General features: G+C 35.3%; 6 protein-coding genes and 3 pseudogenes across 7 annotated transcripts; 2 read left to right on the forward strand and 7 right to left on the reverse strand.

The window, feature by feature from the left end:
* Nucleotides 1–11,082: 11,082 nt before the first annotated feature.
* On the forward strand, nt 11,083–12,539 carry LOC120127934 (CBS domain-containing protein CBSX5-like). The gene is made up of 3 exons (XM_039145745.1): nt 11,083–11,541; nt 11,628–12,469; nt 12,503–12,539. The coding sequence occupies exons 1-2, from the start codon at nt 11,192–11,194 to the stop codon at nt 12,463–12,465; spliced, it is 1,188 nt and encodes a 395-aa protein (XP_039001676.1). The 5' UTR covers nt 11,083–11,191; the 3' UTR covers nt 12,466–12,469; nt 12,503–12,539.
* A 3,173-nt stretch (nt 12,540–15,712) lies between these two features.
* Nucleotides 15,713–19,205, forward strand: LOC120127724 (MLO-like protein 14). The gene is made up of 16 exons (XM_039145578.1): nt 15,713–15,820; nt 15,907–15,963; nt 16,085–16,315; nt 16,401–16,517; nt 16,609–16,669; nt 16,794–16,888; nt 17,014–17,088; nt 17,167–17,252; nt 17,467–17,516; nt 17,571–17,611; nt 17,744–17,911; nt 18,033–18,068; nt 18,297–18,364; nt 18,449–18,509; nt 18,614–18,940; nt 19,143–19,205. The coding sequence occupies exons 1-16, from the start codon at nt 15,713–15,715 to the stop codon at nt 19,203–19,205; spliced, it is 1,644 nt and encodes a 547-aa protein (XP_039001509.1).
* Nucleotides 19,099–21,572, reverse strand: LOC120127725 (annotated as a pseudogene).
* A 14,357-nt stretch (nt 21,573–35,929) lies between these two features.
* LOC120127688 (pentatricopeptide repeat-containing protein At4g21705, mitochondrial-like) lies at nt 35,930–38,295 on the reverse strand. 2 transcript variants are annotated; one of them, XM_039145546.1, is made up of 2 exons: nt 37,976–38,295; nt 35,930–37,423 (listed from the first exon to the last, which is right to left on the reverse strand). In XM_039145546.1, the coding sequence occupies exons 1-2, from the start codon at nt 38,258–38,260 to the stop codon at nt 36,185–36,187; spliced, it is 1,524 nt and encodes a 507-aa protein (XP_039001477.1). In that variant the 5' UTR covers nt 38,261–38,295; the 3' UTR covers nt 35,930–36,184. The 2 variants fall into 2 exon arrangements, with proteins under 2 accessions (XP_039001477.1, XP_039001478.1); XM_039145547.1 differs by having other exon boundaries at nt 35,930–37,428; nt 37,976–38,108.
* A 1,028-nt stretch (nt 38,296–39,323) lies between these two features.
* Nucleotides 39,324–39,940, reverse strand: LOC120127796 (expansin-A12-like). Its single transcript, XM_039145617.1, has 2 exons — nt 39,854–39,940; nt 39,324–39,774 (listed from the first exon to the last, which is right to left on the reverse strand). The coding sequence occupies exons 1-2, from the start codon at nt 39,922–39,924 to the stop codon at nt 39,462–39,464; spliced, it is 384 nt and encodes a 127-aa protein (XP_039001548.1). The 5' UTR covers nt 39,925–39,940; the 3' UTR covers nt 39,324–39,461.
* Nucleotides 39,941–41,181: 1,241 nt separating this feature from the next.
* On the reverse strand, nt 41,182–42,595 carry LOC120127814 (E3 ubiquitin-protein ligase RMA3-like). The gene is made up of 2 exons (XM_039145631.1): nt 42,463–42,595; nt 41,182–41,957 (listed from the first exon to the last, which is right to left on the reverse strand). Exon 2 carries the CDS (start codon nt 41,954–41,956, stop codon nt 41,213–41,215), a length of 744 nt encoding a protein of 247 aa, XP_039001562.1. The 5' UTR covers nt 41,957; nt 42,463–42,595; the 3' UTR covers nt 41,182–41,212.
* A 2,227-nt stretch (nt 42,596–44,822) lies between these two features.
* Nucleotides 44,823–48,662, reverse strand: LOC120127726 (annotated as a pseudogene).
* On the reverse strand, nt 48,585–49,067 carry LOC120127727 (disease resistance protein RPV1-like). The gene has a single exon (XM_039145579.1). The coding sequence runs from the start codon at nt 49,065–49,067 to the stop codon at nt 48,585–48,587; it is 483 nt and encodes a 160-aa protein (XP_039001510.1).
* Nucleotides 49,068–49,810: 743 nt separating this feature from the next.
* On the reverse strand, nt 49,811–54,760 carry LOC120127648 (annotated as a pseudogene).
* Between the last annotated feature and the right edge of the window lie 17,329 nt (nt 54,761–72,089).

Here is a 72,089-nt window from a genome sequence, read left to right on the forward strand (position 1 = left end):
TAAGAATCGGGAGGTATTCAAATTTAAAGTCTATCATGGCTTGTAGAGATGGAATACGTTCTTCCCTAATTCTATAAGATTGGAAAGAATCCATGTACCTATGGTACAATTCTTCTCTCCGACGTTCAGCCATATTAAAACATGTAATAATTATGGTCTTTTGAGGATTGTTTGGATTTTGTGGTGGAGGAATGAGAGGACGATTTTGGTTTGATCGACTCGAAGAGGACCTAGGACGTTTGGGATTTGACATGATTTAAAGATCGGAAAAATGAAATAAATAGATAACCTGCAAATTCAAAAACATGTATGCACAATAATCAATCCCAAAACTCATTTGAGTCTGCAATAATCAAGGTTCTCTAAAACAATCTTAATGGGCAAAGTTTTGAAAACTATTTGAAAATATCATTGGAAATATTGCAATACATATAGTTTTCATAAAAGCAATATAATGAAGTCAAAAACAACAATGATTTTCGATTTTTTTTTTAATTTCGAATTTTAAAGAAAATTTTGAAAAATTGTGTGTTTTTTATGAAATTTGTTGTAAAATCTAGTTTAGAATCATCATATTACCAATGCCCTATATAATGTTCATCCTAGAACTAATCAAAACTAGCCCTATGATCGAAAATTGATAAAATGAGTTTTTAGAAAAGTTTACCTTGAAATTTCGTATTGAGAGGGTTGTATTGATGTTTTGCACGAATTAATGATTGAAGCAGGATTAGGAGTTGAAAAGCTCGAAGATTCCGATCAAAAACCAAGGATTTAGAGCAATTTTGAGAGTAGGAAATAGAGATGAGGCGAACGGCTAAGAGAGTTTAGTTTTAGGTTTTGAAACAAATGAGAAAATAAGCCTTTTTAACCTAAAACCCGACGGATGCATCGATGCATGACCCTGTGCATTGATGCACATTCAAGGCGTGCATCGGTGCATCAGTAAGATGAATTAATGCATATTCAAAGGGAAGCATCGATGCACTGTTAAGTGAATCGATGTATTAAGCACAAAAATGTCAAAAATCCGTTTTAAACACTCAAAATGCTAAATTAATTAGCTCTAGTGGTTTTGGTAACTCATATATTGAAAATTAATCATGTTCAATTAATCAAATTATTCCTTAAACTACATTTGAACATAAAATTAATTTTCACCAAATAACATAAACTCCCCCTAACTAATAGCATAGAATGCAATCAAAAATTATTATTATAAGCATTTTTCATTTATTCTTAAAAGTGCTAAAATTATTTTAAACACTAAGTGAAGATATGTTGGTTAAACCTAATTCTCTCCTAAATGTCCAAAATCTTTCCTTGTCTAAAGGCTTTGTAAAAATATTCGCTAATTGGTGCAAAGTATCAACAAATTCTAGAGCTACATCTTCCTTAGCAACATGGTCTCTAATGGAGTGATGTCTTATTTCAATATGCTTAGTTCTAGAGTGTTGGATGGGATTTTTAGTGAGACAAATAGCACTAGTATTGTCACACTTGATAGGAATAGTACCTACTTCAATTCCATAATCAAAAAATTATTGTTTCATGCATAAAACTTGTGCACAACAACTACCGGCTGAAATGTATTCCGCTTCACTGGTAGATAATGCAACACAATTTTGTTTCTTTGAAAACCAAGAAATCATCATATTTCCAAGGAATTGACAAGTACCGGAGGTGCTTTTCCTATCTAATTTGCATCCTCCATAATCCGCATAAGAAAAAGCATGCAAGCTAAAGCTAGAGTCTCTAGGATACCAAAGTCCTAAACTAAAAGTATCCTTAAGGTATCTAAAGATTCTCTTAACAGCTAGAAAATGTGATTCCTTAGGGCATGATTGAAATCTAGCACATAAGCAAACACTAAACATAATATCCGGTCTACTTGCAGTTAGATAAAGTAAAGATCCAATCATTGACCTATGTAATTTAACATATACACATTTACCTCCTTCATCTAAGTCAAGCTTTGTTGAAGAGCTCATTGGAGTGTCATGAGGTTTGTCATTTTCCAGTCCAAACTTCTTGAGCATATCTTTGACGTACTTAGCTTGATTGATGAAGATGTCATCTTTTATTTGCTTGATTTGGAGTCCCAAGAAAAATGAGAGCTCCCACATCATGCTCATTTCGAATTCACTTTGCATTAGCTTAGAAAATTCTTGGCAAAGAATATCATTAGTAGAACCAAATATTATATCATCAACATAAATTTAAACAACTAATAAATATTTACCTCTATGCTTTAAAAATAATGTAGTGTCAACCTTCCCTTTTGAAAAACCTTTTTCAATTAGAAAGTTTGACAATCTTTCATACCAAGCTCTTGGAGCTTGTTTTAAACCATAAAGTGCTTTTGTCAATTTAAGAACATGATTTGGAAATTTTGAATCTTCAAAACCTGGAGGTTGTTCCACATACACTTCTTCTTTTATAAAACCATTTAAAAATGCACTTTTAACATCCATTTGATACAATTTAAATTCATGAAAACATGCAAATGCTAATAACCTTCTAATTGCTTCCATCCTAGCTACGGGAGCGTATGTTTCATCATAGTCTATGTCTTATTCTTGAGTATAGCCTTTAGCAACAAGTCTAGCATTGTTTCTCATTATATTACCACTTTCATCAAGCTTATTCCTAAATACCCATCTAGTACCTACACTAGATTTATTACTAGGCCTTTCAACTAATGTCCATACTTTACTTCTCTTAAATTGATTTAACTCTTCTTGCATAGCCATAATCCAATGTTCATCATTTAATGCTGCTTTAATATTCTTAGGCTCTATGCATGAGATAAATGCAACATAATTACAAATATTTCTAAGAGAAGATCGAGTTGTTACCCTTTTGAATGGATCACCTATGATTTCACCATCCTTGACATAGTTGTACTCTCTTGGGTAAGATACTTCCATTTCTTCAATGGTTGGATTCTCTTGACATAGTTTCCTCATAATACCTACATCATCATTCAAACAAGAATCCTTCCTCGGAAAGAGATTATCATCGAAAACAACATGTATAGACTCTTCTACAACTAAAGTTCTTTTATTAAATACTCGATAAGCTTTAGAATTTAAGGAATAACCCATAAAAAATTCTTCATCACTTTTAGCATCAAATTTGCCAAGATTGTCTTTACCGTTGTTTAAAACAAAACATTTACATCCAAAATGATGAAAATAGCTAATGTTTGACTTTTTATTTTTAAAAAGTTCATATGAAGTTTTCTTCAAAATAGGCCTAATCATTACTCGATTAATAACATAACAAGCGGTATTTGTGGATTCCACCTAAAAAAATTTTGGCAAACTGTTTTCACAAAGCATGGTTCTAGCCATTTCTTCTAAAGTTCGATTTTTCCTCTCAACAACTCCATTTTGTTGAGGGGTTCTAGGAGTTGAAAAATTATGGCTAATACCATTAGAATTACAAAACTCAGTAAATCCAAGATTTTCAAATTCAGTTCCATGATCACTCCTAACACTAGTTATAGAGTAACATTTTTCGTTTTGGATTACTTTTGAAAACGTGATGAATTTTTTTCTAATGCTTCATCTTTAGTACTTAAGAATAAAACCCAAGTCTATCTAGAATAGTCATCTACCAAAACAAATGCATATTATTTTCCACCAAAACTAGTAGTTCTAGATGGCTCAAAAAGATCTAAATAGATCAATTGTAATACTCTACTAGATGATACGTCATTAATGGATTTAAAAGAGATTCACCTTTGTTTTCCTTTAGCACAAGCATCACAAATTTTATCATTATCAAATTTTAGCTTTGGCAACCCTCTAACTAAATCTCCTTGAATCAACCGTTGCAAAACACTCATACTAGCATGTCCTAGTCTCCTAAGCCATAATCGACTATCATGCTCATCCTTAGCAACTAGGCATAAATTAGTCATATTGATAGAATCTAAATGCACCATGTAAATGTTTCCTATTCTATGACCAACAAGCATAATCAAAGTAGATGCAATGTCAATCAATTTTGCAAACACTTAATTTAAAAATAAGACATTGTATCTTTTGTCAAATTTATCTAATCGGATTATGCTTTAATGCATTCACATACAAAACATTATGCAATGTTGATAATCGAGATTAAGAGAACATGCATAAAGTTTTTGAAAATGTTATGCATTAAACTTTATAATATTTAAAAAAAATCTATGCATAATCATTAAGAAAAATTTAAGGTCAAAATTTTGCAAAACCAAAGTTCTTGAAAAATCGATATCAATTGTTAAATAGATATCAATTACATTTTAAAAACAATTTTGACCAAAAATTAATATGATGAACTAGAGTTTATAAAACATTACCAAAAATTATTATGTTCATCATACAATATATTTCAACATACATGAGACAAAACATAATCATTTAGAATTATTTAACATTTAAAACCTCATGCATGCATAAACTAAATGAGCAACCAAATGAAATAAAAACATTAAGTTTAGAGGTTACCCATTCCTTTTTCATATGTGGCTAGAGCATCTTGAATATCATCATCTTCATCACCATTGCTCCCACACATCTACAAGAGACATTTAAGTAGATTTTGGTATCCAAATTGCTTTGGATCCTTGAACATTAGTTTCAATGCCTCTTGTTCCTTTTGAAACCCATACTTTTCTAATTTTAAATCGTTTTCCTTTCTTTAAAGGACAAGTATGTTCCTTATGACCATGATAAAGACAATGTGAACATATTGTCATTATTGAACTAGATGAATTATTTAAAATGATCTCTTTTTCTTTTGTTAAACATTCAAGCTTAACTTTCAAATCGAAATTTTCTTTTTCAATACTTTCAAATTTCATTTTTGAAAGCTCTAAATCCTTCTTCAAGATTTCATTTTGATTTTCAAAATTCATTTTCATTTCTAGAAGAAGTTTGTTTAATTTGACAATTTCTTTTTCAAATTTTTCAGAAAGCTCTAACTCCTTTCTCAACATTTCATTTTGATTTTCCAAGTCTATTTTAGCTTTCAAAAGAATATCATTTTTAGCAATAAATTTAGAAATTAATTTATTGTATTTGGAGTTCATGGTCTCAAACTCCGAAAATAATTCATCATAAGCATCTTGTAACTCATTAAAAGATTTTGAATTTAATTTATTTGAGTTAGAAGATACTTTTGGCTTTGTGAGAGCTAATAGAGACATCATCTTTATTGGTTCTTCTTCTTCCTTGTCTCCATAGATCTCCTCAAGCTTATCCCACATCTCCTTAGCACTTGAACAAGAAGAAACTCCTTTATATACATTAGGATCAATTGCACAACAAAATATGTGCATAACCTTTGTGTTTTGTTGAGCTTTCTTATGTTCTTGATCACTTCACTTCTTTGCCTTCTTCGTAGGAGAAGAATATCTTTTCTCGATCATCATCCAAGCTTCCATATCAAATGCTTTGATAAATATCATCATGAACATCTTCCAACGATGATAGTTTGTTTCATTGAAGTGTGGAGGCACGTCAATTGGTCTGGATTCTTCCATGGAGAATGAACCGAAAGTGGACGCCATCTTTATCGATTTAACTCTTCCCGGATCTTCTCAAGAGGCGGTTAAACCTTCAAATGAGTCAAGCTCTGATGCCAATTGTTGAGTTAATCAATCGATGGAATCGGCCAAGAGGGAGTGAATTGGCATTTAAAAATTTCGGTGGAAGCTTTTACAGAAAATTGAAAAGATTTACATAGCGATTTAGAGTGGTTCGACTTTCTCAATCAAAGTCTACATCCACTACCTTAGATATCCACACTAAGTATTTTCCACAAATTCACTAATTTGTCTTTTTTTTAGGACAAAGAGTAAACTTACAAATCCCTCAAGAATTATACCCCAAATTCTTGAGAACACTCTCTCCCAAAGAGAACAATACAAATTTTGCAAACTTACAAGAAAATCCTCACAAGGAAAGATGTTTGCACAATTCTAGAACAAAGAAAAAACACTCAAGAATAATACAATTGAGCACAATAAGTGTTCTTGAAAGAAAAAATGAATATTAATGAAATAGGCTTGAAAATGCTCAAACTTGAGGTTTGATGCTTTCTCTTTGATTCTCTCTTGATTCTTGTTGATACTTGTTTCTTATTTTTGATCAATGGCTTCTAAGCTTGTTTAAATACACATTTAATTGATTCTGAACATTGGGGGATGATTAGTGGAGTCAATACAGCCATTTAAGTGTGAAAATAATTAATATTAGTGGTTGGGAGCGTCTCATGCATCGATGCATACCCTAGGTGCATCGGTGTATCAAGTGTAAAATTCAAATATTTTGACCGTTGGACTCTCAGTGCATCGGTGTACTAAGAGTGCATCGATGCATAAAATGCATTCGATGTTTTGAAATAGCCTAAGTGCATCGATGCATCAAATGCTCTAAGTGCATCGATGCATGGTATGTGCATCGATGCATAAAATGCATTCGATGTTCAATTAATTCCATGGTGCATCGATGCATGGATTTGTGCATCGGTGCATCACTTTGAAAATTTGATTTTAGGCTTGATTTTGGTTCAAAATACTTTGTGAAAATTGTTTCAAAAATAGTTTATGTATAAAACACAACTTTACACATTTAGTAAGGTTTGAAATGATCTTGAAATACTTGGAGTAATAATTTGATATTCGATTAATTGAATCGAATATACTTTAGAAAATCATTTGTAAAATCTTAAAATTCATTTAAACTCAGTTTGTTATATCGAAATATCAAAATGTTTTCAACAGGAAAAAAATGAGATTATCAAATAATGTGGTCGTGGAACAATTTTGGGTATGATTTTGCGAAAGGTGTTTATGGGGTTGACAATGTCGACTCGAAGATCAAAGATTCAGATTCAAGCTCTTCTTCAGATGAAGAGTGGGAAAATTAGGCAATAAAGTACATAGTTGAGGATCATAAGAAGAATATGATGAAAATAGAGTATAAGGATAAGAAGTATGATGATTTACCGAAGCGATGTAGCAAACGACTCATTGAGAGGGAATAAAAAATTAAAAATATTAGTATAGAAATTGAGAAGAAGAAGAAGAAGACGAAAGAAAAATATGAATGTGTCTTAATCCGACGTACTGAACGAATTGTAGAGGAATCTAAAAAATTGAAAATAATATATGTACAAATGTTGATTTGTATGGTTTTAATTTATGTATGAAATTGTCTCTATTAATTAAGTAATTATTGAATTAAGTAAACTTATTTAGTAATTTATGTATTTGACGCCATCATTGACGCCATTTACTCAAATTGCACACTGAAATCTCCACGAGATTGACCGTATTGAAGATGATATCATCCATCACTTGCTCATGTTTCTTGTGTCGAAAATTATTGTGAATGTGACACTTGATCTCAGGAACTTCCTACCCACACCGCTCGATTCTTCATCGATGCTTGATCCACAATAACTTGCTTGAGATGGATAATAATCGGCATAAGCATAAGATGAAGATGTTGATGAAGACGATGATTTTTTGGCATATTTTTCCTTTATTTTTCCCATTCGGCCCGATCGCCCGGTGTTGTTAAGTATGATTTCTCATTTGCTTCGTAATTTTAGAGGTTGGGAGAAACTGTAAAATCAAAATCTTCGGGTTGAATCTCGAAACGATTAGGCAAATGTAAATGCCTCTCATGCAATTGTTGTATATATATAACATGCTTCATCGACCAATCTTCCATATGCTTCCCGCATACATCTATTTTATTGAAATCCTCCATGTTATATATGGATATTTTCATCGGTTGGTGAAACTCAAATTGTTGCAAAACTTGATCGGTGACAAGAATCTCAACAATTACAAAATGGAGAAGTGGTGTTATGATGCACCACGTCTCCACTCTTTCGAAGAAAAATTACGGTAGACACTGTTGGATCTCCGACTCATAACACGGCAACCAATTACACTGTCAAAAATATTATGTTAGTATAATTAAAGAATAAATATTACAAATTTCAATGTTAATACAAAATTTATTAATATTTATAGCATGTCTACTGGCGATATTGATCCTCATTCGAATATCTACTTTGGTTGCACCCGATAACTTTATATCGGTTATTCAGTGTCACCATCTAAAAAAACAAAATAACAACTACATTATGTATTGTCATTTTCGAAATATTTAAATAAATATTATAAAATATCAATACTTTAAATTTAGGAATTTGCCTTGCGGCGAGACGAAGCTCTATATGAGCGGATGTAATAGGCGTAAAAAACGGGAGACGATGCCACACCCATGATTGGAGTAAAACTAAACAATCTGCTACATCCGCTTTTTGTGTTCTAACCACTATGGTCGCTTGCAAAGTTCACGATACAAAAAAACCACAATCGCTGAATCCCAACTATATTGCAACATACAAAGAAATCCTCCAATACAGAAAGATATTGGGTGTTCACTTAATTTCCCAATTTATTCGATAGCAAGATCCCTCCAATCGTCATAAGATATGCTCGGGCTGAATATTTCACCTTTTGCTTTGTTGATTGTCTATCTACTCTAAATTCTCTTTCCAACCACATCATCCATATCTGCATCCTATCAATGACATCAACTGGAGCTTCATTTCCTAATAAATCATAAATAAATACATCTCGTGCATAATTGTTGCGAAGCACCAATGACATACCATTAATCGGAACTCCAAGTTGATACGCGACATCTTCCAATGTTACAATCACTTCACCATAAGTAAAATGAAACGTATGCGTTTCGGGCCTCCAACGCTCAATCAATATCGATATCAGTGCCGACATCACCTTAAAACTACAAAGAAACGTCACTGGATATAATCCGGATTGTTGAAGATATACACAATCCATTCATGTGGCTCTTCATTTGTTATTCCTCGATGGTGAATTCCTCGTTCTTCTTGTTACAATTTGAAAATAAATTAATTAATAAAATTATATAAATAATTAATATTAATATATTTTTTCAAAAGTAAAATAAAATAAAACAAATAAAATCTACCGTAGTCAACTCAGTTGACGAAATATAAACATCATCAAGACGGAACATTTATTCTATTGAGATCATTTCAACACAAAATCTTCATTAAAAAAAGTTTTTAATCTCAATAGAGTTTTTGTTTTTAAGTGAAAAATCAATCTAACACAAACCTCTATTTATACTACTCTATCCAACGATTAGTTTTTTAAATCGAAAAATATTCGTTGGTACTCGTCACACCGACATAACAACTTACCTTGATTTTTTTAAAAAAATTTCACCGTTGGCCAACGTTTCACAAAAAGGTTTCCTTGAGTTTTTAGAACATAAGGTAATTAATAATATCAAGTCTATTGAATATATTGAGTGGTATCGATAGTGAAGAGAGTGTCATTCTCTTTTAAAATTTTAAATTTAAACAACTATATATCTATATGATATATATTAATAATAATTAAATAAAATTATAAATAAATATTATCTTATAAAAACTTTTATTATTAAAAAAAATATCAAAGCCTACAATATATGGGTTAGATGCCTAAGTGAGTCAGGATAACATGGACAAAACCATCATCATCAAACTCCACATGGCGGACCCCACCACATCATGCATGTGAGCTAAGAATCCTAGGGCTATAGATAAATCTAGAACTCCTCGTCGGACACATGGGGTATTTTTGTCTTCTAAATATAATTTATAATTAAAAAACAAATTCAACAATATATTCTGAGTGTTCAAATTTTACATGCTGATTTTATAATACAATTGTGTAAAACTTGCCATTTTCCCCCAAATAATAATTAGTTATTTCTTGTTTATTTGTGAAATGATTCCTCCTCACTTTTAAATTTAAGAAAAATATGTAATAGATATATTAAAATGAATGGATATAATTTATTCAAATATTTCCATTTAAAATTATATTATTTATTAAATTTTATTTGATTATATTAATATCGGTCACACTCATGTCTAGCCGTATTAATAAATACAATTCCTCAACCTTTGGGATAAAAGTATATGTCCCATTGATCCTATTAAGTACGTCTTTGTTTTTTTTTTTTTTGATGAAATATATGATTCTTATCTAATTTGATTTTAAAAAATATACTTTTATAAAGAAATTGATTTTATTTCAAACATATCATTGTGAAAAATCTCTCTAAGATGGAACGTTCCGTATTATTGTTGTGGTTGTTATTTCAGATGTTCATTGTTCTTGGAATTGTCATTTTATCTTACTTTAATAGTCAAAACAGCCCTTAAAAGAACCCCCAAATACCAGCAAAATATCAAATAAATCGTATGGTTTCCAATAATCTGTTGACATGTAATTTCATCCCATACCATCATCAGATATGGTATTTACAAACGGCTTTCATCTCATTTCCTTTCTGGGTTAATCATGAACATGTAAATAATATAAATTATTTTTTAAAATAAAATTCAAATATAGAGTACAATAAAATAACACATTTCTAACATAAAAATTTAAAGGGATGAAAAAAGTAAAAGTAAAACTTTTTCTTAAATACATTTTTGTTTTTCAAAAAAATTAACAATTATTAATAATTTCCTTATTTCTATTCAAACCTAGAAGCAAATTTATTTTTAAAAATTCTACTTTCCTAAATAAATTTTTAAACTTTATTTATATAAACAATATTTTATTAGTATAAAAATGTCGATCATTCCACTTAAAGATTTTGTCATTGATCCAATTTTCATTTCAACCTAATCTAAAATATTTATATTATGATCCGTTTGATAGAAAATAAATTTAAAAAAACACAGTGAATGCGGACTTTTTCAAACCGAACTTAAGCCGACTCTGCACTTTAAATATAAAACTCATGGCACCGATGGCATGAATCAATAGCAAGTAGACAACTGATCTGTAATCTCAATTATTCACATAATTTCATATTATAAGACAAAATATGATGGTCCCTAGTCCCTACACCTTTTTCTGCCCTCAACTTGGTACTTTATGCCGTACCCTCCTCCTCCCTTCGTTTTCAAACCAAACTTCAACCTAACACGGTCACGTCTCTTATATATATATACCCATCGCCAATCTCAGATTTACAGCATCCATCTTCAAGAACTCAAGAAACCAAAAGAAACCCTTTCTTCCATTTTTCAACTTACTCAATTTTCCCTGCCTGTTCCTTCTTGCATGGCAGTGAGGTTGTTGTCACATGAGTTATCTGACTTGTGTCTTGGCAAGCCAGCGTTGAGGTCACTTTCGGTAACTTCCACCGTTTCCGAGGCTCTCGAGGTCTTGAAAACCTCCGATGATAACTCCGTCAGCGTCTGGAGTTGCGATCATAAGGCCAAATTTGGTCCGGCTGCTGGTTTTTGTGAAGATGATTGTAGATGTGTAGGCAAAGTTTGTATGGTGGATGTGATTTGTTATCTTTGCAAAGATGAAAACTTGGCGTCACCTTCGCTTGCTCTGAAGGATCCTGTTTCTGTGCTTTTGCCTAAGGTTCCTGGCCTTGTTTTGCATGTGGAACCTTCTTGCAGGTACATAGATTTATCCCAATTTTTTCTGTTTTTTCTTTATGGGTTTTTCAAGTGATTAATTATGATTGTTCTCTTTGTTTGAGCAGCTTGTTAGAAGCAATTGATCTTATACTTGGAGGAGCTCAAAATCTAGTGGTACCAATCAAGACGAAGCTCAGCAACAAGAGAAAACAACACCAGAAGCCATCACCCACGGTTACTATTCACAAAGGCCGTGAATTTTGTTGGCTAACTCAAGAAGACATAATCAGATTCCTACTCAGCTCCATTGGCCTCTTTTCGCCAATCCCCGCCGTCTCCATCGACACTCTCGGCATCATCAGCTCTGAAATTCACACCATTGAGTACCATTCCCCTGCCTCTGCAGCCATAGGAGCCATTTCTCGAGCACTCGTGGACCAAACTTCAGTGGCCGTCGTTGATAGCGAGGGAACTTTGATTGGAGAAATTTCCCCTTTCACCTTGGCCTGCTGTGACGAGACGGTCGCAGCAGCTATCAATACCTTGTCCTCTGGGGATCTAATGGCCTACATCGACTGTGGAGGTCCACCAGAGGACCTAGTCCGCGTCGTTTCTGTGCGGTTGAAGGAAAGAAATTTGAATGGAATGCTTGAACATTTTACCATGTCAATGTCATATGGTGGATTCTCCTCATCGTCTGATGAGGAATCCACGGCGGTCGTGTCACCATCGCCGAGGTCCCTAAGACATAGTAGGTCGATGAGTTATTCGGCCAGGATGGTGAGGAGAGCGGAGGCGATCGTTTGTCATCCCAAGAGTTCATTGGTTGCAGTGATGATCCAAGCCATTTCACATAGAGTTAATTATGTTTGGGTTATAGAAAATGATTGTAGCTTGGTTGGAATTGTCATATTTTCAGACATGTTAAAAGTTTTCAGGGAACATTTGGAAGCCATTGCTTGAAAAAAAACTTGCTTTTGGTATTCATCTTCCAACTATTAGATGGACTAAAATAATTAATGGATCTTCCTTTTTAATCTCTCTCATAAATCTTGAAAAATGAAAATCAATGGAGTTTCATTATGGTATAATTTACATACAATTCAAGCATTTTGATGCTCATTTAACTGATCCGACTCATCTTCTAACTCGAAAACTAAGCTAAAATCTGGGTCATAATCTGTGTCGTAATCGGAGTCATACAAGAAGGGCTGCAACAGAGACTTGGCATTGGGTTGATCCCACCCCAACGATTCCCACAGCTCCTTTTGGGTATATATGAATCGTCGGAAGAGATGGTTCGATGTTATCGAGTAGCCCGGGAAGATACAGTGGCATCCTCTTTAACTTACGACATTCTTTTATAAGGACTTCTTCAAGAGAATCACACACCATTGCTCCATTTGCACTGCAAATGCTTTTTAATTCTGGTAGATTCTTCAATCTCAAAAACAAAAATTCGGGAAGGACAACTCGGACGGTACCTGTTCCTTCTTCTGAATCCGATACTATTATTTCCTCCATTGCATCACAAAATGAAACATCGACCCGTTGCAGCTTCTTCAGTTCTGTCAGCACATCAAAAGACAATAGCTTTTGCAGCTCCCGACAGTTCTAAACATCGATTTGGCAAAGCGCAGAAAACGTGGGACGCGGCATTGAGATAAACCATGAGAACAATGTGCCACTAATTTTACAGTCTTCAACACTCAGTTGATGAACATCTCGTGGAAGCTTAATCATATGATCTGCACTAACATCATGACCTCTTTTCCTTTTCCTTGGTTTGATCATATCAAGGCTATTCAATCCAATGTAGTTCGGATAGGATTTGAATTTCCATTCCGGCGATTTTGGACCGACATAAATATTGTATCTCAGAGGGCCTTCATCGAGAGCTTCAACTTACTTGTTCAGTTCCTCAACGTCGTAAAACCTGCCACTAAAATCCTCTTAACTTCCACAATGCACCAACCTGTCCTACTAATGTTCTACCAACATTGAGGATCCGAAGGGATGAAAGATTTGGTAATATTCCATTTGGAATCTGTTACATTCTTAATGTTGACTAGTTTCAGATTTCTAAGATTCACCAACCTGTTCATCCCATCGGGAAGACTCTTGATGTTGGTTCTTCTAAGATCCAGGTCCCTTAAAGCTTCGAGTTTCGAAAAAGATGGAACCTTCTCCAAGTTTATACAACCGTAAAGCAATAGAAGAGTTCATCCGGAGACTGAATTCGGGAGGCGCTCCAGGGGCGTCGTGGACAAATCAAGAAACTTGAGAGCTGACATTTGTTGAAAGGAACAGTCTGGTATACTCTTTATAAAGCATCCGGACGGTAATAGAGTAGTCAGTATAGGAATGCTTTAATACTAGCATTATGTAATTTCAATTGAAAAGCCTGAACACAACAGTCTCACAGCTTGAACAGCAAAATTGACTATTATCAAACTCCATTGATTTCCATTTTCAGAGTAATTATTTAATTGCAATGGGTGGCAATATCTATGGTTTCTGACCTACTTTTTGCATTTAAGAAAATATTGATAGGCAGAATTGGAGAAATATTAAAAAAGTCAGATTGAAATTGAGATTTATATTTGATATTGATCCAGATAACTTTTAGATGGTAAGTAAATTTCTATATTTAGGATGAGTTTACAAAGTCTTTTATTAGTTGAATTTGATTGTAATTATTTTTTTTTAAAAATCACTAATTTTATTTAAAATAAGAAATATCCTAAATTACAATAAAAATTTACAATCATAATCATAAATTAAACACATAATTAGGACAATTTCCTATAACCATTGAAACGAAACTAGCAACTTAAGATCACATAAGGACCATACAAGGAAAGATTAAAATCTAACCAAGAAAACTCGAACAAAGATAGATACAAACAGATCTGATCGTATCGGTAAACGAATCATAAAAGGGATCAAGCTACTGAAAGATCACCGACAAACCGTAAACCATACTCGAGCGAAGTGAAAAGTTATCCACGAACGCGTAACGGGTATCCAAATCCAATCCAAGTGTCCAAAGCAGAGAAGATTAAGAATATAACAGATAAGCGCCCTCTTGATTAGTCGTACCGAAAAGTATTAGAAAATAAACTTATTAAAAAATGATAGATGAAAACAATGACCAAACGATCGAAAAACGTACCGAAAATCATAAGAAAACGTACTATAAAAGCAGAGTAAAACGTGCGGTACAAATAACTTATTCAAAATAAAAAGAAAAAAAGACAATAAAAAAAATCAGTGGTTGGTAACTAACATTAAAGTTAATCTCGTCACCAATCAACAAAGATAAAAAGAAAAAGAGATAAACGACTTATCAATGAAAAAAAACTAAAAGAGAAAACTTAATTGTAATTACTTGTCACATAGAAAAACTTATTTTATTATATTTTTTCAGATTGAACTCGAAAATTAATATTAACTCGATTGAAGACGTTATTTCTTACCTATAAACCACAAGCTTAATAAAAATGAAATTTACTAAAATGATCCATTTTTATTTCACAAGAGGTTAAAAGAAGCATTTTTTTATATATAAAAGTAATCTCATTTATAATTTCCGTTTTGTTTTTTTATTATAAATTTCAAGCTCATTGAAATTTGAAAAATCTGTTATTTTTTTTTGCTTGAAAAGAGATCTGATATAACTGTCAATGTCGGTTCTTCAAGATTCAGTTGCTCTCTCTTTTTCTTTCATTGATAATCTCTTTCCTTCTTCCTTTGTGTTCGGGTCTTAAATAGAACTGCAAAAATTGGACATTTAATAACAGAAAGTGTGTTCAGAGACTCCAGACACAGAAGATGCATTGAATATTTGTGAGGCCAAAAACTACTGAAAGTATTAAACTCTTGTCTTTGAAGTTTTTGGCTTTCATGCTAGTTTTATTTCTTCAGGCTCAAACAAGCTTCTACATTGATTCATGCTAAAACTTGGGTTCATTCCAAAATCTTGGAAAAGGGGATAATAAAACTTTGGATCAATATGTTTTCCTTGTTTTAATCTGATATGAGAAGCAAATCCTGTATAGTTTTAGAGAGGCTTGAATGTGTTGAAGATATAAAAATCATAATTTGTTTGATTTTATGTCAATGTGACGTAAAATAAGTTAGTATAGGTTGTGTGTTACATTAGTTTCTTGTGTTTATATTAGGCAGCATTAGTTGTAGTTTAAAAGAGATGCACTGTGCTGACAGTCTTTGTTGCAGTTTCTTTGATGGTACTGTGCTGACAGTCTTTGTTGCAGTTTCTTTGATGGTGGAGCGCTCAATTCACCGCGTAACCAACGTGAGAAACGGGTTTTTAGCTTCCCATTTTCGGTTTCTTTATCGTGTAAGGATAACATCTTATGTATTATACTTTTGTTGTTTCAGTGGTTAAAGACAATTGAGAGAAAACCTTTGCTTAAAGCTTTGGATAAGATGAAGAATGTATATTTCCTTAAATTTTCACCAAATGAAACGTGTGAAATGTTGTTTTCTGATTCAGTTTTTGAGTGCCATACTTGTATTTACTATCTCTTCATTGTCTTTTGGACTTGTTTCTTCAGAGTTAATGCTGCTCGGATTCATGTCGCTCCTTCTAGTAGCAACATCGAGGGTGATATCGAATATCTGCATTCCATCAAGGTTCTATACCGGTGCCTTCACACCATGCTCCATGTCTGAGATCGTTGAAGAAGATGAAAATGGTTCCTCTGAGGACCGTCACGTTTCGATGGCTTCTGATTTTCACTCTTTTCCTAGAATTTTGAGAGACAGGAACACCATTACCTGCAAAGAGGCATGCAGATAATCCATTTCACCACAAATTCCTGCTATTGCAGGGTGTTCTACACTATCATTCTTTAAACTATTCTGTTCTGCAGGGTCATGAGCCATTTGTTTCTTATGAAGGTCTTGAGCAGTTGCATCGCTTCATATTTATAATGGCAATCACACATCTAGCTTACAGTTGCTTAACGATGCTACTTACAATTGTGAAGGTTGGTCTTTTGATTGGTACACAGTAAGGAAAAGGCATTAACAGTTCTATGTTGCTATTATTTTCTCACTTTTCGATAACTATTTCGGTAGATTCATAGATGGAGGGCATGGGAGGAGGAAGCTCATATGGACCAACATGGATTTTTAACTGGTAAGTTCAACTTCAAACAGTTTGATGCCTTGATACATGCGATTACTTGAGACCAAAGTCACGCAAAAGACATTTCGAAAAATTTCAAGACATTATTATGATGATTATAGCTTATTTGCTGCAGCACAAGCCAGAGAAGCGTTAATGCGAAGAGAAGCTGCTTTCGTTGTACACCACAAATCGAACCCCTTGGCGAATAATAGAGCTGTTATCTGGGTGGCAGGTACAGAACATTTCTTCTTGCTGCGTTTACTGCAAGAGTTTATTCGTAGATTTGTGATGCATTTATATGTTCTCTGTCCTTTGTATATAGTTCATTCATAGATTCTATTTTCAACTTACAGATATGTTACTTCCAGCAATTCGGGTGGTCGGTTGTTCGTGCAGATTATCTGACTCTTCGCAAGGGGTTCATCATGGTACGTGCTGTTTATAGTCTTGTTCATTGAAGTTTTCTTATGAATGTTTATGCCTTATGCCATTTTTAATTATGGCAGAATCACAACCTGTCGCCAAAGTACGATTTTCACAACTATATGGTTCGTTCTATGGAGGAAGAATTTCAAATGATAGTTGGTATTAGGCAAGTAATGTATTCATAAAAGAGTTTTCTGATTTTTCAGTCAAATTGTTATGAAGCCTATGATAGCTCCTACATCATTCATCTGTTATCTTTCTCTATATCGACCTATTTACAGGGCCATATTTTCCGTTCTCAGGTATCGTTTTTGGCATAACGGCTGAGTTGATTTTAGCATTGCAGATTGCTAAATATCTGTTCATTTAATTTCCTGCAGCGCTCCGCTTTGGGGATTTGTTGTAGTCTTCATGCTATGTAATGTGAAAGGTATTGTACATCTCGTCTCGTCACCTATCTGAATGGTGTGTGTTCGTATTACAGGTTCTAATCTTTATTTCTGGATAGCTATCATTCCCATTACTGTAAGTCTTTTTCCCTTTTACAGTAAATTTTAATGGCGTTTGCATATACATCAACAAACGAACACTTTTAAGACTCACTAGAGTTAATCTTTAATGCTGTTCTGGTTTTTTATGTTTAAACTTCATATGCAGCTTGTTCTTCTTGTGGGAGCGAAGTTGCAGCATGTCATGGCAACGTTGACACTGGAGAGTGCCGGGATAACTGGCTACTGTTCTGGAACCCTGAGGCCTCGTGACGAACTTTTCTGGTTTAAGAAGCCAGAATGGTTGTTGTCGCTTATCCATTTCATTCTATTCCAGGTTGTTGTTTAAGGCAATGCAGTCAAGTACAATAATTTTTACATTTCAGACTCCATTGGCCTGCCAAGTTATTACAACTTCCATTTCGTCCGTTTAGTGTTCTCGTTTCGTTTCTCTGCAGAACTCGTTCGAACTGGCTTCTTTTTTTTGGTATTGGGTACTTTCTCTTCCCCAACTGGATCTGTCATATGATACAATGAACCATTCTCCATCGATATCTGTCGCTATATTTCTGTGGCATCGGTCAAATGTCTTGTTATTTCACATAGTAAAAAGCCTTCAAGATAGAACATGAAATATGCACATAAGAATCAAACTCTGATAGTATAGCAAAAGGCATGTAGGATCTTGGCATGATAATTATCTTCTGTGGACATCTTTGCAGTGGCAGTTTGGCTATAATTCATGCTTCCTCCATAACCATACGTTTGTTTACTTGCGTATTATTTTGGGGTATGCATATGACTTTGATTGTCTCGATTTCATAGTGAAAATATCGGCAATATCAGTCCTTAAGTTATCATTCGTACCTCGTAGGTTTGCCGGGCAGTTCATGTGTAGCTACATCACTCTGCCACTGTATGCTCAGATCACTCAGGTATTATAATTGTTCATTGACATCTCTATTTACCTTAATTCATATTAGTATAGTGTGTTTTGTTGATTCTGTGCCTTTAATCTCATTCACAACTCCGGTTTCAGATGGGAACAAACTTCAAGGCGGCTCTAATTCCACAAGGGGTACGGGAGACTATCCATGGATGGGGTAAGGAGGCAAGGAGAAGTAGGAGAAGAAGGAGAAGGCGTTTCGTCAATGATTCAGCCATCCAAACAGACACAAGCAGAGTATTATCGGCCAACGACGGTTATCACGGGTTGATTGACATTCATGGAACCCGCGGTAGTACATCCAATGGGATAGAGATGCAAGCAGCAGGTAGGGCTACACCCAAACAGACCTTCAGCAGTTCGTTAAAAAAAACTGAGTTTCTTCGGGTTGAAGAAGATGGATTCATAGGTTCACAGATTGTAACATGTACTTTGTAGCACGGTATTGTAACATCAATCTAGATACCAAATATCGTTGCAGACAAGTCTAACACATAGTGAAGACTCGGAATGTTGTCTATTTCATGATTGTACCGATCATGGAGAAATCACTTCTAAGACATTAATTTCGAACAATATAGTAGCAAATCATTTCTCATGTTCTTTGCTTTGCTACTTTCAGCTAAATCTGTTCCACACAAGAGAACTAAACAATGATGCATACATTGTCCAGTTGCCGGTTTGAGCTACATATATTGCTCACACTAAAACCTTACGGCAATGGCTATCAAATATATACGAAGTTTTAAAAGATTTATATAAGGAGAAACCAAAAGTTGAAATGACAATGAGAACGAGAAGAAAGAACACTCTAATATAGTAAAGATTCATGGATTCAAAAGTCCCTGCCTGTCATTTCGGTTGTTGAGCGTTTCCACGAGGAGGAGAGTGCGAATTGGGCTGTCCCTTGGTGCTCCTCTGAATCCTGGCAGAACGAAAGAATCAGGGTATCGATCGACATCTCCACCTGCAAAGAAGAGAGTTGCAACGACATAACCAAGAGCCCAGCAAACCTGTAAAAACATTACGTCAGTAGCAATTTCTCATTATCAATATGATTATAGAGCTTAATGTGTTAATCTCACGCCTATGAAATGAATTAGAAGAACAACGATTAGGTAACATACCAGCACGGGAAACAATGGGGAGGATAATTTGTTATGACCGGAACTATACTTGTGAGTATCCAACACAAGGAAACCACAAACAGCACTCGAAAGACTGACAAACAACTTTCCGAGAAACAGGATAACATCTCCGATCACATTCACCCTCTCTATTCGAAGAATGTTATTCATGATCAATTCGGTTGCAGTTGCAGAAGACTTACAAAACTTTCCCCTGTTATGGCAATCTGCAAGAACATAAGGTTATAATTTAAGAAAAAGTTCGGACTCTGAAGAAACAAAAATAAATGTACTAACAGCAGCCTGATGTCTAGTTCTATTAGAATGTATTCAAATGTTATAAAAACGAGCTGCGTAAGAAGGTTCAATATAGAGCCAGCTTTTCTTTTACTTGTCGTTTTACCTCTAGTATGCAAGTAAATAACTAGTGTTGGAGCATGACCAACATCCTATGTTGCTTCAAATATTCTTTTTTTGAAGCACTTGTTTCCATAATTTTAGTTTTTTCTTTCTTCCAAAACTGGTTCTAGAAGATTACCATTATATAAGCGTTTCGATTTACTGATTTGATCGTCCACTCGACACATCTCAGGCATCCCTTTGAAGTATGATACCCAATCTTTCCAAGCCAGGAATCAGGTGTAGTGCCAGCAACCTTGAGTTTCCGACGAAATGACTCGAGAATGAAACGGATTGATTCCACGAAAGACACAATCAATGAGCCAAGGGCCACAGACCCAAGGCTGTATCTTACAAGCCGCTTCATAGAGGCAAAAACCGGAAGAATTGGGATCTCTGGCTACAAGAGTGAACCACAAAATAATCAAGGAAAGAATAAGTCATCTGGAATAAATTCCTTTAAAAAACGAAGAGAAAGAGACAATTTCTTACATAACGTGATGTGCATACCCATAAACCTATTCTTTACTTCATTACTAAATGACTTACAAATAGATACTAAGTAATAGATATGTTACTTTGGCGTGTAAATTAGTCGACATAAGTTACTTGACATATACATGGTAAATTAGTTCGACATATGTTTGGAGTATGGTAAATTGTTTGTTTCCCCATAGAAACATGTATCCCTCTAAAACCATAAGGTAGCTTCGTAGCTTACCGATGTTCACCACGAGTCCAATAGTAAGAGGCAACAGAACCGGCAATCACAGTGGAAGAACATGCAATAAAAAATTTTGTAGCCCAGTAACAACCAAAGGTGGAAGAAGATTGCGACAGCAACATGAGGGGTGTAACGGATGCTATAACCACAGCATCGATCACAGTTCACTTTTTTCGACACAAGATCGTAAGCACAACAGTTGGTATTACAGTTATTCTGAACAACCTGACCTGAACTGAACAGATGGAGGGCAGCTGATATCCAGAACATGTAAAAGATTGCAAGAATCAAATATGGTATGATTGGAAAAATTATCAGGGCTTGGACTTTCCTATAACCTTTGCAGCAACCTGTGTACAATCAGAAGCATAATATCACTTTTTAGTTCTTTCGATTTATCAAATAAAATTAAATTGGAAGTCTTAAAAGAGTATTCTAAGCCGTACTAGCTGATGCTACGCAGATATCTTAAGGGTTGAATTATTGCATGCTCCAGATGCAGAAAGCACTAAATATGGTAATTAGAGCACACTTGCCTTGAGGACTGATGTTCCCATTAGGATGCGTCGAACGATTGCAATTGATGTGAGGACAGAAGAACCATAACAAATGTCATAAGATCGCAACAGAACGTAGATGATTTAGTTCCTGAAAGAAGCAAAGTTTAACAGAAATAACAAAACAAACAAACACCCATTATAACAAAAATGATCTAAGAAGAAAAAGCAATAACCCACTCGTCCAAACACATGTATGGATCGTGATCACCAATGATAGGAGAGATGCATCGTTCCCAATCCATCCAGCTAAAAGCAAGAAGAAAAGGATAAATTTAGCATCGTATTGAAAATGGCAGTCCTTATATTGAAAACACAGACGAAATTTATGGCGTGCAGTAAAGACGACAAAGAGTAAGAGGTACATTACTAACCTTTTAAGTAGTAAAACATCGTAACCATTATTAGAATTTAAAGAGGGCAACTGTGATCCAAGGCATAGCAACAAAAAATGGCGAATCATAACAGCCATATATTGAAGAAATAGTGGCAATAGCCCACCGCAAACTATCAATACAGGCCATGCCTTTCCAATCAGCCATGTAACGCTGCAAATACATCAGATTAACTTTAAGTTCTTGATTAATTCACAAAGTTGATAAGGAAACTTTTTGGAAGGCATGAAGTTGATATACACAACTAATTAAGATACATTCTTTATAAGCAAAAAGGTATGGCAGCAAAGTTGCTCAACCTTTAAGACAGATGACCGAGAATCAATGAAACTGTGAATAGATTTATCTATTACAATATCTTCACTGATATCCACTCCACCCATCTGTTTCCAGTGCCGCAAAGATGCATTTGAAGCACGAGCAATAACTGGCAACTCCAGTAAACTGAAAAGGCATGCATAATAATTCTTGAGATGGTAAAAGAAAACGTGTGTATGCTTTGATAATAAATATTAAACTTTCAAACAAATCATTTCCAGTTTACCTACATTCACACTCGGAAATATAACCGGGTAACATGGACCCTGAAGTTGGAGAGAAGCATTTCTCATTTCTGGTGTAAGAAGTTCATAATAATCGTAATTTCTATCGATCCAATCATCCATTGAGATGTGGATATCCCCTCTGGTCTGGATAATCACAGACCCAACTAAGTGAATCTTCTAACGGAGTAGGGCAATCCAACAAGCATATACTCCGAGCATTAGACAATTCGAAGTGGCTGTCCTTCACACCACTTAGATAAACTTGATTCGGATTCAGCCAATATTTGAGTTCCAACTGATGAAGGCCAGGATGAGCATGCTTGTCACCACATACATCCCTTTGTAGTCAGCCCTATGTTAGCCTGTTATCGCCATACAACATAGAAAATATCAAAATAAAAAAGAAGAACAGACCAAGTTGAATGAAAACAGAGTAGGACAGAAAACATAATTCTTAACCGGCTATAGTATTGATCATTTTTAGCTTAACCAAGTCCTTTGCAACTCTCATTTTTAATCCTTTTTTTACAAATAGAAGAGTTACATTGTTTCCATTAATACTATGACCAACTCTGAAGCAAAATTCTTAAGTATTCATTTTTATTCCATAGTCAGTAACACTTCCATTTTCGCTTCAGAAAACCAACAGGTTTATGATGATTTATCCGGTCCGAAAAATGAAAATGGATGTAAAGTCCGATGCAATCCATTTAAGTAGATGCTTGTATCATCTGAAAACATAACTATGAACTCAATCTTATATTGGTAATTGGAGGCAGGAAGTATAACCTCTATAAACTGTGCAAGCATTGATACCCACAGGAAGTTCTAGAAATCTAGAAAAAAACCTTTACAAGCTAGGATGACCAATGACACTATCTGCAGACTGCAGTTGTATCTCTCCGAACAGAATATAAGCATAAACTAGAATTGATGAATGGTAGCAAAGATCTACAATGTGGTTAAAAACAATTCTGACCAAAATCAAGTCTAAATTTTACATCTGTGTGACTTCAAAAGCACCACATTTCCCAAAATGCCAAAACCTCTAATCTAAGTGAAACTTTGGGAATAATCCCTATAGTTTGTCAGCCAGCCAGCCTCAGCTTCTAATAAACGGAAGCATTTGATCTTTTGTTATAATTCTAACCTCACTGAGAAAGCAATTCCCAATTATGTGCCAGCCATTTTCTATTATTTTCCTCAATTTTCTTAGCAACCAACCAACAAGTGAAAATGCTTATTAAGCAAAGAAATACTGCTTAACAAAAAGGAAGACATTCATTAGAGCTATAAAAATAAACCAAAACAAGGAATCTGATTTAAGCGATAAACAAAACATACCATAAGAAAGTCTAGAAAGACCCCAAAATATTCGATCTCTACCAAAATAAAAAGTTCCATTTTGGGATTCAACAAGAATATAAAGTGTGTAAATCTTCATTAGAGGAAACTCAGAGACAAAAGGGAAAAGAATACCTCAATGGGCTGCCTTGGTTAAACCCAAAGCTAGAGTTAACGATCATAGCAACCCAAAATGATATAAAAATGACAAGAAATGCAACATCTCTACATTTCCTGTTGTGCTTAATGATCCCTTCATTTGCTGTAGCTCCATCACTTGATGGATACCTCTCTAGCACTGCTCCCAAAGGACCTCTCATTAGTATGAACTTAGAATTAAACAAGAGTTTTGAGAATGTGTAAAGGAAGAAAATTTACAGAGAAGGGGAGAAAGGGGGAAGCTTTTGGTGGAGTGGAGTATAAGCTGAGGAAGAGTTAAAAAGGTAGAGAAGAAAGGGTTTTAGACTTAGAATTAAAGTTGAAATGTGTTTTGGTCTTTTAAGACAAAGATTTGTCTTAAGAAATCCATGTTTTTGTCTTAAAAATCCATGTTCTGCTGTGGCTTGGATTTTCTGCTGGGTATTACCTTGGCTTGGGAAGCCATTGTTTAGCTTAATGCAATGCACATGCTTGATTAATTATCTATAATTTTACTTTATAGAACTTTTATAAATAGAAAGATAAAAGTATTTAATTTTAATATTATATTTAAAGTTGAGTGGATTAAGTTTTTAAATATGAGTCAAATTTTTTAATGTTATAATTTTTATTCATAAAATTTTAATTTCAAATTTCAGTTAAAAGACACGAATTAATTTACTTTAGTGGTTAAAAGATAAGGGTGATTGAACTTTATTATAAGTTAAAAATATTTAAAACAAATACTATTTTAATCACCTTTTAACTTAATAATAAATAAAAAAAACTTCAGTTAAAAGGTATCAAACTCATTATTTGACTTATTATTAGTCCCTCAATTAAAATGATTTCATAAGTTTACCATTTTTCATACCAAAGTAAAAGATAAATTAGAATAGAGAATAAGCTGAAAGCATGAACTTTGTGAAATGAGCCGTTTAAGCCAAAACAACAGTCCCACTCACAAAAACATGTCATTATGGAACAATCTATTCTAATTAAAAACTACTTTATCTTTATTACTACTAGCATAATAAAGAAATCAAATAATATTATAAAATTTTAAAACTATAAAATTAAATTATTAATAAAATACATAAATTAGATAAAATCTAAAAATATTAAAATAAAGATTTTGTATAATATTTTGTAGAAAATAAACTTATTAAAAAATTATAAAAAATTTATAACAACGATAATATTAATTTACAAAGGAGAATAGAGAGGGGAAATACTCACGTGCGGCAGCCTTAATATACAACTAAAAAAGGCGTTATCGGTTTTGTTATTGTCGGAACCGTCTTTCGATTGGGCCCGAAATTGGGTTCGACTTGGATTTAACGAATTGGAGTCTCCATCTATCATTTTAAAACGATATTTAGGTAGATCGGACACCATCTTACCTTATCGTTGTACCAGAGACGTGTCGGGCTCGGGAGTCGGTTACGGTCAAGGAAGGATTAGCACCCTTGAACCGCTCTTTCGGTACCAATTAATTTATCGGTTGTCTTTATAGCGAGAATTAGAAAATTTAAATTAAAATTTAAATTACCCAATTCGAATTACTTATCTTTGATTGGTTGAAAATTTCTCTACAAAGTTAGAATATTAGAGGAAATAAATAAAAAAAACTATACATAATCAAAAGAAAAGGGAAAAATAAATAAATAAATCAAAGGAAAAATAAAATAAAATAGTAAATTTAAAAAATAATAAACTAATATATATATATATATAAATGTAAATCAAAGAAAAAATATTAAATAAAAAATAATAAAAATAATAAAGAAAAGGAAAAAAAAAAAAAAAAAACAATAATATAATAAAATATGCATGAGTGACGAAATTATAAGGAAATAAAAATGGAAGGTCGAATTGAAAGAAGAATAAAATTGATTTCAGGGCCAAATAAATACATGGAAAAATACAGGGGACCAAACACATAGTTACCCCTTTTAACTATGAAAACATGCAGATCCATTGCCCTCCGGGTTGGGTTGTGGGTCGGTCTGATGGGTAGTATTTAAGCCAACAATCCAAAAAATTTACTCATTTCCCTCCCCTCATAGAAACAAGCCTCTCCCCTATCCTAAACGCTCTCAACTCTCCCAGATAACGGTGGAAGCCCGGTCACCACCTCGGTGGCCAACCGTCGCCCAAAGCCGCCGAAAATCGCTCCAGTCACTACCTACGGTGATCAGTTGAACCCAAAATTCACCCAAACGTTCTTCCCGTCACCCCGAAGCCAAAAACGAAGCCCAATTCGCCTAAAAATGCCCTAAGCGACGTAGATCTAAGCCGAAAGTCTCAGCTTTTTACCTTTCCGGTGACCTTTCCGCTTCCGTTCTCGTCGTTTGGCCTTTGTGCTTCATTTCTTTGCCCGATCGTTCTCTGTTTTACTGTGTTTTTGATGTTTTATGATGTGGTGTTCGTTTGGTTATTGGTTTTTTGTGTTTGGCTTTTCAGTCTCTGGTTGTATTCGGGTTTTGATTGTTGACTTGTGTTGTGGTTCTTTGGTGGTGATGGTTTTTTTGCTCTGTTTTGGCTCCTTGATGATGGTGGTTTTCGGTTACGATGGCTCGGTATTTGACCGTTAGTCTCTCGGTTGATGGTACTATTTTCTGTGTTGATGTTTCTGCCTTGATTGGATCTTGGCAGTAGCTTGGTGGGGGTATTTATAGCCCCCACCGATGGTTATTCTGACGATCGTGGTAGGTTGGCTGAGGATTTCGGGATGGGTCAGTCCCGATCTCCTCGGCCAGAAATCTCGGTGGTCGGTGTGACTGACCCTTTGATTCCTGTGGTGCTGTGATATTAGGGTTTCTAAACCTTAAACATTACCTGGCTGGATCAGGCCTATCTGGTTGGGCCCATTAAACATGGACTGGACTTTTGGACCCTAAATAGACCTAAAACGAGGGGAAAAAAGAAAAGGAAATTAATAAATAAATAATAAATAAAAGGAAAAAATAAAAGGAAAAATATTTTTAAAATTATTTTTATATACGATTTGAAAAATGTTTTTCAAAATCATATAATATATTTTCAAAAAAATATTTTTAAAATTACATATTATATATTTTCTAAAATGTTTTTTAAAAAACTATATATATAAGTTTTCAAAATATTTTTTAAAAACTATATATATAAATGTTTTCAAAATGTTTTTTTAAAAACTATAATATATAAATATTTTCAAAATATTTCTTTTAAAAAATGTTTTTTAAAAACTATATTATATAAATTTTCAAAAATGTTTTAAAAAACTTTATATTATAAGTTTTCAAAATAGTTTTAAAAACTATATAATATATATATTTCTAAAATGTTTTCAAAACTATATATATATTATATAGTTTCCAAAAATATTTTAAAGACTATATATTATATATTTGTTTTCAAAAACAATTTGCAAACTATATAATATACATATATATAGATATATATCTTAAATATATATATGACGAAAATGAGTGTCTACAACTGCCTCTCTTTGTCCTTTTTCGTGGAACGAAAAATAGGAAAAAGATAAAAAGACACAAATTTTCGTTCGGTGGAGTTGAAGAATAACTTCTTGTCGAACTGGATTACGGATGGCTCCTTCGTCGCGAAGTCGAGTCCATCTTGAAATGACATGGTATTGAAGCCATAGTTCGACATTTGAAACCGAAATGTGGCTTCTCGTTGCCAAACTGTAATTAAACTCGGTCTTCTTCTCGGCTTAAAGACCTTAGTTAGAAATTCGAGTGGAAAGTAGTTCTTTGACTCCACCATGTGGTGATAAGCCCTCGAGCTGAATGGAATCAAACTTGAAGGGTCTTCGTTGACAGATAGTTTTTCTTGACTTAAGCTATGCTACCAAGAAATGATTTTTTGTTACTGAGGCACGGTTAACCCGAGTCTTCTTCTCGACTTGAAAACCTCGATTGCAACCGGACAGTAGTGTAATTGAGGTGTCATCGAGCTGAATGGAATCAAACTCGACCATTTTGGTGACAGATAACCCTTCTAGCCTTGAGTTATGTTGTAAATGATATACCCTCGAAGCTGAGTGTAATCGAACTCAAGGGTATTTGGCAGATAGCCCTTCTCGACTTAAGCTATGCTGCAAATGATGCGCCTTGGAGCTGAGCGTAGTCGAACTCGAAGGTCGTTGGTTGGCAGATAACCCTTCTCGATTTAAGTTATGCTGCAAATACTGGTGCCTTTGAGCTGGGTGTAATAGAACTCGAAGGTCTTTGGCACATATGCCTTCTCAACTTAAGTTATGCTGCAAATAAAGTGCCTTGGAGCTGAGCGTAGTCGAACTCGAAGGTCTTTGGTGACATATAACCCTTCTAGCCTTGAGTTATGCTGTAAATGATATGCCCTCGAAGCTGAGTGTAATCGAACTCGAGGGTCTTTGGCAAATAGCCCTTCTTGACTTAAGCTATGCTACAAATGATGTATCTTGGAGCTGAGCGTAGCCAAACTCGAAGGTCTTTGGTTGGTATATAACCCTTCTCGACTTAAGTTATGCTGAAAATGTTGGTGCCTTTGAGCTGAGCGTAGTCGAACTCGAAAGTCCTTTATTGGCAAAACCCTTCTTGCCTTAAGCTATGTTGCAACTGATTTCTTTTAAAAAAATGGCTTCCCTTCACGGGTCTAAGTCGGTCATAATTCTTCGGGTGGTTCATTTGAGCGAGTCTGAACCAAATGAGATGATCTTTGAATGACTCACTTTTTACGGGAAAACTCATTGATGAATTCTGACAGTCGAATATCTTCCGTTGTGGAATCGAAATCTGGCTTGAAGACATTAATTGGAAATATGTTGCTCATTGTTGAGTTGAGCTGAACTGAATTTGTTTTGAATTAGTTCTCGAAGCCATCTGAAGTTAATTGTCAATCTTTCAATCTGTCGAGTTGGTTGCAGTGTAACTTCTTGTTGCCGAGTTAAGCAACCACCATTAATCTTTTAAGGTGCTTTTGAATTGAGTATCATTCGTCTTGAAGTCGAAACTTGACTCTGAAAAGCTTTAAAAAAATCATGTATGCGAAAAATAATAAATGTGATGCTCTTAATTATGTCTAAGATGCATGCAACATGAATGAGTTATGTTTTATCTCTTGGATGGAGTCTCGTGCTTTGTCTGTCAATCTGGTCCTTGGAACCGATCGTGCCCCATTCTCTTTTCAAGCTCTGGCTTTACAGACCTTTCATATCTGAGACAGTTATGTTTGAAAATGTTTTTCTCATTTTTCTTGTTTTAGGAGGGAAAATGATAAAAATGCTGTAAAATATTGTTCGTAATTGAATCAAATTGTAAACGCGAGTTCAAAGAATATCAAAGGAATCAAGAGCTCTTTTAATGCTTTCAGAGTTACAGCTCTTTGACAAATGTTCAAATGGATGAGTTGGCTTTAGGTTGGCCTCATTTCTAAGGGTTTGGTAACCCAAAATGTCATTTTTTTTAAATATCGCAATACGCTTTGATATTTCAATTGGGTGCGGACAAAATGACGCAACTAGCATGATCATTTACTAGCCCTTTTATTTCGGTCCTGAAATCTTCTATTTATTCAAGCTTTGTAGGCTCCTCTAAAAAAGCAGTGCAAAAAATATCGGTCTAAAAATGAAATTCTTGAGTGCACATGTATAGTTGACTATAACATGTGTTCCTTAACTCCCTTAGTTCATCATTATCGAAAATTTCTTGCTTAGATAAATTTGATTTAATTTGTCGTTATCTGGTTAGCTGAATCCATAAAGCCAAGGCGTTTAACCAATTGCTTTAGAGGGACAACTTAACATTATAATCATTTTTATCAAGTTAATTGAAGGTTTCATCTCATCAAAAAATCTTCGGCTGGACAATAACAGTGGAGCAAACACCGAATTGCCGAGTGTTTAAGCAATGTCATGGTTTGAACGTAATCTATTCATAAGGCTAGGGCTTTCAAGTTTCCTCTATAACCAATTGCCTTAGTGGAATAGCTCAACTTTGCGGATTTAATTTCTTAAGATTGTCACGAAGAACCAGTTATACTCTAGGTGTTGTTGAAAGTAAAAAAAATTCATCTTTAGAGTTCAATTTTCAAGCAACTGACCTAAACTAGATTCACCAACTCGATTATTTCATCTGTAAAGATCATGATCATCACTAAACGTCTTAAATAAAAAGCATAGTAATGTCATATGCAAAAGGGTGCCTCATGTTGTCTGCAACTTATGAAAGGAAAAGGTTATATTGGTTAATTGCAAGAACAAGGTACGGTGTTTGAGGGTATATTCTGGGTAAGGTCAAGGTCCTTGTTTTAGATCATGTTACTTTGTCAAAAGATCTGTAACTTTGAACCATTTACAGAGTTTCTTAATTCAGTTGATATTCAAAGAATTGCAAGTTTGCAAATGTGATTCATTGCTCGTCATCATTAAAGTAACATAAATTTATTCAAATGTTTTTACAAAAAAACTTGAAAAAAAGAAAGAAAAAACAAATTCAAACAGAATGTCACAAAATTGAATAAGGCCTCATCAGGATGCCCTATTTTCCATGACTCTTTCTGCTTTGGGAGTGTCATTGCTTTCATCATAAAATTCCAACTCTTTTCTGTCCATCATTAGCTGGATCAAGGCTCTAAATTCGACACATTCTTGTACATCATGTCCATTTTCATTGTGATAACAACAATGACTGCCACCTTTGGAATCTGATGTGTTAGGATGTGGTGTAAGAAACCCTATTTATCATTTGCCTCTATACCCAAGCAAGAGGTGTCTTCACTTCGGAAACTCTAGTTTTGGCCTTTTTACCCTTTTCCGGTGATTGCACTTTCCTTATTCTCTTGATGATTAGGTAGAGGGTTCTGTGCAACATGGGGTGATTCTGAATTATTAAAATGAATCCAACCCCGGTTGTGCATCCTTTAGATAACCCTCTTAAAAGGGAGGCGATTTTCAATAGCATGCCCCGAAACCGCCATGATATTCACAGTGCATATTGTTTTTATACCATCTGGGGTATGGGGGCTTTAGAGGTATTTCGGGATAGGTGACACCATATGTGCGTCAAATAATTATTGGTAGATCTCCTTGTATGTCATAGGAATGGGATCAAAATGCTCATTTTCTCTCATTGGTTCTTGCCTAGAAGAGGGTACAGCTACAAACGATTTCAAAATGTTGATGATCTTTCTTTCTTTCTTCAAAGGAGGTTTTCCACTCGTCTTACCTCATGGTTTAATGGTAATTTCTAGCCTCGTTGTTTTGACCTCTTCATCAAATTTCGGAATACGGTAACTATCCAAATTATCTTGAAGTCATGGTAAGATTCTGGGTGAGACAACCAGTTGCGAGGTAGGTGGCATGGTTACCCCTTTCGATGAGCCTGCCCTAGGAGCACTTGTATGACGTAGGCCAGCTAACTTGGAAACGATCTGATCGACCAAGGACTCTTGGCCTTTCGTGATTGCATCTAGGGTACTCTGGTTATTCTGATTTATCTTTTCTTCTAACTCTCTCTGGAGCTTTAACACATTCTCTTCGATCTGAGTAATTTTGGCTTCCATATTCTTTTCGGTTTGAATGAGGATGACACGTGTCCGAAGCTTATGGAGGTATATCCGGTATTTATACCATTCCATTATGAAAATCTCTTGTTAGTTCATGTGAATGCAATGAAAAAAAGAAAATTATACGAAATATGCAAGAATGCATGATGCATGAAATGTTCGAGGCATTAATCCAAAAAATGTGTCTGTTATTTTGAATAATTCTTATTGGGGACAAAAGTGTTACGTCTGAAGAGATAAAAAACTTTTTAATGGTATAGATTCTGCATCGCTTCTGACAAGTTGATTCGTCTTCCGCCTTTTTTCCCGGTTGAATATCCTGTCGAACCATTTTGGTTCCTTTGGCTAAACTTGTGCAGGTGACGAGCTGCTCGCCCCAAAAAAGGTCTCGAAAGACTGCATCTCCGGCTTTCACTCTATGTCGAGCTTATTCCAAACGAAAGTGCCATCGGAGCCCTCCATTCGAAGTTTATCGACTTGTTTCTGGAATTCGTCAATAATGGTCTCCAGCTTAGCTAGGGTTTCGCCATCTTGTTCTTGTAGTTTTTAAAAGGACTCTCCGGGTCAGTAACTTTTCCTCGTCTTACGCCTGAACCTTTGTCTGTGAGTATTTTTTTACCACGGTTGGACTTCAGAGCTTTTTATCTCTTATATTATAACCCCTTTATCCATTAATGCAGATTATTCATGTTTAATAACACATTTTTGGTGGATCAACACCTCGTTTTAAATGATGCAAATGATGAAAACAAAATGAAAGAGAACAAAAATAAAATAAAAAGAGTTAGTGAGGTAAATAAAAATAATAATTAAAATGAAAAATCCTACCCCACATGATATCTACCCCACATGCTTTAATTCCTACCCGGACATGATCTCTATTCCGCATGCTAATTTCAAACAAATACTAAACCGCATATTTATCTAGTTCGCATGCTTTGAACAAAAAGTAAAGCAGAAAATAAAATCAAAGTAGCCTATAATTTAGAATGAGGTTTTGGGGTGGGCTCTAATTCGCTGTACTCTCCCGATTTAGGTTCTAAAGAAGGTATCCGAGTTCTCCTTGCTGGTACCCCTTGGGCTTGCCAGACCCTTAGTCCTAAGCCTATTATAAGCTTGTGTGGACTAAGTTAAACTTGAGAGGATACATTCCCTTATGCCTATGCGGTGAATAAATTCACACGAAGACATAAGATATATGAATCCCGAATGCTACTTGCTAGGCCTATGCGGAGAATAAATTCTCACAAAGGCGTCGCTTTCACTCCCACTTAAAAGGGTTCAGAGCTCGGGTATAGAGCTAGAGATAGAAACTTTTCAAAAATATGAAATCATTAAAAAACGTCAGTATAACTATTTATTTGGAAAAAAATCAAAGACAAATAATCGGAATCGAACAAATAAATTTAAATTTACTATTTTCGCATAAAAGACAACCGAAAATTAATTCAGGCCTGACTCACTTACTTGTCCCCAGCGGAGTCGTCAAGTTGTCTAAACCGTCTTTCGGTTGGGCCCGAAATTGGGCTTCGACTTGGATTAAACGAATTGGAGTCACCACTGATCATTTTAAAACGATATTTAGGTAGACCGGACACCATCTTACTTGATCTACGTTGTACCAGAGACGTGTCGGGCTCGGGAGTCGGTTACGGTTAAGGAATGATTAGCACCCTTGAACCGCCCTTTCGATACCAATTAATTTATCAGTTGTCTTTATAGCGAGAAATAGAAAATTTAAATTACCCGATTCAAATTATTTACCTTTGATCGGTTGAAAATTTCTCTACAAAGTTAGAATATTAGAGGAAATAAATAAATTAAAAACTAATACATTAATCAAAAGAAAAGGGAAAAAAAAAAAAATCAATAAATCAATGGAAAAATGAAAAAAATAAAATAAAATAGTAAATTAAAAAAATAATAAACTAATATATATATATATATAATATAATAGATAAAATATTAATAAAAAATAATTAAATAATAAAGAAAAAAAAAACAAAAAAAAAAATAATAATAAAAATATGCATGAGTGACCAAATTATAAGGAAATAAAATGGAAGGTTGAATTGAAAGAATAAAATTGATTTCAGGGCCAAAAATACATGGAAAAATACGGGGGACCAAACGCATAGTTACCTCTTTTAACTATGAAAACATGCGGATCCATTGCCTTCGGGTCGGTTGTGGGTAGTATTTAAGCCAAAATCCCAAAAAATTTACTCATTTCCCTCCCCTCATAGAAACAAGCCTTCCCCTATCCTAAACGCTCTCAACTCTCCCAGATAACGGTAGAAGCCCGGTCACCACCTCGGTGGCCAACCGCCGCCCAAAGCCGCTGGAAATCGCTCCGGCCACTTCCCACGGTGATCAGTGGAACCCAAATGTTTTCCCGTCACCCCGAAGCCAAAACGAAGCCCAAATCGCCTAAAAATGCCCTAAGCGACGTAGATCTAAGCCAAAAGTCTCGACCTTTTACCTTTCCGGTGACCTTTCTGCTTCCGTTCTCGCCGTTTGGCCTTTGTGCTTCGTTTCTTTACCCGATCGTTCTCGGTTTTACTGCGTTTTTATGTTTTATGATGTGGTGTTCGTTTGGTTATTGGTTTTTTGTGTTTGGCTTTTAGTCTCTGGTTGTATTCGGTTTTGATTGCTGACTTGTGTTGTGTTTCTTTGGTTGTATGGTTTTTTGGCTCCTTGATGATGGTGGTTTTCGATTACGATGGCTCGGTATTTGGCCGTTGGTCTCTCGGTTGATGGTACTTTTTGTGTTGATGTTTATGCCTTGATCGGATCTTGGCAGTAGCTTGGTGGGGGTATTTATAGCCCCCACCGGTGGTTGTTCCGACGATCGTGGTAATATGCTCGTGGTGGTTGGTCGAGGATTTCGGGATGGTCAGTCCCGATCTCCTCGGCCAGAAATCTCGGTAGCCGGTGTGACTGACCCTTTGACTCCTGCGATGTTGTGATAGTAGGGGTTCCAAACCCTAAACATTACCTGGCTAGATCAGGCCTATCTGGTTGGGCCCACTGAACTTGGACTGGACTCTTGGACTCTAAATAGACCTAAAACGAAGGAAAATTAATAAATAAAAATAAATAAATAAAAGGAAAAATATTTTTTAAAATTATATTTATATACGATTTGAAAAAGTTTTTCAAAATCATATAATATAATATTTTCAAAAAATATTTTTAAAATTACATATTATATATTTTCTAAAGTTTTTTTAAAAACTATATATTATATAAGTTTTCAATTTTTTTTAAAAAACTATATATAAAAAATGTTTTCAAAATTTCTATTAATATAAATGTTTTCAAAATATTTCTTTAATTTTTTTTTTTAAAAAAAACTATATTATATAATTTTCAAAAATGTTGCAAAAAAACTTTATATTATATAAGTTTTCAAAATGGTTTTAAAAACTATATAATATATATATTTTCTAAAATGTTTTCAAAATTATATATATATATATATATATTATATAGTTTCCAAAAATATTTTAAAGACTATATATTATATGTTTGTTTTCAAAAACAATTTGTAAACTATATAATATACATATAGATATAGATATATATCTTAAAAAAGATATATGGACGAAAATGAGTGTCTACAGTTATTATTTAAATAATAAAACCGGTAAAAAATAATCGGAAACATTATTATTTCTACCGATTTTATTATTATTGGACTCTTTACCAGTTTTGATAACATATCCGGTAAAGCGCTACCTAAAACATTATTTTTTTGCTGGTTTTTTCTATCGAGTTTACCTATATCGGTAATTAATAATAATAACAAAACTGGTAAAAATAATAATATTTTTAATCATTTTTATCGATTTTTCTTTTTAAATAATAATAAAATCAATAACATCTTTTTTTTTTACCTATATTAAGGTTATCACAGCGTATAACTGCATATAGAGAGGACATGAATGAAATGTGAAGTATTAAACTATAAAATATCTTTTCCGCCTTTTATATTGAAAGTGGGTATTACTCCCAATAACATCAATGCCCCAACCTTTGCTTTACGAATTATCCTTTTATCCAAAGCCGTTTATCTTCTCCATGACATTTCAAGATCCAACTGTGAAGAAAAATGGTTAAGTTGCAATTTAATTAAAAAATATACTTAAAAAATAATTGTGTATCAAATATCTCATATGATAAAATACATGAAAACCATCCTTGAAATTCCCCACCTTGCAAAAGCCATCAATGAATGAGGCTACTCTATATATGTTATGAGAGAAGACTCGAAATACCTTTTGATAATTTGACCAAATATGCCACAAGCTTCGACCATTTCAACAACCCACTTATGAGAATGCTGTAACTCACCATTTTAGGTGATAAACCTTCCTCCAACATCCTCTTATAAAGCTAAACCACTCTTCCCAGACGCATCGATAACCGAGCTTAAAAACAACTACATCCAACATGATACCTCGTTCTAAATTTAAGTACACTTAGCATTTACTGTCCGCTATGCTACTCCATGATTGTCTTAAAATGAACGCTCATAAAATGCATCAACTCATATCATAGGCAAAACATTCATAAGGCGAATCAACATGATATCGAAACGGGTCACTGGTAAATGGGGGGGACATGATAAATAAGCCAAATTAATTTCATGCTTCTAACGACAAATAAGTTGACAAATCTGCATACATTTCAAAGAATGCTCCTGAAGGAGACAGAGAAATAAAGATATCACCAACGAGGAGCAAAATGTCTCCAGAACTTTCAATATAGCAAGTTCAAGCTGTAAGGTCATCATTTGGTCAGATTGACGGTTAAAATGATTGTGTCCAGCAATGGTTAATGTGCAAGTAATACGAATACTACCATATTATAAACCACTTAAGAGTTTTGGTTTCGAAAGCTAAGGACCTTTATTGTTTCCTCATCTTCATCTATTTCATCATCCTTCATACTCTCCAAAAGCCCCTCTACTTCTTTTCCATTTCTGATGTATGCCTTTAAGAGTGCATGATACATTTCTCTACTTGCAGGAACCTTGATTCTCAACAATTTTACAAAAGCTTCTGCATCTTTGACTTCTCCGTTCTCGCCTAGCCAACTCAATATGCTTGAAATTAAACTTTGTTTTGGCCTCCATCCTTGATTTTCTGCTTCTATAGCAAGAGCTTCCTTAAAGCACTCAAAAGCCTTCTCCATATTGTTCTTATTCATGTATCCAGTTGCAATAATAGACCAACAGTTTGGGATTGCAGTCTTCTTTCTTTTGATTATATCCTGCAGCTTTGCTTCGGCCTTTTCAGCTAAACCTTTCTGACAATATCCTATAAGAAGAACATTTGGCACTCGGAAATCGTAAGTCTTACAAGACGACTCCCACTCATCAAGCAACTTTTCTGCTTCTTCAGACTCGCCAAGCTTTACCAAGGAACTGAGCATTACAATGTAGTTTTGGTTGGTTTGCTTCTTACATTTGGACTTTTGAAGGTCCCACAGCCTTTTCATTTCATCTTTGTTTCCTAAATGGGCATAAGAAGAAATCAAATGGTCATAGCCTAGAGCATCTTTACTGACTTTCTTCTCGCATTCCTTGAGATAATGAAGTGCCTTTTCTTTAAGGCCTGCTTTTATGTAATAGTTTGCCACTACGGAATAAGTGCACCAATCCATTTGAATGTGCCGTTGGCTGCCCATTTCTTGTAGAACCTTCTCCATGTTGTTATAATCACCTCTTGCTCCATAAGAATTGATGCAAATTTTATAGCTGAACTTGTCAGGGGAGACACCATTCACCTTCATCTCCAACAATACATCAGGGACTTTTTCAAGTTGACCTGTGTTCGTGTAGAGGCACATAATGTCATTGTAGTTAAGCGGAGAGGAAAGAAAACCCATCTCCTTCATCTTCTTCATGATTGAAAGAGACTCATCAATAAGGCCCTCTCGAACATAGCAATTTAAAAGAGCACCATAGGTCTTCACACTTTTATACTGATCATTTAAGCTACTAAAGAAGTTCTCAGCCGCACTTAGCCCATCAACTCTACCGATTAGATCCAACTGCACAGCAGAGTCACTCGATGAAAATTTGAGGCCGTTACTACTCATCCATTTGGAAACCTGCTCTGTCAAGGATCCAACATAAGGAAACAAGAAAAAGGTAATAAACTTAAAAACTCATACATACTGTCAGAACATTTGGTAATTGTACAGAGGGTGTTCAACTTTGCTGCATTCACGTGTGAAAATGAATGGTGGTAGCAAAAACACAAAAAAAAATTTATAGAAAACTTAAGAAAAGCTTCAATAATTCGGATTTCCCAATCTCCCTTGCAGTCCACAGCAAGGCATTTGAGCCCTTAGTAAATATTCAGATAAATTCCCAACAAATAACGTTTCAACAATAAACACTTGAAAGATCTAATTTTGTACCATTATAAAACACCACCTGTCCATGAAAAAAATGGGTATCCCAAAACACCTACTTTTCCATTTATTTCCATTGCTAGCTATTCTAAACAGCTTAATCAACCAAAATTCAACATTTTTCGATACGAAGCGGAAAAGAAAAGAACAACCCAAAACTTAACGAACCATAACACAAGTTATACAACAGAGAGGGAAAAAAAAGAATCAATCATTTGCTAATATCAATGAGCTCCTTTAACTTACCTCCAAAGCATGAGTATAACGCCTGCGGGAACGTAAATCGCGGATGATACGCTGCAGCTGGAACTCTTTGATATTTTTCCCTTCTTTAACCCATTGTTGAAGAACTGGAGCTACACTGAAGTTTGGGTCTCCTACAGCATTGATTCTTGAATGAAGGTCGTTTCTGTTTGCTGGGTTTGGTGTAAAAGAATATGCTCTGGTTCTTGCCAATGTTACTATTGACTCAGCTGTTAAAGTTTTGTTTTTCTTCTTGTTCAACATAGTGAACAGAACTCTTGATGCCATTGAAAAATAAGGGATTTTCCTATCTTTTTTTATTGTTTGAGCCTTTTGAGGTTTTGGAACAATGTTGTGAAAGCTGGATTGATTTATACACTGTCCACCAAAATTTGGGTTTGGATTTTGGAGTTATGACCCAAAAGAAAATTACCCAACGTGTTTCGGGTTGAAAATAGGCGTATTTTCTTTTTCCAAGTAAAATCTCAGTTTCAAATTTTATAAATAAAAAAATATTTGAAAAATAAATTTTTAATTTATATTTTTTATATTTGATGTTTAATATATTTTTATCAAAACAAGTGTTTAATAGTTCATTCTATTTCTATCCTCCAGAAAAAAAGTTTTATCTTCTTCTTTCTAATTTAGGATTTACATTAGTTCACCTCTCATTAATTTCTTATCCAAATAAAAGATTATTTTCAAAAAATTAAGGTTGATTTCATTTTTTTAATAAATGAATTTTCGTACTGTTTGAAATTTAATTATAACCTAGCTTTTATATTTAAACCCTTAATATTAAAATTATAATTTGACTTTCAAATTTAAACTCTTAATAATGAAAAAGTCGTCATAATCTTAATGATGAAAAACTCTTGAGCACAATTTTGATATAAAATCATTTGAAAGATGTTCCAAAATATTATTATAAAAATCATAAAATGTATGTGTTTAACATATTTATCGAGAATGAAATGTTATTATTGATCTATTGACAATGCTAATTATAAATTGTGTTGCTAAGAGTATTAATTACATAAATCTTCCAGTAATAATAATAATAATAATAAACATGTTCGTTGTTGATATAATGAAAATGAAACCGTCTCAGACTGGTAAGTTGTAATTCACTTTTTTATTTTATATAAAATATATTAGTAGAAATTGTAGGGGGGAAATAAAAGAATATTCAAAACTTAAAATGGAGAAAAAGGCATAATTTTTGTAGCCCTTTTATATTTCTCTTATTTAGATTCTTATTAAGTCAAATTACAAATATATAAGACCAAAAACAAATAGAAATATTACATATTGCATGCTCCCAGTTTTAAGAGCACCGCATCTTCAAATTTGCAAAAAATAAATTAGTTAAAAGAAAACTGTAATGACGTTTTTATCATGTCATTATTTCTCTTTTTTAATCTTAAAACCACCAATTTTAATAAAATAATGGTTTCAAAGACATTAATTTGTCTTGGCGTAGTATTAGTTAAAAGAACTGTCGTTTTGAATCAAAGGTTTGCCCAAACTTCCACGTAGAAGGAACAACGTTGAGAAATGCCAATGTTTTGCCATCCACCAACATGACCTTAAACGACAGTCTTTGGTTTCTTAGATCAACGCTGCTTTGCCAATTCGCACCCCAGTTCCTATTCATCAGCAGCCATGTTCTCGTTCTCGACCCCCTTATCCACGCCGCCTTCACGTTGCCGCCGCCTCCGACGTTCGAGATCATCACCATGTTGAAATTCGATTGTCCTTTCAATGTGAACCGGACCCCGCCTCTCCTCTTGCATGGCACCCTTCAAAATCAAATAAAGCACAATTTCAAAACCGCTCTCTTTGATAAATTGGTAACGATATGGACAACGTTAATTGTACCTCCTATAAAGGACAGGGAAGATGCCTTCGTTTCCATGACGGGCGATGCGAAGGAAGGCGGGCTGTGACATGTCGAAATGGTGACTCGTTGGGTCTTTCTTTTCTTTTTACCAGACCACATTAAGACTAATGAAGTGAAAGATTATTCGGTGAAAAGGGGACAACAACCACCTCAATAAATAAAGATCAAAAGAGAGCAACCCTTCAACCATGAAAGTTTTTATAATCAAAGGCTTTCATTCAAATGATTTTAGGCAGACAATGTATATATCTAGAAACTATGGCCAAAGGTCTTTGTTTCATGTTTAATTAATCAACTGTTCAATTTGTTACATATGTGACAGAATCAACTTACCAAACCCCTCTGCTCAATAGTATATATGTGAGGAAATATATTAAACCAAAGAGGTAATGAAATGTGGATTATATTGTATAATGGAAACTTCAAAGTAGTAACATATATATATATATATATATATATATATATATATACACAGATGATATAAAACAATTATGTCATTTACTTCTATCTACATCATATTTTTTTAGAAAAAAATAAACTATTCGACAGTTCAATAATTAATAACTTGCTAAATTTATTTGTAATAATTTAATACATAATATATAATAAATTTTAACGTTATAATCGGTTAATGTATAAAGTGTAATAGAACATAAAGAGTGATATCAATAATAAAAAATATATTTTTCTAAATGATTCGAATTCAAATAATAAAGTCCACACAATAACATGACATATATTATTATAAGACCCCAAACAAAGGCTGGCTAAAAAGAATAGCAAGGTGTAATAAATTCCATACCAAAATAGTACAATATATAATTACTTGTATGCATCTTATTTATAACGGATGTTTGATACAAAATATTTATATAAATAATGATACGATTATTTATACGTTTAACAAATACCATATTTATCTATTTAAAATTATTTAGAACAATATATTCGGCTAATATATAATTTTGAAATAAATAATGTTAGTATATTTTTATTTTTGAAATTATAATAATTATAATTTAAAAATAGATGCTTATGATTTATCCAAAGTAAAAAAGCCAATATATAAATATACATAAAATTATCTCTTTCTCACACGCATAATATAACTGCATACAATTCTTTCTATGGGAAGAATTCGGATGAAGAAAAAAATGATTAACCAAATCATAGGATCTAGGCCTGCAGATTCCAAGTTCTTCGAAAATTATAGTACTATGTACATACAAATATTTCAGACAGAAACCTTACACAAGTGGGTTCCTTACAAATTTTCCAACAATAAGTTTATCTTCTTCTTCTTCGCTGCAACTGTACAAGCTAAAATCCAATACTTCTCAAAACAAGACAAGACAAAGAATGGTGCAACAGAAAAGAAACATGGATACTCTACTAAGAGATTTGTCAACCTGAATCTCTTGCCTTCTCATCCTATGATTATTGTTCCTTAGCAAAGGGTACGAAGCTTGGTTAGGATAACCAAACATACTCGTGTTGGAGCTTCCAAACATTCTAGTATATACCATTTCTCCCAACATCGTAATCATCGGATGGAAGAAGTTTGTCATCGCAATACCACCGAGGTCGGATGATGCCAAGGTTGCATATCCACTATAAGGGAGAGGGAAGTATTGCTGGTTATGAAGGAAGTTTTCATGATTTATATGCGAAGTGGTCGTAATGTTCGACGTAGGAGGTGACCTTTGGGGAATGACCATATCTGAATGGGGATTCTTGGATTGAGACTGTGAAGATGTGCCGTGGCCGTAAAGTGGAACCAATGAACCAGAAGAGATGTTCGCCTTGCAGACAGGGCAGTTCTTCGGTTGCGGGTCTGCGTCGAGGGAAGAAGTTCGGATGTGAAGCCACTTGTAAATGCATGGCCAGCAGTACAAGTGACCACAAAGGGTGACTACTGGATCTTTTGCTGAATCAAAGCAAATGCTGCAATCAAAGCAGCTGGAATCTTTTTCAAGGTCTGTTGTTGGTTCTGATATCGAATTCCATTTGTGCTTGAGTGAAGTATCTCCATCAGACTCAAAGTATGTTTCTTGCACAATCAAGTTTGGTTCCATAGCCATTCTGCAAGGTGTAAACAGTTTAGAACCGATTTTAAAACACGAAGACAGAGGATCATTTGAAATACAGAGAAACCAAGAGAAAGGAGGTTATTCTGAACTCCAGATTATCAAATAGCTAGATAATTCATCATTACCAGATCTTTTTATAATAAACTATACATATTTTCATTTTGAAAATGCATTTTTCTTCCGCTAATAGCTAGGAAAACAATGTAACAAACACCAATGTTCTAAGCTATAATTAATCAAATCGCTTTCCTCTTTATTCCCATTTCTTCTCTCTTCTTCCTCTTTCAAGAAGAAAATAATCTCCAAAATGTTGAATAAATTCAAGAATCAGGAACCCAAATTGGAAAAAAAGAAGAAACTCTCCTTTATCATTATATAGACAGATAAACATTCAACCCCCTTACCCCCCCCCCCACCAAAAAAAAAACATGATCAAAGAAATACACCCCAAAAGGAGAAAAAGGATAGAGTTGTGATATGATGGAGATAGAACTTACCGGTAAAGAGGAAGCTGAAACAGACCGAAATGAAAACTGTGTTTGAACTCTTTGATAAAAAGTTGGATTTCCAAGCTTATATTTAGGATTTTGACGAGGGTGATTTTAATGGGGAAATAAGAGAGAAGAAAGAAAGACGAATATTTATAGAGGCAAAGTAGGGAAAGGTGGCCTTTTTCTATTTTTTAGTGGGTGAAAACCAGAAACAGCTACACCATTGTTTTCTGTCGGAGTTTTCTCTTTTGGACCTTTTATCAAACAACAATCAGTCACATGTTTCCTTTATTCAGATTAATTTAAAAAATTAAGTTAAATTAGCTAACGCATTTTACCCTAAAAAGGGTTATTGATAAATGAAGACAAGTAGAGAACGATTAAAAGTTAAAATTTAAAGCAGGTGTAATCATCTTAGATATTACTTATATTTTTACGTAATTAAATTGTAGTTTCCAATCACACTCTTAATGAAACATTAGTCTTATGATAAGTTGAAATTTAAAAAGAATAATACTTTAAATTTTAGTACCATATATATGCTTTCTCTCTAAATTTATTATAATTTAAGCTTAAATATAAAATTAATTAATAAAAATATCTTTAAAACATCATAATATAATTATATAAAAATATAATTATTATTCTAATAATTACATGTAAATACAATTAAAAAAATATTTAAACAGAAAAAAGAGAGATACTCGATATCAATTAATTATTTAAGTAAGATCATAATATGGATTTTATGTGCCAAATGAAGTTATCAAATCATTATTCTTGAAAATTCTACATTTTTCTACTGCTTTTCCCACAATTAATCCAAGAAAAAAAAGAGATTATACACCTCTTACTTTGATTGCATTATTACAATAAAAAAGAAATTCAAAACAGTCATATAGAGAAATAAAATATTCGTATAATGAACATCTAGAAGAATGTGACAACCCAATAAAATAAAATAAAAACCCTATAAATTGGATAGCCATGTCAGTTGCACATGGCAAATGAGTGGAATAATAATATTGTAAGATTTGGCAAAATAAAAATATGGACGGTTTAATAGTTATAATTAAATTGGATTAGTTAATTTTTAAGAATAATTAAAGTCATATCTTAAAATTATTTCGAAAAAAATATAAAATATAAAAATCAAAGTCGAGTATTAATTCAAGTAATATTAGTGTTGTTATAGATTCTTAAAATTTAAGACTCGAATAAATATATGTATATTTTAAGGAGTGATTCAAATGATAAAAGGTGATATATTTTTATAGATAATTTGAATATGACAACATTATTTATAAAATGTACGTGAATTTATTCAAACTAAAAACAGAATAAATATCATCATAAGATAATATTTTGATCATATAAAGATATTAAAAAAAATTAAATTTAAAGATTATAAAGAGATAACGAATAATTTATCAACCATGTTCAGTAAATTGATTTCCCCCCCCCTTATTCTTATATTCTAGAAGCTAATAAGCACTGGTCATGGCGAATTGTGAACTTCCTAATTCATAAAATTAATCACACATAATAATTAATTATTTACTTTTAAAATAGAATTTTCAATTTTTTAATAATTAAAGTGATCATAATATAATATTTATTTAATTTTTTTAACTATTGACAACTCGCACACATTAAACAAACACGGTTACTTCAATCGAAGATCTCAAAAGAAAATAAAACTCTCTTCAATCATTCGATGAGTTCATATTACTTTAAATATTTTAGTTAAAAACATTACATTTATTCGTTCATCCTAGATTATGTTATTATGATGACTGAAAGTTGGCCGTGTCGCCTTGGTAGGAACATGCGGGGATAAATCAAAAGGGGACGAGTGATAATAGTAGACTTTCTGAAAAATTTTAAATTAATATAAATTTTATATATTTTCAACGGTTAATTTTGTCTATGTACCTTAAAATTTTATAAGTTTACCTTATTTTAAAACTTTAAAAAATCATCATCTAACATAAAATCATATGTCCTTAAGCACATACATGTTGGAAGGCGGAAATGATCAACAGTGGATTGTTGAACGAGACAAGAGGTATAGTTGCCTAAGCTGTTGAATCTCTATAAATTCTCAGGAATCTTTGAAATTTCATGTTTAATCTTTTCTTCTTTAGCTGCTGCTATATTCAAAGGATAAGGATTAAGAATCCAAGAAAATAAATTAGTAGTAAAAAAAACATTATCTAAAGCAGTGAGCCGTGTCACCCCCAAATATATAATCTCAATTTGACAATCGTTATTCTTTTAACTGTAATGCTACATTTTAATAAAACAACAAATTTTTGTTTACTTATCGGAATTCTTACACAAAATATATGAAGTGAGAAAATGGATTAAGCGAGTGATTGGTGGTCTTCTATGTGTGCTTGACAGTAGTAACAAAAATAAGGTTTGCTCCGCTCATCACCTGCTTTGTCATTCAACCTGGAAATCAAAACCCACAGATATACACCAAATTAGCCTCACAAAATACAAGACAAGACCATAAATAAAGTGAAATATATAAACACTTGACCATTTTCTCTTGATTGTCTTTACAGGGGAACCACCATCGATATCATCAAAATTTGAAGAAGTTGGTTTGCTTTGCTCATCAACAGTTTCGTCCGTCTCTTCCAAATCTTTTTCGTGCACCATCCGAACCCCACATTTCTTCACTTTGGAATGGATACCCCAGATTTTGAATAAAATCTCAATTTCAAAATTTTCCTTTGCCGTATCTGAGCTGGATCCAGAAATCTCAGTTTCATCTAATTCTACTATGGAAATGGAACACAAAATGTTACAAGGTAAATAATGTAGCCAAAAGTGGTCCTCTGTTAACCACGTAGGTTTCCCGTTTAAATGAAAGAAAATATTTGCAACTTCTCGGGAGCAATTTCTACCATGGATAACAACTCTATAGGAAATGTGCATTCTCCTACTATGAGGTTCAGTATTGAAGTCGGAGAAGAAAACACAGCAGAAATCAAATCCTAGAAATCGACTATCATTCAGAATATTGTGAGGCAATGGGATCTTTATTGTTGAACTCCAAGAGTGATGGCTAAACCATTGTGGGATTTCACTACCCTGCATCATAATGTCGAAACATTGTGTTCTTCCATTTGCAGATACCTGCAAACAAAACACCATTTGTTCAAACTTCAAACTACTCCCATAAATCAATGGGAGCGTTGGAACAAAAAAATTAAAAAATACCAACCTTGAGGCGTCTTTTCAGCATTGCTACTGCATTGTTATAATCTGCCAATTTGAAGCAATTAAAAGCACAAATAAATTTATTGACACTTGAACTTGCAACTACTTCCAATGAAGCACTGCCACATATAAATAATTTTATGCCTGGTGGAAGTTCAGGAAGCAATTTAAGGCTCCTGCAGTCGGTCAGTAATAGACGAGAAAGCTTCGAAAGTCGACCCAGAGTTGTAGGTAGGGTGATGAAATTGTTATCAGAAAGACAGAGAATTTCCAACGAGGATATGCTGCAAATATCATCAGGAATATCCCCATCATAAAGATTGCAGTCACTTAAGTTCAACATTTTCAAAGTACTCAAGCTTGAAGAAAGAGAAGGTAGCCTCAGAGTCATAGAATTCTGGCAATGTCTTTGCGTTGCCCCAAAGTAAAAGGCCAATGTGACCGTACTCTAGATGATGGCCCCTTGCATCCTTGTAAAGATAGAAACTTCAGACTTTTCATATGAAAAATGAAGGATGGTGGTTTTTGTATTGCAGTTTCACTTAAGTTGAGCATCTCCAAAGATTTTATCTGATGCAAATTGTCTGGCAAATTTTCAATTCTAGAGCAGCCTGATAGACTAAGAAATTTGAGGAATTCACACCCTCCTATGCTACTTGGGAGACTCTCAAGCTTACTGCAATCATTCAGAGTTAGAAACTCAAGACTCTTGAGATTTCCAATTGAAGAGGGAAGTTCTTTAATTGCAGTCCCATCTAAACGAAGCTCTTTCAAACATTCCATTTCCCCCACAATCTCTGGAACCTTTTCAATCTTTGAACAACCTGAAATAATTATTGTTTCAAGAGATTCCTTTCCGATTTCGGATGGGAAACTCCTAAGGCTTTTGCAGTTTTTTAAATTAAAAAGTTTAAGTCTCCTTAGAAACTTGATGCTTGGATGAAAATATGCAATTCCAGTACCTTCCAAAACCAAAGTTTCAAGGTTTGGGACCATACTGAAGTCTGGCACTTTCGCAAGGTTTTCTGAGCCTCTGAGGTTGACCATTTTTAACTTACGTAAAGGCTGTTGAACAAAACAAAGATATGAAATGTCACTATCTATGTTATCTTAGTCAAATTATTGAATAAAAGTAATTCTTACCAAGTTTGGCTTCCACAACTTCTCAATGCGACTATAAGGCAGAAGAAGTGCAACCAGGTTTTCTAGTTGGAAGCTTGGAGGGAAGGATTTGAAAGGATATCGATACCATTCCAAAAGCCTTAACTTGTTACTAAGATATTTGAGATCTCGAAAATTCGGGTTCGGGGCATTGACGACCTGAGCAATCGTAGCCTTTTGATCTTCGAGAACGCACCAGAGCTCAAAGCTAAACTCTTATTCTGTTCCCTGATAACCAAGCGAATTGAAATATGAATGAGCTTCACAATATACAGAGTATCAACTACATATACATAGATAGATTTGTGGATTTTTTACCCTGTATAATCGATGACTACACCTTGAACAGCTTCTGTAGCCTGATAATCAAAGTAATAATCCATAATTAACAAAGAAAAAACTAATGACTTAACTGCAAAATGCACATCTTAAAATAATTTAGGCAAAGACATACAGTGTTTTTCGTTAGCACATCATAAATATCCTCCTCCCACAATCTACTACGTTTTCCATATTCATCAGAAGATTCTTGGCGAACAATTTTTCTTCCCATCTCTTGAAGTAAGTCATGCATTGACAATTTGTTGTCTTCATTGATCGTTATCAGAGATTTCTTGATGAGAACGTCTATTCTGATATCCGGGAAAAAGCCACAACCGTCGAGAATTTTTGTTACCATGTCTTTGTTGTCTCCTTTGAAGAAGCATGCAATGTCTAAAAATATGTTCTTCTCCGATTCCTCTAAACCATCAAAGCTTATCTGAAGTCTGTCAATTATTTCCTTGTTACTCTTTTAAGTCTCTCTATAGCACTTTTCCATTGAGATGCATCCGATCTACCGGAAAGAAAAGAACCCAAAACTTTGAGTGCTAATGGAAGGCCATCGGCATATTCTACTACATGCTTGGAAAGCTCAACGAAACCCTTTGCAGATGTGTCACTTCCGAAAGCTTTTAAATTGAAGAGGAGAAGTGCTTCCATAGCATTCAATTTCTTAGGCTTATACACATCATCCACTCCGTAGATTTGCAGCAGATGCTCATCTCTTGTTGTAATGATGATTCTGCTTTCTAGACCAAACCAAACACGGTTTTCAATCAAACATCTTAAATGTTGTATGTTATCCGCATCATCAACAACAATAAGAACCTTTTTACGAGATAACATTCGACTTATGACGTCATTTCCATCATGAACGTTGAAAAAGTTGAAACTTTCTTCAGGAAAAATCTGGGAAAGAAGTTGTTTCTGCAAACAAACAAGTCCATGTTTCTCTGCAACTTCACGAACATCGGCCAGAAAGATTTTACCTTCAAAATGAGCTGAAATTTTGGTATAAACAAATCTTGCAAGAGTTGTTTTTCCTAACCCGCCCATGCCACAAATCCCGATAATGCTAACATGATCATCATCTTCATCCCCTACTTCTATTCTGCAATAAAGCTCTTCCAAACGTGATTGAATTCCAATCATGTCATTAGGAGCACTTGCAAATGTTTGACGTAATTTTGTTGATACCCTTTTAACGATGTCTCTGATAAAATTTGATTCATGCCTTCAAATCCAAAACAAAGTAAAGAAATAGCTTAGTGAAAACTATGAATATTCAAAATCAAAGACACAATCTTTAGCCAACAGATTCATTGATTTAAAACCATTTTTGATGCTTCAAATTTAAATTTAATTTGGTTACCTGTTATTCAAGTGCCATCCCTTGATGTTAGCCACTTGAGTTAAAGCAGACCGCCACCTTTGTGTCTTTTCTTGTTGTACTTGAAGTTTTCTTCATGTTTAGCAAAGGCTTCTTGAACTTTCCCCGTCTGTTTTCTCAAATCAGATGGATCCACGTCGTAGAAAATTGGGAAGACTTTATGTCCCTTCTCGTTTTTCTGTTGAATGATTTCGGAAAGTTCTTTCAGGCACCAACTCGAAAAGGCATGTCCTTCCGATAAAACGATTACAGAGCACCATGATTCTTGAGTTGCTTTGAAGAGCTCGGGTGCTATGGCTTCACCTGTCTCAAGCTGTTCATCGTCCCTGAAAGTGACTAATCCACTCCGTTTAAGTGCATCATAAAGATGATCCGTGAAGCTCCTGCATGTATCATCGCCTCTGAAACTCAAGAAAACGTCATATTTCTTCCCTCGAGAAACAGAAGAAGATGATGACAGGGAATAGGAGGAGGAGGAAGGTATCTCACTATGGAATCTAACCATTGGAATTTTTTGAGCAAATTTGAAGATGATGTTGATGAGGGTGAGACAGACTGACAATAACCAGAGGAGAAAGATATATCTCAAGAAATCGCTGAGATTAATCAATTGTTACATATTTTTCATGATTCTTTTGTCACAAAAATGCTGACTATCTAATGCAAGGATGGTTATCTTGCGTTTGCTATGATGTATTTTTCGTGTTGAAAATGTAGGGATTTTTACTCGGTTTCGTTCTGAAAGTGTATAATAGTGACCCTTGCTTATAATATTAGTTATTGAATTTAAGATGATTATCTTTTTCCTTCATCAGTAACCTCTGTTTAAGAGGGTAGACTGTGTTTTATATTAGATAGCTATACAATTGTATATAATAGGCATCAAAGTCACCATTCTTGGTCAACTTCTTTCACTATCTCATAGTCAAGTAAAAGCACTGATTTCTAACAAATTGAATGTAAATATAAGGAGAGAAAATGGATGAAGTAAATCCAGAATGGGGTGAGTAAGCACAGATTTCCTGAAAATAATTTAAGGATGTTTGATACACTTCAATTTTTGTTTATACAACAGTAAAAACACATCTAGCAAATTATAATCAAGCACAAGAGAGATGGTTTAAGTTCCAGAAAAGTTCTTTTTCTTCCATTATCATCTTGATGGTACATTGCAAAAAATAAAAAATAAGAGTGAATGACATTAATCATTTCAAGACTTGAACAAACCTGATATAACTAATGTATATGTTACATTTGACGGTATGAAAGTGTTTATTCTTCCCCAAAGGCCTCAGCAGCATGCAAAGAAAAATGGGACTACTTTAACGAACTATCCCTGAACCTTGTATTGATAGAATTAATAAATGAACCTTGACATCAGCGCAATTAGACCTCCGTTTAGAGTCAAGGTTGATTCTTGAATGATTGAAGCAGAAAACCAAAGACAGAAGGGCGCTAGAACATGGTCATTCTATCAACTCCAGGATGAACCACCATGATGACAACCAAAACCATCGGAATCATTATATTTATCCTTATGTCTAGAATTTTTCTTCCTTGAACTCTTTTCTTTCTTTGAGACTGTTTCTTCATCCCATACCTTTCTTACATCACCATTTTCTTTTACTTTCTTCTTTCGATGCCTTTCTTTGGAAGATTTCCTTTTTCTTCCAGAGGATTGAGCACTAACATCTCCAGCATTTCCATCCCTCGAGGCATCGGTTCTTCATCGTCTAACTGCCAATTGCATAAAATGTTCTGCTGCTCTGTGTGAAGTGTTTGTAAAGGTTCTCCAGCACCAGGAAGCAAGTTACTAAAAGTGACATCACCACCAGGCCCTCCTTTTCGCTCAAGCAAAATGGGATCCGGTCTGATTATAGTACCAAGAATGCTTCTATTGGGGCCCAGAGACAAGATGGTCTTTGGATTAGTCAGGGTAGAAAGAGCCATCCTGAAAGCTGACCTAATCTGCAAAACAATACATAACATTCTCACCACAAGTATTCTTATAGGAGCCAAAACATCCTCTCATCTTCCACAGAAGGCCGAAATGAAGCCAACCTCATTTAAATTTTATCCAGACAGGCAGATACTTGGTTGTTTACCACATGAATAACAAAATATTAATCGTGCATTTGGATAAAAAGGGGGAAGACAGCAGCCATGGGTGTAGGGTTTCCCACTTAAAATAAAGTGAACTAGAAAGATAAAAATTGTTAACCTGGATATAGTTGAATGAGCTCTTCCCGATGTCGTTGTCTGGAGTCTGTTTCATCATAAGAGATAAATAAATACAATCGAGACGAAAAATGAATAAAAAGTAGCAAAATTCATGGTAACCTGTGGGTCCTCAATAGAGATGAGAAACGACCGTCCTTTACTTGAAAACCTAAAGGAGAATTCAACCAAAAGGAAAACACAATTCTAGTCACCAGTACTTGAGGATGAGAAGTAATCAATTCAGCATGATGGAATTTTTTTTCCTTTTACCCTTTGCTACTCTTCAAAAAGAAAGTGTCTCTATCTTTGCAAGACACGCCAACATCCACAGTGTTCAATTTTCGACCATAAAAATCAAAGAAATGTACCTGATTACGAAAGAAAAATATTTATAAGATTGCATGTCAACTTTTCTTTGTTGTTCTCTTTCATCAAAAAAGGTTAAGACTAAAAGGTTGGGGGGGGATCTGGTTTCTTTGCCTACATACCAAGAGCATCCCCAAGTTATGTTCCAGATAAGCTTGGGATTTACACAGATTCTGAAACACAAAAAGGAATAGATAGGTTAGGCAACACAAAAAAACAGGAGCAAAAAAAGGTCTAGAATCCAAAGCCTTGACAGAATCTGAAAATTACTGCTGCTTGTCTTTTATTATTTAATTAAATTCTTAAAGCACAAAATATCATGAACATAAAATGCTGGTTGTAAATATTATAACAGTCATTGCTAATTGGAATGATTTCATAGGTGCCAGACAGAAGCAAATGGACATCTTCCGGTTGCTCATACTGAATTTAAACACGTGAGTTTTACTTACCTGCAACATGGCAATGATCATTGCAAGGAGAGCATATGAACCAATTCCGCCTGAATATACCTGTGCATAGTTTCAAAAACAATGAAAATAAAGCACGGAGGAATGACAATATTCTTTTAAAAGAAAAAGAACAGCGCTTCAATATAGACTAACTCAAACCTCATTCAGGTCTCTCTGCTGTAAAAATACTTTCAAGATCAAACACAAAGGTCGTAATTGAGGCCAATTTTGTACTGCTTCCTAAGAGAAACACATAAGCACAGTTTTAAATTTTAAAAAATACAAAGGGAAAAAATCTAGAAGAAGTCTTTAAGTTTATGAAACAAACAAAAATTAATTTAAAGAAGAGATTTAATTAACCACAAGAAAACTACAGAAGTCCTAATTTTGTGGAACATGAGGTTACATAAACTTTAATCAACCAATCCAGAAGTTGACAAAGGAAACAAAAGAAAGGAAGCAGTGATTTCCATCAGTGATTATAAATATAATGGCCAATCGAACACAATACAAGAATACAAATCTTGAGTAAAAAGTACAGTGAAAAATGAAACTTGGCTGAAGAAACCCTAAAATAAAGTCTATGGTTCAACATAATTGACCTCATCTGAGAAAAAAGGGGATTAGAGTAACAATATCTTAAGAACCACTATCTAAAGCTAACAAATGAAACATCAGAGTGCAGAGAAGTCTGTAATTGCAACAAACCTTGATAAACTCAGCAGCTTTTGGTCCATTATCCACATCAAAGCTGCAATATTGAACACCCAATTAAATATTGAACTGTGAGACAACTGTCAAACAAAACATGAAGCAGTCTTTAAATTTCCACTTCAAACCAAGATGGAGATAAACAACTTTCTTTCATGCAGTTGTCATTTGTTTTATATGTCAGACTAGGGACCTCAACATGTCTCCCCCTCATCCAATTCCAAGCACCAACGGATTTTGTCAATCAAGAGAATAATCCAGATCAAGTGAGCTTTTTACATGCTTACATTAAAAATGATAACACAGATTTCTAGTTCATGATTTATTGACAACCTCATCTTACTCAAATAATAAAAATAAAACGTCTGGTGAGCTATGTTTCCTCAGTGGTTACCACTTACTAATATCCAAATACTATGTTTCCTCAGTGGTAAGTCTCAATCAATGCAGCAAATTTGAAATTCAAATCAATCCAAAAGCAACGCAAGAGGAATTCAGAACTACCTTATATCAAAAGCAACACCACTTTTCTTTTCTACAAATTTTACTATTGGAACACGAGCTTTTGCAATCACCTGATAGGAATTGAACTGTCAGCTAAAAATACTCTATTGTATCAATAAACATTGAGAAAAATAAAATACCTGCATCTTTTTTGCAATCCCCCTTTGAGATAATGCCCTGGAAAGAGCATACAAACCAGTCTGTGCATTTTTTATACCTGACTCAAGAATTACTACCTGCATAAAATATAAACAAATGGCTCAAGAAAGTCAATTATACAAGACGGGAGAGAATACAAGTTTTTTGTCCGTTTCCCCTTGCCTATTGTTTTCTTTAGGAAAAAAATTATATACTAAATTTCATTATCTTGATGAAAACCCATCAAATATGTTCAGCGTAATATAATATGACAAGATTAAACATTAAAGTAATTTGACTTGCAATATATAAATTTTATGGGATAAAAGGAAGCATAATACTCACATCAATATCACTAGTTGGTAAATAAAGTCCTGCCCTGAATGACCCAAAAACTTCTGGCTGCAAAGGAACAATTCGTTACATTTTTGCATTGTACACTATTTATAAATCTTTACATGTGTGCGTTTTATAGCATGAGAGAAAGAGAGGCTGCCAATCATACCCTGCAGGAAGGCCATATGTATTTGATAACATCAAAAACAGAATGCACAGCAGCATCACGTGCTGCTTGCTCTTCGGGAGTGGGGGATAGAAAATCACAAAAATCCACCATCTCTGCAATGCCCACCATAGTAAAGTATTAAAATCTGCCTATGATTTACACACCATAAAGAAGGCATTCAAGAATGTTTATCACCATCCACCAACTACAAGCACCCAACATACTATGATTCAAAGGTACATCAATAGACTCCAGGCATTTTCCTACAACTTATACTTCATATGTTGACCAACAGTCTCTGAATCTTCAATAAAAAAATTCCAGGACCATAAAGACAATTATACATGAAGACCTCCATTTCTTTTCTAGACAAACATATCCACCATATTAATATGTTTCGCCATTAAATCACACAAACCAGCGTAATAAGCAGATGAGAGAATTCGAATAGAAATATCAATAACAAGCACATAATCCAAGGTATAGGTACAAAATTTATCAAAGGACGTCTCAATTTGAAAACTTCAAAATTCCAATTCCATCCAGACTCATTCATTCAAAATTTCAATGTAAGGGCAATTGAAAAATATGACAGCAATCAAGCTTGCCAAGAGTATTTCAAGGGATCAAAAACTGAAGTACAACTCAGCATACTCCCCGCATATAAATTTAGAGCCAACTAAAATTAATCATCACAAAGTTCAAATTTAAATAAAAATTTAGTCAATTTTCAAAATTTCCATTAAAACGGCATAAACCATCACCGACCTTTATGCAACTGAAGCATTGGACTTTTAAACTTGCTATTCCCACCAAACCACCATTTGTTTTCAAGTCTTGGCCCATCCACAGTAGCCGGTGTCTTCGGCTCCGATTCATCCCAGGCCAATAATGGAGTCTGAACTAATAACGGCTCATCCGGATCATTAACATCAAGCGAGAAATAGTCCACCGCAGCTGAGTCCACGGAGACGGGATTTTCTGCTAATAGAGAGATTTCGTTGCGGAAGACAGTGTATGGCTCAAAAGGAGATTGTTTGGACGGAGGAGATTCGTCGGGAGGTGAAGAAGGGAGGGAAATTGGGTATAATGTTAGGGTTTCGTAGAGGATGGGTTGCGAATTGGAGAGGGTTTGGAGTTCCATTGAAAAGAAGTTGAAACAAAATTGGAGTAGTGTGAAATTGGGGGATTTGGGGCTTACAGTTCTAGGCTGACGGGTGGGAAATTGCTGGGTTTGCGGGTTACACTGCGACCGAAAGGAAGTTCATGGAGGTTAAATGTTAGAGCTTTGAAGTTTAGGATATTAGGGTTTACAGTTTTAGGCGGGTACATTATAGGGTTTAACGTGGAAACGACGTAGGATTTATACGTTTATCTTTTGTTATATAATTTGTCTTTTCTTAATCTCTAACACTTATTTTATTTACAAATGTAGGAATTTCTAAAAGTAAAATTTTTAAAATATAATATGACATAATAAATTATTGGAATATTATATTTATTTATTTGATAAGAATATAAAATTATAATAGAAAATATAAAAGTTTAAAAAATATATTTTTTTCATTATAATTATGATTGAAACATGTTTTTATTTCTTATATTTCTTATAAAAGGAAAGTATTATTCAAAATCGAATCTAATACCAATATCGATTAGTTAGAAATTTATTGAAAATATTAGTAACGATATGCAAGCATGTATCCCAATGTTATAAATTTGTTGTGAATTATTATTATTATTTTTTAAACGGAATTTTGTATGATATTAAAAATTGACATATACAAACATAACAAAGGAAAGGGTTTCATTAAAAAAAATCTCTCAAGACCTAAATAGAAGAAAAAGTGCACTTTACCAATGTTTCAAGTACAATACAAAGTATCATCACACACCGTGTTGCAAAGCAAAACAAAGCAATCTCAATTACAAAGGACCAGCCTATCAAACACTAACCAATTACACCGATTACATAGACCACAGCCACGTTATTAACTAACACCGAAGACCAATTCATTTCTTAACTCCTAGGGCCCAATCGAAGCAACATTTGTCAGGCATACAGCAAAGCACCAAAATCAATTCACATGCACTCCATTAAGAAACATGACCAAGAACATCTCCCCAGAAATGCACTAAGTGGACACCGACCCATGCCAGCCAAACAAAATCGAAGCTAAAAGCGGATAGGAGACAATAAGCATCGCAGTCTCTAAACTATTCAGCAACACGCCATTTCTTAACATGAACAAGATCGCTCCAGGGGTCGAAATCAACCAATTTAGTCTTACACTTTAACAAATGGAACATAAACAGCTTAAACACAAACACATCACATCTGTAATCAACTCAAACACCCGAAAACTACAGCCCCAATGAGACATGAAGCTAGGACTCAAGTAACAAGCAACCTGTCAACAAACCCGACCAGCTTATCCCAACGTTCATCCAGTAATCACTTACACACACGCAGGGACAAATAAACTGGAAGTGCGACGATTGCCCAACACTCCATTACCCACACAACAAAGGTTAAAACCAACCCTGCAACCCATAATGTTACAACGAAACCACCCTAATCATTCCATATCAACATCATACCCACAAGCAAATCAATAAACAAAAGCAAACAGGCAGCACCGAATTGAAAACAACAGCACGACATGGCCAACGCTTCGCAAAAATCAGAACAATCAAACGAAACACTAAGTCTCATTGATAACAAGCCCCTAACATACCCCTTATGAACACAAAGGCCACCAAACTTCCTAGAAAATCCTCTGTTAACATCACGGCCCAACTGGAAGCAGAACCTATCAACCCATCCCCTGAACGCCACCCAGCACTCAGCTAAACGAACTGCCACTACCCTCTGGAACACCCCATTCAATATAACGAGACTCTCTCACACCACACACACCAAAAACAGCTTCCCCATCCCATGGTGCCAATGCAAACAGCAAATTAAACCCAAATATAAAGTTCAACTTAAGAAGGAAAAACCTCTCGAGAAATCAGATATGGATGGGACCAAGGCAAGCCACTTACAATTACACCAATGCCCGATCTAAGGATAGTTAACTCATAAAGTTGGAGCTCACAACACCTCTTGCTATTGTATAAAACATCATTCCTATAAAGCCAAATGCTCCAAAGAATCCCAAAGATAGCTAGCCTCCATACTGATTTAAAATGTATTTTTATCGGTTGATCCTCCCACATAAGCAGCAAACTTCTTACACTAGTAGGGCAAACAAAGTTCAACTTCCATTAGGCGAACCATTTCTGCCACAATCTCCACGACACCTTGCAATGGCAAAATAGGTGTTCAACCGACTCCTGTTCTTCATGACATAATACACATATGCAACGGTCTAAATTAGGGACACCCCTTTTAGCTAAATTTAATAGAGTCGTCACTCTCGACAGGACTACTTTTCAAACAAACGCCTCTACCTTAGGCGGCGCAAAATTAGCCCAAACCAGCTTCCACACTCTTATCTTTTTCCTACCCTACACAAAAAACTCTTTCGTAAAAAAAAATCGGCTCATAAAGACCATAAGGGGATCCTTTCCATATCAAATGATCAACATTGGTGTCCCCTCCAACTGCTCTATTATTTGTTACCATAAACTTGTCCCAAATGCATAGCTCCAAATCAAACGACACCCGCCTAATTGCAATTTGCCAGCACCAAACACCATTAATTTTGCTTCTGAATTCACATACCTTACCTGATTTCTTAACCGCAACAGCAAAGATGTGAGGAAAAGCCAATCTCAGATGGAACTTCCGACCAATAATCCTCCCAAAAGTCCACAACTTGCCATCACCTACAATACATCTCAGATCTTTCAGCAGTATATCCCCAACCGAAAATGGAGGATGGGTAATATTTTTTCAAACCCAAGACCCTTTCCTCCACTGTGCAGATCTCGGCAAGAGGGACGAGGAGTCATATCTATATTTAGCATTAATGAATTTCCTCCACATGCACTCTGATTCGGATCCATATCTCCAAATCCACTTGTTTAATAGGGATCGATTTCTTATCTTCAAATCGAAGAAACCTAGTCCTCCGAACAGCCTTGGAGAGCACACTAACTCCCAACTCACCTAGTGAATCGCTCTCCCTGAACCAGAACTCCATAGAAAGTTTGCTATCATTCTATTCAAATCCGAAGCCACTGATGCCAGGAGCTGAAATAAGGATAGGAAGTACACCGGTAAATTTGCTAAGACAGATTTGATGAGTGTAATACGCCCGCCCAGCGAAAGAAGCTTCCCCTTCCACCCATCCAGCCTAGATCGAAATTTGTCTACGATGGGCTTCCACATCTCCACAGAATTCCCTTTGTCCAAGCGGTAACCCCAAGTAGGTAGTCAGGAACTGATCCCAATCGCAGTTAACATGTTCAACCCACTCAATTAAACGGCTCTCATCGATACATGTCCCATATAGCTTTGACTTAGACATGTTAAGTCTTAAGCCAGACGCCACTTCAAAAATTCTAATAAGCCTCTTGATATTTTTTACCATTCCAAGATTAGCTTCCACAAAACTATCACATCACCAGCGAACTGCAAATGCGAGATCCGCAAATAGGATGAACCCACAGAGACTCGTCTAATCAAACCAATTTCCGATGCTTTATTGAAAAGGCCGCTTAGCGCTTCGCCCACAAGATTGAATAGGAAAGGGGACAATGGGCACCCTTGTCTTAAGCCCCTTTTGATACAGAAATTTTCTGTCCGAGAGCCATTAACCAGAACTGAAATTGAAGCCGTCGAAATACATACATGGATCCATCTCCATTTTTTCCCGAATCCCATCAGTTTCATGATCAAATCTAGAAATCCCCAATCCACCAAGTCATATGCCTTGCTGAAATCAACTTTAAAAATGACCGCTTCTCGCTTTCGACGCAAGAGGTCCTCAATTAGTTCATTTGCAATCAAAGAGAAATCCGCAATTTGTTTTCCAGCTGTGAAAGCAAAATGATTTTCCCTGACAACCTCATTTATGCAACTGGCCAACCTTTTAGCAAGCACACGCACCACCAGCTTATAAAAGCTACTCACAAGTGAAATGGGTCTAAAGTCTTCAATCTTTTCCGGGTTTGGCTTCTTTGCAATAAGAGCAACGAACGACTTATTAAAAGACTCATCTTTCACCTTTCCATAGAAAAAAGCATTGAAAAAGGCCACGACTTCCCCTTTGACCAGCCTCCTGTACTTATGAAAGTCAAAATTGAATCCATTCGGGCCCGGCGCTCTTGCCCCATCTGTAGAACTTAAAAGCGGACCAAATTTTCTCCTCCAAGAATGAAACTTCAATAGCTCGTCTAGAAGCAGGTCCCAATTTCCTTAAATTCACTCCAAACTCTTTCACTGGTATAGTCCTGCTAGAATTGAATTGGTGCCGAAAATAGTTCATAAATACATCCAAAATCTATTTCGGCTCAGACAGCTCCACATCACCCACCCGGATAGTCGAAATGTGCTTTTTCCTACCTCTTATCGCAGCTGTAAGGTGAATTTTTTTTTGAGTTTTTGTCACCTTCTTTAAACCATTTAAGTCTCAATTTTTAAGCCACTCCCGCTCCTCGCGCCTGTATCTTGCCCATAGTCTTTTCTTTACTAAGAAGCACAATTTTTAGTAAAGTTTTTAGAAACCCTGGAATATTGTTATAAGCAAAGTGGTCACCAAAGTTCCATCATCATTTGATAACTAAAAACGACATAATCATTTGGGAATCCCATAAAATCAATCAGTTCACTCAGGCAGTTAAACCAAAACCAAATCCAGATAACTAAGGCTTTGTTGATGATAATTACCTGGTCATTATATTGGTTACATTAATTCAGGTATCTTGGTTTCAATATTTCTCCATAACAATGGCGCAAACTTAAGAACAAATTTGTTCGAAAATTATATACAAAAACAAAAACTTTGTTATACCCTCAAAGCTTAAAATATAATCTTTATAAAAATGAGATCAAATCCTCAGTTTTAATCAAAAAATAAATTTTATTTTATAAAAAAAAATCAGTAAATTCATCAATGTCATCGTTACGATTATCAAACAACAATGATTTCTCAAACCTGATTTACGATCTTCATGATTTTAAAATTTCGATCTCCATTTATATTATGGGATTAATGCTTATCATCCTCTTCATTCAAATCATCGAACGAGTTTATGAATGGTTTCGAAACGAATTCATCAATCAACTCAACATCGAATCGAGCCAGTTAACTAATTACGATTGGCCGTTAACAGATGATTTTGATTGGTCCCAGGAACTGATGTCGCTGAAAAATCTCTGGGCGTTGGAGATTTTCAATGGGGTCATGTCGTATTTGGTTGAAAGAGAAGATCTTAGGCTGAGTCCCGAGTTCTTAGAACAAGTTTGGCCATGTGTGATCTCTAAGAGCTTGGGGACAATTGGATGAATGTGTTATTTGTTTGGAAGATTTCGACAATGCTGAGATGTGTCGTGTTTTTCCTGTTTGTAATCATGTTTTTCATTTGGGGTGCTTAAATAATTGGTTAAAATATTATTTAACTTGTCCAATTTATCGGAATTGTATAGTAAATAGCTTAAGAAATACAATGTCAAAGGCGTCATAGTATTTATATGAATATGTATATATGTGGTTTCAATCAATTTTCTAATAAAAATCTTTGAAATACAAGTGGATTAGGGATTATTCATCACTAAATAGAAAAAGGATTAAGTTGTTACTATTTTTCTTTATATTAACAATATGACAATTATAGAGAAAATTGTAAATAAAAGAACTAAGAAAATGTGAACGGTGAAAAAATATTTAAAGATTTATGCTATTTTTTTACTATATATTATAAGTGATCTTCAGATACTAACAGACTTTATCAGAATTATTATCTGTTGAATTTAAAAAGATGGGCATTCTCGATCACAAATAACAACTTTGGTGGAGTTTGACTGAAGCATGAGACAAGAATAGAAATGGGGCCAAAATGAAAAAAAGAAAGAAAGAAGAAAATATCGAGGAGGAGGTGGAAGGCAAGCTCATGGAGACGGTTGGTCTCCCCGCATGGAGGAGGCAGTTAATGCAGAAGCTTTGCTCGCGGAGCATTCGGATGTTCACGCCCGAGAATAGTCCTTTGTCGATGCAGCAGAATTGGTGTTCGAGTGGTGAGCTGCACGAGTGCAGATTGTGTCGAGTAATGGCCTTAGCTTTGTGGGTGAGCAGGTGGATCCAGGAGTTACGAGGCAGGTTCACAGCCCTTCTGTGTCACATGGATCACGTTTTCTAGAGGTCCCCATTAATAATTTCGAGCCCAAGTCCCTTGGTGGATTGACAATGTAACAACCCGAAATTTTGAAAAAATATTTAATTAAGTAAATTGGCAAAATTTGAGGATTTAGTTAGAAGTTTTTAAAACTTGTAGTATGTTTTAGAATTAAAGAAAATTCAGAGAACAAACCCTAAATTTACCTTTGGAGTGTCGGCAAACACTCATTGAATTTCACCAAATTTCCTCCCTCAAAGCCCCAACTTCTAACCACGATCCCGACGTCGTCCGACCTCCGATCGTTGTTTTAAAAACACCATCGTGTTTATCATCGAGCAAGGAACAAACCCCTTATATTAATTAAAGTGAAACGCTGCCAAACGTCGTGAATTTCAAGTCAAAGTCACGACGTTTTTTTAGCACCACCGCCGAGAAAATATTAAATTCATCACTGATCGTCGCTCGGTTTTTTACACTTCCCACACCATCGTGTTCCTTGTGCCGTTCCGAGTTCACCGGTGTCATCCTTGATCTCCATAGACGGCAGCGCGTGAGGAGGTGAAGCAGTCAAAGTTTTCGATTCGTTGAAATCGAACACTCCACCGTTCAAAATTGTGAACCGAGCTTTGTAACTGCCTCAAAATCATTTAAAATAATTTTTTAGGATTTTTTCCGTGAATATACCAATGTCGAAACGTGTCTCAAGCGCCCTAGTTCTGCTTGGTTGGAAGTGAAAAAAAAATGATTTTTTGATCGGTCTGAACCGGGTTGACCGGTTCGAACCGGTCCGACCCGACCCGTTGACCTTTGACCGGGTGATATTTTAGTAATTATTTTGAAATTGGTGGTATTTTGGTAATTATTTTAAAAATGGTGCTATTTTTGTAATTTTTTAAAAAGAGTGATAATTTCGTAATTTTTTAAAGAAAGTGTTATTTAGTAATTATTTGAAAATGGTTTTATTTTAGTAATTATTTGAAAATGGTGCTATTTTTGTAATTTTTTTAAAAAAGTGTTAATTTCGTAAATGAATGATCATATGTTGACCACATTTGACCAAAACTTTGACCGACTTTGACTTGCCATTAAACGGCCGTTAATCTTTTTCGAGTATACTTATCTTGACATTTTTTAACGTCCCGAATCCGTTTTTGGGGTCCGTTTCACCAAATTCAAACCCGAAAGTCTCCAAATCGTCAGTCAAACCCGTTGACTTTGAATTTGACCAAGAATTTAAATATCCAGAAGGTCATACTTTATGTTTTTCGATGTCATGAATCTGAATCCGAAGTTCGTTTTGCCAAATTCTGACCTGGAATTTCCAAATCGAGCTTGTGAACCCAAAAGGCTTAGTATTTTAGCATTTTTTGATTATTTATTTGAAATTTGGTTAAGGAATTGATTTAGTAAAATATTTTATGAAGGTACTTGTGTTTCACCTGAGAGGGGATCAGTTAGGTCCGGTGTTGTCCGTTCGTCAGATTAGCCTGAACCACGTACTACGAGACTTACCTGTAGGTTTCTATAAATTATTTTTAATAAAGGTTAAGATTATTTATATTATGATTCCAATATGAATTTTTCCAATTCGTAGGATCTAACGTTGCAGCAGAGCGTGATCAACAGACCCAGTAGTAGGCTTTCCTATCTGATTTCTCAGACTGTTATAGGTGTGTTTCCTGAAGGTGTTACTTTACTGTTTTAAATTATCGATCCGAATACCGTTTGTTTGATATATGATTTATGGCACACTTATGATATGATCTCTGGTTACGGTATATTTTTTTACCTAATTTCTGAATATGGCTTATCTGATATATGATTTACTATACATTAATGATTCGATTTTATTTGTTTTCTGTAATTCTGTATATGATTTCCAAGCATGGAACATTTTCATGTTCTAAAGGATTAATCATTGTTTCACTCGGATGTATTCAAGTTTATTAATATCATTGGGGGTATATGTGAATATATGCAGGCTTCTCGACTGTGTGCTCAGGGCCTTACTGTTGTGTCAGGGTTGTATGGTTATGGGGAACCTACACATTTTGTTGTGATCGGATGGGGGTAGTGTTCATATTTTTAACGACATGTTTGAATAAATCGATTTTACTGAAATATTTTTATCAGTATGTTTTTATATACACTGTACGGAGCACACTGGGCTTTTTAGCTCATTCTATAGTTTTTACCCTTTTTCAGATAATAGCAAACCGTAAGCTAGCAGATTTGACATCAGGGGAGATCAACTACTTATTTTGTACGAACGTATATCTCTATATATTTTTCAGTTGTGTTTGGTGACATGTATTTGCTATCGTTTTGGATATATATGTATTATTAATATTGTGTTTTGTATTATATTTAATGTATTATAAGTTGCTTTAAATAAAAAAAATCTCTGAATGGGATATGTGACCACTTAGGTTTGGGTCTAACTTACAGACCGGGTCTGGGGGTTACATTTGGTGGTATCAGATCCTTCGGTTTTAAACACTCGGACTGTATATGGGTCCTAAACTTTGGATTTTTAAGAATTTTTTGAGAGAAAAAAACGTGTCACCTTATTTTATGATTTAAAGTTTTCTCGAGATCCCTGATGGTAATCTGACATATGTTTCAAATTCTTTCTGTAGAGCCTTATAGATCCAACAATGAATGTTGCTAGAGGTCGTAGAATAGGACGTGACCGTGGTCGAGGACGAGTCACTCGACCTTCTGTTACGATTGACGATCTGATGTCTCCACGTGATCCTCCTGTTCTACAAGTAGATCCGACCCTTTCTCATGATGACCAGTTTACTCCTGTGAGAGACCATTCCGTCACTGGAGATGAGGATACTGACATGAACGAAGATGCCATTAATAGATCTATATTCCATATGTTTCAGAGAGCTTCCAGAGCCCCTAGTAATATGACTACATTGGAGATTTCAAATTCTTTGGTCGCTACTAGTGTAGTTTCATTCGAGGGTATTACTAGTGGACCCCCAACAGACGCTGAGTATTGACTGGAGGACACATAGAGGATTATGGATGAGATGGATTTGAGACCTGAGCAGAAGTTAAAGGGGGACTAACTATGTTGAAGAAAGAAAGTTTCAGATGGTGGCAATCGATTTCTGATAGTATTCCGAGAAACCAGTTAACATGGGATCTTTTTAAGTCGCGTTTCCGGAGTCGCTACATCGGAGAGAGATATCCGCAGGAGCGACGCCAGAAGTTTCAAAATCTGGAGCAGGGTAATATGTCTGTTATGGACTACGAGATTGAGTTCATCCGATTGAGTCGTTATGCTCCTGGACTTGTTGACCCAGAGACAGATAAATGCTTGAGATTCGAGAATGGACTCCGGTACGATATCAGGAGTTGAGTCGCTACCTACCGAGAGAGGAATTTTGATGCATTGGTTGAGATAGCCAAGACTGCTGAGGAAATAGAGCGATTGGGTATGGAGCACAAGAGAGATAGTGATCGAGCTCAAAACCGATTCAGGAGGCCTTCTGGTTCTAGTTATTCATCTGCACACCCCAGCAAAAGAGGCAGGGGTGAATCTTTTCAGAGAGGCGGTGCAAGTGCTAGGCCTGTGGCATCCGGTTCTTCAGCTGTTCAGTATTCAGACCTGTTGATTCTGGGTTGCAGCCATATAATTATTGTGGGAAACCTCATCTTGGGGAATGCAGGATAAAATTGGTTACATGTTTTAAATATGGTTCTGGTGACCATTTTGTAAAGGATTGCACAGGGTCAGGTCCTACAGTTCAGACACCAGCTCGTACCCCCGTTAGTTCTCATAGTATAGTTCAGACTCCAGCAGAGGGTCGTACTCAGGAGATAGCACCTGGATCGGCTAATAGAGGTCGAGCATCTCAGAGTAGGGGTCCAGTCAAATCTGAAGCCAGACAACCTGTATTGGTTTACACTGATAGACTTCGACAGGATCGCGATGGGCCTAATGTGACTACAGGTACTGTTACTATTCATTCAGTTCCCTACTTTGCATTGTTTGATAGTGGTTCTACCAATTCCTATGTATCACATTCCGTTTCTGAGGGTCTAAATATTCCTGTTGAGAATACTGAGCATTTAGTGATAGTTCAAAGTCCCTTAGGCAAGTCCATAATGTTGGATCGTATTTTTAGAGAGTGTCCTATAGAGATCAATGGGGAAATTTTTCTGGCCGACCTGATGGAGTTACCTTTGGAAGAGTTTGATTTGATTCTCGGCGTAGATTGGTTGGATAAACATCGAGTAAATATTGATTTTGAGACCAAGAGTGCTATTGCCCCAGATAATTGAAAGATTGTAATGATCGGGGAGCGCCGTGGATTTCTGACGAATGTTGTATCTGCTTTGGTAGCTGAGAAGATGATCAGGAAAGGTTCCGAGGCGTTTCTTGCTTATATATTGGATACTATGAGTTCTCAATCTGATATTGAAGGCATCCGGATTGTCAAGGAATTTCCCTATGTTTTTCCCGAGGAGTTGCCTGGATTACCGCCGGATAGAAAGGTTGAGTTTGAAATTGAAGTCTATTCTGGTTCCTACCCGATTTCAATGGCTCCTTATCGTAAGGCCCCAAAGGAGCTTAAGGAACTGAAGTTCAACTTCAGAGTTGTTGGACAGGGGATTTATCTGACCCAGTGTCTCACCGTGGGGAGCCCCAGTTCTCTTTGTCAAGAAGAAAGATGGGACATTGAGACTCTGTATTGATTATAGAAAACTGAATAAGCTCACGGTTAAAAACAAATATCCTCTGCCCAGAATCGATGATCTATTTGACTAATTTCGAGGGGCTTCTATCTTTTCAAAAATAGACTTGAGATCTGGTTATTATCAACTCAAGGTGAAAGATTCAGATATTTCGAAGACTGCTTTCCGTACTCGGTATGGGCATTATGAGTTTTAGTGATGTCATTCGGGTTAACAAATGCCCCAGCTGCTTTTATGGATCTGATGCATAGGGTGTTTCGACCTTATTTGGACCAGTTTGTACTTGTGTTCATTGATGATATACTGGTGTATTCTAGAAGTGAAGCAGAACATGAGGAGCATTTAAGGATTGTTCTACAGAGTCTGAGGGAGAATAAGCTATACGCTAAGTTGAGCAAGTGTGAGTTTTAGCTCAGCGAAGTGACTTTTCTTGGACATATCGTTTATGCTGATGGTATTCGGGTGAATCCAAGCAAAGTGGAGGCTATTCTGAACCGGAAGCAACCCAGGAACGTTTCTGAGATCCGTAGTTTCTTGGGCTTAGCTGGTTACTACCGTCGTTTCGTTGAGGGGTTCTCCCTTATTGCAGCTCCTCTGACGAAACTATTGAGAAAAAAATGTTCCATTTGTCTGGTCTGAGAAACAACAAACTAGCTTTGAGAAATTGAAGACTGTAACTCAAGCCCCAGAGCTAATTTATCCTGAATCTGGGAAAGTTTTTTCTGTCTACAATGATGCTTCTCGCTCTGGATTAAGATGTGTTTTTATGCAAGATGGGAAGGTTGTCGCTTATGCTTCGAGTCAGTTAAAGCCGTATGAGCGTAACTATCTTATTCACGATCTGGAGTTAGTTGCCGTGGTTTTTGCTTTAAAGATCTGGAGAACCTATCTCTACGGAGAAAAGTGTTATATGTATACGGATCATAAGAGTCTGAAGTATCTACTTACTCAGAAAGAATTAAATTTGAGATAGCGTCGCTGGTTGGAGCTTCTAAATGACTATGATGTAGAGATAGAATATCATCCAAGGAAAGCTAATGTAGTGGTAGACACTTGAGCCGTAAGACGATATCAGATCTCAGAGCCTTATTCGCCAACTTGAGTTTATTTGATGATAATAGTCTGTTAGCAGAGTTACAGGTTAAACCTACTTTGGCCGAGGAGATTAAGACCAAACAACTTCTGGAGAGCTCATTGCTACCCATTATTGAGCAAGTTAAGCAAGGATCGAGTTCAAAGTATACTGTGGATCAGGATGGTATTTTGTGTTTTCACGGTCGTTACTGCATTCCTAAAGATGATGAGTTGAGACGTGTTATTCTTCAGGAGGCTCATAGTAGTCCTTATGCTATGCATCCTGACGGGGACAAAATGTACAATAATCTCAAAGAGCGCTACTTCTGGACTGGTATGAAAAAGAATATTTCAGATTTTGTGGAGAGGTGTTTGACTTGTTAGCAGGTTAAGGCATAACACCAGCATCCATTTAGATTGTTACAGTCAATTAAGATTCCTGAGTGGAAATGGGAGCGCATCACGATGGACTTCGTTACTGGTCTTCCTCTGACTCCTTTCAAAAAAGATTCTATTTGGGTGATTGTTGATCGACTCACCAAGTCAGCACACTTTATCCCTATCCGGATTAATTATTCTCTGGACAAACTGGCTAAGTTGTACATTTCTGAGATCGTTAGACTTCATGGTGCTCCGTTGCCTATATATCTGATCGAGATCCGAGGTTCACTTCTAAGTTCTGAAAGGCTTTGCACGAGGCTCTGGGTACTCGTTTGAATTTCGGTACATCTTTTCATCCTCAGATTGATGGACAGTCTGAGCGAGTAATTCAGGTGTTGGAAGATATGTTACGGGGTTGTGTGATTGATTTCGTGGTAGTTGGGAAGATTTCTTGCCATTAGCTGAGTTTGCTTACAATAATAGTTATCAGGCAAGTATTCGCATGGCACCGTATGAGGCTTTGTATGGACGTAGATGTCGTACTCCTATATGTTGGACAGAGTTGCATGATAGAAAAACTTTGAGTCCAGACTTGATTCGAGAGACTCAAGATACTGTCAGATTGATCAGTGATCGTTTAAAAGAGGCATTTGATAGGCAGAAATCATACACAGATAAGCGACGTAAGGATATCGAGTTTGAGGTTGGGGATCAGGTTTTTCTCAAAGTGTCCCCATGGAAGAAGGTATTGAGATTTGGACGTAAGGGTAAACTGAGTCCGCGATTTATTGGGTCGTATTGTATTTTGAAAAAAAGTGGACCTGTTGCTTAGCAGCTTGAGTTGCCTCCACAGCTCAGTCGTATTCATGATGTTTTTCATGTATCTATGTTGAGACGATACCTTCCAGATCCGGATCACATCATTCAAGTTGATGAGGTAGAGCTGAGACCTGATTTGTCATATGAGGAGGAGCCTGTTCAGGTTTTAGAAAGGGATGAGCGAGTTCTACGGAATAGGCGTATTCAAATTGTCAAAGTTCAGTGGAGTAATCGTAGCCCCTCAGAAGCTACTTGGGAGACTTTGGAGTCAATGAAGGCTCAATTTCCTCATCTATTTTCATAAGGTAAATTTCGAGGACGAAATTTCTTGTAGAGGGGAGAGTTGTAACAACCCGAAAATTTGAAAAAATATTTAATTAAGTAAATTGGCAAAATTTGAGGATTTAATTGGAAGTTTTTAAAACTTGTAACCTATTTTAGAGTTAAAGGAAATTCAGGGACCAAGCCCTGAATTTACCCATGAAGTGTCGGCAAACACTCATTATAAGCGTGAAATTCATTATGAAATCAGAATGAATTTCACCAAATTTCCTCCCTCAAAGCCCCAACTTCTAACCATGATCTCGACGTCGTCCGACCTCCGATCGTTGTTTAAAAACACCATCGTGTTCATCATCGAGCGAGGAACAAACCCCTTAAATTAATTGAAGTGAACCGCTGCCAAACGTCGTGAATTTCAAGTAAAAGTCTCGACTTTTTTTAGCACCACCGCCAAGAAAATCTTAAATTCATCACCGATCGTCGCTCGGTTTTTGACACCTCCCACACCATCGTGTTCCTTGTGCCGTTCCGAGTTCGCCGGTGTCATCCTTGGTTTCCGTAGACGGCGACGCATGAGGTGAAGCGGTTAAAATTTCCGATTCGTTGAAATCTAGCACTCCACCGTTCAAAATTGTGAACCGAACTTTGTAAGTGCCTCAAAATCATTTAAAATAATTTTTAGGATTTTTTCCGTGAATTTAACGATGCCGGAACTTGTCCCACGCGCCCCCATGCAACGCCACTGCGCGTGGGGGGAAGTTCTGCTCAGCTGGAAGTGAAAAAAATCAATTTTTGACCGGTTCGAATCGGCCCGACCCGACCCGACCATTGACCGACCCGTTGACCGTTGACCCCGACCCGTTGACCGTTGACCGTTGACCGGGTGATATTTTATTAATTATTTTGAAATTGGTGGTATTTTGGTAATTATTTTGAAAATGGTGCTATTTTGTAATTTTTTAAAAAAGAGTGATGATTTCGTAATTTTTTTAATGAAATTGATATTTTAGTAATTATTTTGAAAATGGTCTATTTTTGGATTTTTTTTAAAAAGGTGTTAATTTCGTAAAATGGTTGATCATCTGTTGACCACCTTTGACTAGCTTTGACCTGTCATTCACGACCGTTAATATTTTCTGAGTATACATATCTTGATATTTTTTGACGTCCTGAATCCATTTTTGGGCTCCGTTTCACCAAATTCGAACCTGAAAGTCTCCAAATCGTCAGTCAAACCCGTTGACTTTATTTGACCAAGAATTTAAATATCCAAAAGGTCATACTTTATGTTTTTCGACGTCCTGAATCTGATTCCGAAGTCCGTTTTGCCAAATTCTGACCCAAAAGTTCCAAATCGAGCTTGTGAACCCAAAAGGCTTAGCATTTTAACATTTTTTATTCTTTATTTGAAATTTGGTTAAGGAATTGATTTAGTAAAATATTTTATGAAGGTACTCGTGTTTCACCTGAGAGGGGATTAGTTAGGTATGGTGTTGTCCGTTCGTCAGATCACCCGAACCACGTACTACGAGACTTACCCGTAGGTTTCTGTAAATTATTTTTAATAAAGGTTAAGATTATTTATATTAGGATTCCAATATGAATTTTTCCAATTCGTATGATCTAGCGCTGCAGCAGAGCGTGATCGATAAACCCAGTAGTAGGCTTCCCTATCTGATTTCTCAGACTGTTACAGGTGTGTTTCCTGAAGGTGTTACTTTACTGTTTTAAATTATCGATCCGAATACCGTTTGTTTGATATATGATTTATGGCACACTTATGATATGATCTCTGGTTACGGTATATTTTTATACCTGATTTCTGAATATGGCTTATCTGATATATGATTTACTATAAGTTAATGATTCGATTTTATTTGTTTCTGTAATTCTGTATATGATTTCTAAGCATGAAACATTTTCATGTTCTAAAGGATTAATCATTGTTTCACTCGGATGCATTTATTTTTATTAATATCATTGGGGGTATATGTTGGAGGAAGAATATATGCAGGCTCCTCAACTGTGTGCTCAGGGCCTTACTGTTGTGCCGGGGTTGTATGGTTATGGGGAACCTACACATTTTGTTGTGATCGGATGGGGTAGTGTTCATATTTTTAACGACATGTTTGCATAAATCGATTTTACTGAAATATTTTTATCAGTATGTTTTTATATACATTGTACGGAGCACAATAGGTTTTTTTAGCTCATTCTGTAGTTTTTACCCTTTTTCAGATAATAGCAGACCGTAAGCTAGCAATTTGGCATCAGGGGAGATCAACTACTTATTTTGTACGAACGTATATCTCTATATCTTTTTCAGTTGTGTTTGGTGACATGTATTTGCTATCGTTTGTGATATATCTGTATTATTAATATTTTGTTTTGTATTATATTTAATGTATTATAAGTTGTTTTAAATAAAAAAAATCTTTGAATGAGATATGTGACCACTTAGGCTTGAGTCTAACTTACAGATCGGGTCTGGAGTTTACAGGCAGTGGCCCTGAAATCGGCCCAAACGAGGAAGGCCAGTCTTCTGATTTTGTGTGGGCACTATCTAGCAGCTAGACAGAGGGCTTGCGATGGATAGAGCAGATTTGGGTCTTTATAATTCCAAGTCCAGGGGAGAAAAAAAGGTTAAAGCCAATAAAGGAAAGTTCAGCAATCGAAAGGTGCCAAGTCATGAGCCTAATTCGGAAGCCACTGCTACGTTAAACGTGGGGGAAATCCTGGGGGTCGAGTTCAACGCAGGGCCTATTTTGTTGCGGATCGGTTGGATGAGACTGAAGACAGAGAGAAGGCTTAAGTCGTAAGGTGAGTTGCTGGTGTCTCACTAGGGTATTTCGTTGTCTTATTTTATGGAGTTTGCTACAATTACTTGGAATGTAAGGGGACTGGGTAGAGTAGAGAAAGTAAGGGCGGCAAGTCGTTTACTAAAAACAAGTAAAGCGAAAAATGCGCTGATTCAAGAGACAAAGATTCCGAAGGTAAATGTGGGAGTTATAAATCAATTGAAAGGAATGAACTTTAACGGAGTCGAAGTTTATGTTTCTAAATGTGCCTCAGGCGGGTTGATCACTCTTTGGGAATCAAATGTGTTCGCACTGGAACATTCTATCTGTCAGAGGGTGATTGCTCTGGTGGGTTGGCTGAAGAAGGTTAATAGAAAAGTGGGTTTGATCAACGTGTATGCTCCAAATGACAGTAAAGAAAGGCGTGACTTCTTCAATTTTCTCAAGGATCTTCGAGGACTTTATCCAGGAATGTCAAGTGGTCGACTTACCGTTGGAGGGAAGCACATTCACTTGGATGAGGAAAGGAGAGTCGATTTCAGCAAGCAGATTAGACAGGTTTCTGATCTCGCCAGAGGTATTTTGTTATTTTCAAAATTTGAAGCAAATATCCCTGCCTAGAAGTCTATCCGATCACAATCCAGTAGTGGTTAAAGAAGAGAGTGTGGAGTCTGGGCCTCGACCATTCAAATGGTTTTCATCCTGGTCGGAGATTGAATAATATAACGAGTTGCTGAAGACTGTTTGTATGAGCTGTCGGTCGAAAGGAACCCACGTTCTTTTGAGAAAGGTGTAGGAAGTGTCGAACAAGTGAGCCAGAGAGGCAAAAGTAAAAGATAAAGAGTCAATTCCGGAGCTAGAAAACAGAATTGATGAAATGGAATCCATGTTGCTGTCGAATGGAGGTGATGATGCTAGCAGAGTAGAACTCCATGATCTTAAGAGTAGACTTTGGGCATGTTATTGGAGAGAGGATAGAGAGTGTCTGCAGAAATCCCGTCTTAGGTGGTTCAGCATGGGCGATAGGAACACCAGATTCTTCCACATTTCAGCCCTGTGTAGAGGTAAATCTAATTTCATTTCTTCAATCTGTGTTGACGGGGCAGTGACTTCTAATCCTGGGCTTATTTCTAAAGCTGTGGAGTGTCATTTCAAGAGATGCTATAATTTGGTTGCAACTCTTTCGGTCAAAAGGTTTGATGTGCATCTTAGGAAGCTGAGTAGGGTGTCGTGCAGTAATCTTAAGGCCCGTTCTCGGAGGATGAAGTAAGGGA

Source organism: Hibiscus syriacus, unplaced genomic scaffold, assembly GCF_006381635.1.
Source record: "Hibiscus syriacus cultivar Baekdansim isolate YM2019G1 unplaced genomic scaffold, ASM638163v2 tig00110472_pilon, whole genome shotgun sequence".
NCBI lineage: Eukaryota > Viridiplantae > Streptophyta > Magnoliopsida > Malvales > Malvaceae > Hibiscus > Hibiscus syriacus.

Excerpts from the sequence above, each read along its gene's own strand:
- LOC120127796 (XM_039145617.1), bottom strand. The coding sequence starts at position 39,924 with ATGTCACAGCCCGCCTTCCTTCGCATCGCCCGTCATGGAAACGAAGGC. Across the intron at positions 39,775-39,853 it reads TTCCCTGTCCTTTATAGGAG|GGTGCCATGCAAGAGGAGAG; the intron begins GTACAATTAACG and ends TTGATTTTGAAG.
- LOC120127688 (XM_039145546.1), bottom strand. The coding sequence starts at position 38,260 with ATGGCATCAAGAGTTCTGTTCACTATGTTGAACAAGAAGAAAAACAAA. Across the intron at positions 37,424-37,975 it reads GTTATACTCATGCTTTGGAG|GTTTCCAAATGGATGAGTAG; the intron begins GTAAGTTAAAGG and ends TTGACAGAGCAG.
- LOC120127814 (XM_039145631.1), bottom strand. The coding sequence starts at position 41,956 with ATGGCTATGGAACCAAACTTGATTGTGCAAGAAACATACTTTGAGTCT.
- LOC120127727 (XM_039145579.1), bottom strand. The coding sequence starts at position 49,067 with ATGGTTAGATTCCATAGTGAGATACCTTCCTCCTCCTCCTATTCCCTG.
- LOC120127724 (XM_039145578.1), top strand. The coding sequence starts at position 15,713 with ATGCACTGTGCTGACAGTCTTTGTTGCAGTTTCTTTGATGGTACTGTG. Across the intron at positions 15,821-15,906 it reads CAATTCACCGCGTAACCAAC|TGGTTAAAGACAATTGAGAG; the intron begins GTGAGAAACGGG and ends TTGTTGTTTCAG. Across the intron at positions 16,670-16,793 it reads CCAACATGGATTTTTAACTG|CACAAGCCAGAGAAGCGTTA; the intron begins GTAAGTTCAACT and ends TATTTGCTGCAG.
- LOC120127934 (XM_039145745.1), top strand. The coding sequence starts at position 11,192 with ATGGCAGTGAGGTTGTTGTCACATGAGTTATCTGACTTGTGTCTTGGC. Across the intron at positions 11,542-11,627 it reads CATGTGGAACCTTCTTGCAG|CTTGTTAGAAGCAATTGATC; the intron begins GTACATAGATTT and ends TTGTTTGAGCAG.